General features: G+C 48.1%; 1 protein-coding gene and 3 long non-coding RNA genes across 6 annotated transcripts in view; 2 read left to right on the forward strand and 2 right to left on the reverse strand.

Annotated features, from left to right (window-relative positions):
- The first annotated feature begins 1,373 nt into the window (after positions 1 to 1,373).
- Positions 1,374 to 6,205, forward strand: LOC309891873. Its single transcript, XR_014319563.1, has 4 exons — positions 1,374 to 1,408; positions 2,136 to 2,768; positions 3,217 to 3,371; positions 5,619 to 6,205. It is a non-coding gene; the product is annotated as an uncharacterized lncRNA (long non-coding RNA).
- A 1,258-nt stretch (positions 6,206 to 7,463) lies between these two features.
- Positions 7,464 to 33,969, forward strand: LOC309891874. The gene is made up of 4 exons (XR_014319564.1): positions 7,464 to 7,745; positions 10,015 to 10,081; positions 29,945 to 30,547; positions 33,445 to 33,969. It is a non-coding gene; the product is annotated as an uncharacterized lncRNA (long non-coding RNA).
- Positions 33,970 to 51,653: 17,684 nt separating this feature from the next.
- Positions 51,654 to 58,880, reverse strand: HMGB1 (high mobility group box 1). Of its 2 annotated transcripts, XM_082755670.1 has the most exons (6): positions 58,724 to 58,830; positions 56,372 to 56,464; positions 55,816 to 55,978; positions 55,403 to 55,548; positions 54,268 to 54,442; positions 51,654 to 52,306 (listed from the first exon to the last, which is right to left on the reverse strand). In XM_082755670.1, exons 3-6 carry the CDS (start codon positions 55,963 to 55,965, stop codon positions 52,130 to 52,132), a joined length of 648 nt encoding a protein of 215 aa, XP_082611796.1. In that variant the 5' UTR covers positions 55,966 to 55,978; positions 56,372 to 56,464; positions 58,724 to 58,830; the 3' UTR covers positions 51,654 to 52,129. The 2 variants fall into 2 exon arrangements, with proteins under 2 accessions (XP_082611796.1, XP_082611795.1); XM_082755669.1 differs by lacking the exon at positions 56,372 to 56,464 and having other exon boundaries at positions 58,724 to 58,880.
- A 6,053-nt stretch (positions 58,881 to 64,933) lies between these two features.
- Positions 64,934 to 70,431, reverse strand: part of LOC309874996 — a 20,770-nt gene continuing 15,272 nt past the window's right edge. Inside the window, exons 4-5 of one of the 2 annotated variants that reach the window (XR_014316954.1) lie at positions 66,898 to 66,993; positions 64,934 to 65,448 (exon numbers count right to left, since the gene is read on the reverse strand). This is a non-coding gene — a long non-coding RNA (uncharacterized lncRNA). Of the gene's footprint in view, positions 65,449 to 66,897; positions 66,994 to 69,925 lie in introns of those variants that run through there. The other variant, XR_014316955.1, reaches the window with a different exon arrangement.

A 70,431-nucleotide genomic window follows, 5' to 3' on the forward strand; every position in this document is an offset into this window, starting at 1 on the left:
TATTTTTGGGCAAAAGGGAGCTGTAATGTTTTCCTGTTACAGTAGTTGGCAGCATTTCTCTATAGCCCAAACCCATCTTCCTTAATGGGCTCTCTACTCGTTGCTGTAAGTTTACTAGGGGGAGAGAAGCGTACGAACAGTTTTGGAATTCAACCAAAACATCATGGAAGTAAGGGAGCCTTAAACCCTGCGAGCCCGATAGCGATGGATGAAGGAACGGCCAAATAGGACCCAGAACCAGCAGCCTCAGCTGGGAGGCACTGGTGGCTGAGGGCAGTGACTGAGACAGGCGGTAAGGACGTCGCTCCTCTGGGTCCCTCCAGATGTTTCAGCTTACTACACGTGAGCGATGGCACGGGGAAATGGGAACCAAATGGGTTAGCCGAGACAGCCGCCTTCAGAGGCCGGCTTTGCTGAGCGAGCTGATCAAAGACACCAAGGTGAATTTCACGGAATAATCATAGGGAGAAGTAAGGAAGGTAGGTGGTGCCCTGCCTCTCCTGCAGAACTGATTATAAACCAGCCTGTGACCCCGATTTTCTCTCCCATTATCGTCTTGTCTCTAATCCGCCTTGGCTTCGGGGGAAGGTTACTGGGGAGGCTGCTGTGGGTAAGCCCTGGTAGAACTCGTCCTGCCGCGCAGCTTCATCTCGCAGCGCCTCCACAAACCTGACACAGCAAGGCAGGAATGAGCTCCTGCTCCAGGGAACGCCTGGGGGATCTTGTGCAGCCAGGTGCCAGCCTTTGCCCCAGTTTTCCCTTATCACGGCGGGAGCACTGTGATAAGGGAAAGCGAGCACTGCGTGGCTCCCCGTGCAGCTGCATCACAGGCACGTCACCAGCTGCCCTCCCCGGGCACCCCCCACAACACATCTCCCATCCTAAACCTTAAACAGCACGGGAAACCACTCGATTTTGGCTTGTTTCAGAAACTCAGCAAGTGCTGTTGTGGCTACGAGCCTGGTGTGTCAGGTGTTAAATCCAGCGCTCGCCGTGCTGGAGCTGGAGAGGAAGGTTGGTGCCTGGCTGGATAATAAAATAGCAGGCACCTTCGGCCCAAATACCACAGGAAAACCCCTCGCTTACGTGTGTAGCAGATGCATGGCACCGTTCTTTAGCTGTTAACCCCCTTCTCTCTATGTTCAAAGGCACGGAGGAATGTTTGCATCCCATCCCAAGGCAGCTGCCGGCAAACCCCCCATGGCTTTTGGGGTTTGCGAGGTGCCTCAGGAGCTCGTTTCGGGTTCACAGCCCCAGCGGTGCCGGCCAGCTGAAGTCGATGCTGCTGCCAGAAGGACCAGTCTCGCACCCACCACGTCTCCTTGGGCCTGGCATCTCTCCTGGCATCGATGTGGCCACTCAAACAGCCACGCCAGCGAGCTGAAGGTCCTGCAGATTCACCCTACAGGTTAGAGAACAAGGAGGGAGGATTGCAGCCGGCTGGGGGAGCTGCCTCCTGGCAGCAGCCCAGGGTAGGTCAGCTTAGGCCAGTTGGGAAACTGCAGATTCACCCAGCTTCACTCTCAGGAAGCAGCCCGAGAGCTTCCCAGGGGCCCGTGGCCCAGTGTGGGTGCAGGAACCAGCAGCATCTTCGCTCCGAGAACAAAAGAGGGCAGCCACACCGGGCTTTGCACCATTTTGAGACGGGGAGAACACAAATTAACCTTTATGGCTTGCCTTTAAAATAATGGCACGAGGGTTTGGATAGCGTTTCGGTAGTGCTGCAGCAGTAATGATGTCAGGCTATAAGCAAGGCAGAATTTATAGGAAGAGATAAGGCCTTTTATTAGAGCAGCTGGCCGAGCTGTAGCAAGCAGACACACCAGCCCTCCTTCAGGCGCCTGTTTCAGCTGGGTAGAGCTCGTGTGTGTCTCGGGAAGCATGCTTTCCCTTTGAGACGGGCTGGTTTAATAAACCCCTTTTCTACCAGCCTCACTCCACTCCTGGTTCAAGTGGGCTCTTCAGGCCAAAGCTGAATACAAAGCTCATTGAAGCGGGCGTCCCTGATCCTGAAAATTCAGTTCTCACCCCTGAAACGTTAACTTGTAGGTCCACATTTGTAAATACACAGCAGAGGCAGGACATGCTGAAGCCAGATACACAACGAATTAAGTCTTTTCTCATCTACCCCCAAGCCAGGCATGGCCACACGCCACCTAGTGAGGTGCCACAGAGCGCTGGGTTATGTGTCCTGCACATGGAGCTTGCGTTTATCCTACAAGCCCTGCAAGGACGCCTCCTGGAGAGCAGGCAAGTTATTTCCAAAGTCAAACAAGTTACTTGTTTTAAGGCAGCTCTCTGAAGGACAGGGCCTGTCCAAGCCATTGCTGCTCGGTAAACTGAGGCACTTGCCGACCACCACCACAATGGGATAGACACGTAACCGAAGGGAAATGCAAACTTTGCCACTGAAAGCTGAATTCCTTCCTTTGGCCAGGCTGCAGCCGTCGAGGAGCTGAGGAATCCCCTGGCTTCTTCCTGCTCCGTGCTTCCTCGCCGTAGCTGCAGCCGGTGTTACAGGAAGCAATGCAGAACACACACCCTCCTTTTGTGCTTTATGAACCCTGCACTGGCAGCAAACACTTGTCCTTTGTCAGCGAGGAAAGCAGCTAGCAGGAGACGCAGAAGATTTATAGGTGCAACATCCCAGCGCCGCGCGCTCGCATTTACCCTCCCTCCAATCCCAGCTCTTTTAACAGGAACCTTGCTGCTAAACCCCGATGCCACGCCGAGGATATTTACCCCACAGGGAGCAGATCATCTGGGAGGTAACAAGGTGCCATTTCCTCCTGGATGTGGTGGCTGACGGCAACCACATGCTAGTGCTGCAATTTAGGGCCGCGCTGGATGCGAGGCGTCCATGCAGCGCTCACCGGCGCGGTGAGGCCGTGCTGCCACGTGAGCTGGGGGGGCTCAGTTTGCTGCCAGGCTGATAGTTTTCAAATAAAATAAATTAATTAATTAATTAATTAATTAATTAATGATAAAGGAAAAAAAATAAGATACCAAAAAATTAAAAAATTAAGATGCCAAAAATGGAATGTCAGGCTTCATTGTAAGGCTTTCTTTCCCTTATTTTTATTTCTTACATTATACATTATCAATAAGTTTATTTATATCATAAATTATAAATAACTGTTTATTTATTTCACATATTTTGGAGTCAAACTCCAAAGGTTATTAGATTGCTACTAGATTTCGACCTGCTCCTCACAGGTGACAGGGTGGCTCCAGAGACCGCAGGACAGCGGGTCGCCCCGTGTCAGAACCCTGTCTTCCAAGAACGACAAAACGCTGCCTCGCCCTTCACTTCTCTGGTATTTTGTTTATCCTGCTGTGGACGCTGGCAGATCTTATCCCGCCCTTTGCAGGTGAGCAGCCAGGAGGTGAGCAGTGCCACCGTGTCCCCAGCACCCTGCTCTGAGCCAGCACGACGCTGTGAAACCTCGGGACACGGCAGCACACACAGCAGTTCCCGTGAACTTTTACTCAGGCGGATAATGACAGGACAAGGGGGAATGGTTTAAAATTTAAAAAGGGGAGAGGTAGATGAGATATTAGGAGGAAATTCTTCACCCAGAGGGTGGTGAGGCCCTGGCACAGGCTGCCCAGAGAAGCTGTGGATGCCCCATCCCTGGAGGTGCTCAAGGCCAGGCTGGATGGGGCTTTGGGCAACCTGGTGTGGTGGGAGGTGTCCCTGCCCATGGCAGGGGGTTGGAACTAGATGACCTTTAAGGTCCCTTCCAACCCAAATCATCTTCTAATTCCATGATCCTCTGAAGCCCACGGCGTGGCTGTAGTTCTGCTCTTCCCCACGCTGCGGCCGTTCTTGGCTGACTCCCCTTGTCAGTGGACAAGGAGATGAGTTTGGGGATGTATTAATGAGTGTGTCGGGGGTGATTAACCACAGTCCCTCACCTTGAAATGGCTTCAGCTTGATTTCTCATGGAAATCAGGCTTCTGTGGTCGCATGGCAGCTGTACCCAGGTGTTTCTGTGCACGCTTTCCCCTGCGGCTGCCCTTCCCCTGGTAACTTTTAAATTCACTGCCCAATTCCAGCACTCTCTAACAGAGCAGTAGCACCTTTAAAGATAATTAAGTTGCTAAGCGTTCATTAAAGTCGGCAGTCAGCTGCAGGAGAAAGAGCCTATTGTCATTTAGAGTACCAACCTGGCTCAAGGCTGCTTGCCCCAGAGAATCCCTGCTGGAGAGGATATCATGCAAAGCCCCTTTTCCTCCCCACAGGTGTTGTAGCAGAGCCCTAAAACATGCGGTTCTTTTCCAGATTATCAGGTGGGGGATCACAGATACGTTTTTCAGTGGGTACAAACTGCCAAAGACTAAAGTATTCCTCCAAACTCGTGCAAGACTTAGCAGAGTGTGTCCCAGCACCCTGCCAAGGGAAGCACTTCATTCAGAACTGTAAAAGGATTACCAGCAGCGTGACCCAAACCACTAGAAATGATCTGGTGGGATTAGAGCAGTTAATTTTGATGTGGCAGCACCCAAACCCTTTCCAGCAGGTCTCTACGTCGAGCTGGGCGTTACGCCTTCCCCTCCACCCATTTTGTGCTCGCCCTCATCCATTTTGTGTTTACGCGCCAACGCAGTGGCCCCAACCTCTGCCTCGTGCATCGGAGGAACAGCTGCATCAGCCAGTTGTCGCTTTGCGGGAGAAATTCTCTCCCTTTGCAGCCTTGCTCTGCAAATGCGACAGGAAAAAATACCCAAAGCACAGCTCGAGCGAGCGGGCAGCACGGCGGCGTTGCTCCGTCGGGAGCCCAAAACCCCCTCGTGCCACCGCGCAGTGCAGGGGTGGGGATGACAGGCCTTCCCTGCTCATCCCCGAGCCCAGAGCTCCCACTTAAAACAGCTGTCTGTGTAAAAAAAAGGCCTCGCACCTGCCAAACCACCAGCCTCAAGCTTCCTTCCTTGTTTCTTCAGGCCTCAGAATAACAAGAGCGTTTGTGCAATCTGCAGCGCGCCCTGCGGTTTTCTCCTCTCCCCGAAGACATGCTATCTAATCTCCTCAGCGCAAAAAAATCAGGCAGCGAGAGAAGAGAAAAGAGGTTAACAGAGAAGCAGCATGCTCTGAGCTCGGCTGGCTTCGCTTTTCACCACCCTTGCTCAAAAAGGGTGGTACGGACCCTGCAGGAGGGGCGCGCTTGGGCGGATTGCACCGTGTGTGTGGCACACGAGGCGCTGAACGAGACGAATCCGTTAGCTGAAAACTCATCTCGAATCGGAAACTTTCCGGGGTCCGATTTTAAGCTACGGCAAGAGTTCAGTGTGCTTTTGGTTCCTGTTTTTTTATTTTATTTTATTTATTTTTTTCGCTAGCATTGAGAAACGAGGTGCCGTAGGAAGCGGCGTGGCGCGTAGCACACAGCATCAGCCTGCATACAAAGGAAGGAAGATGATGTGGCAGAACATTGTTGGGGAAAGATCCTGTTTGTACAGGGAGCCGGAGAATAGTAAACCAGAACAGAGCGGGGATGCAGAACTGAAAGGAAATAAGCCCCGAACGACTTGTGAATGCTGTTTGTGTGCAAGAGCCCGCGAGAGGCGCTGAAACAATTTAAACAATGTACAAACCCGGCTTATTTGTCTTTTCTCAGATTTCCTATCGTTTAATGGAGGGGAGGAGAGAGGAGAAGAGAGAGGAGACACACTTGGCTGCGTTCCTCCGCCAGTCTGTTCCTCTGTGTCAGTCCGGCAGCAGCCAGGCATGTGACTCCTGCAGCACTGAGGTTTGCATGAGAACTGCCCGAGCTGACTGAAAGTTTCTGGGCAGTAATTCCTGCTGCTGGGCAGTAATTCCTCGCTCTGCTTTATCCCAGCAGCGCCCGGCAGCAGGAGCGACTTCTGGAAGGGGCCCGCCTGCATCTGTGATTTCGGGAGACACGCAGAAAGCCTTCCCTTCCTTCAGCTCCACGAAATAATTCACTGCTCTGATGAGCTTCAGCTCCCGATAAATGTTTGCCTGTTCCACAGATGCTGTGTGTGTATCGGGGGGAAATTACTTCCCTGCAACGTGTGCCCGTTTGAGCTCCTGTACTCTTTTGTTAGCCTCTTTAAAGCGCAGCCACTTAAGGTCATTACATGCTCTAAATAAGCCTCTAATGCAATTTTAGATAAACCCATCTTCGCAGAGTCGTATCAAACATCTTGATAACGGAGCGGCTTGCCCCTGCGCCAGGAGAATTTGGCTGTGAGTAAGCTGGGTGGTACCACAGGTAGTGTTTTCTTCCGAATCGATTCAGGCAGTTTCTGGGCAAATTTCGAGACCAATACATGCACAGCAGCAAAACCTTGCGTCCAAATACAAGCATCTGTAGTTCCTCTCTGCTTGTGCACAACCTTCCTGTGTTGGTGTGAGCAGCTTTGATCTGTGATACAGTGACCGGCTTCCTGCAGCAGGCGGGAGATAGAGGCTCAGCGGTGCCTGCAAGCCGTGTCGAGGGTTTATCAAAGTTGCTGACTCCTAAAACGCAGGCAGAGCTTGCTGCAGATGACCCTTTTCTCCTGGCCTGCAGGCTGGAAACAAACCTGATGCAAAGGACGGAGCCACAGGCTCCAGTGGCACTCTAACAGATGTGGTTGGGAGCCACATGGGTTGGAGATCTCAAGGCTGAGTCCTGATGAGGTCTCAGAGGGGTCGGGGCTGTGCACACTCAGCTCAGGGAGCCAGCAGCTACCCACACGGTGCAGACATCTCAGGGCTCATGGCCCAGGTGTGCCTGGCTGCTTCCGTGCTGACTGTGTAGGGTCAAAGCCTCGCTGTGGTGAGGGTGTCATTGCTCCTCACCCTTCTGGGGAGTTTGTGCAGCCTCTCTGGGTATTACGCCTGTCTGAAAAGGAAATAAGAAGGAGCTTCAGGTGGAAATTGTGAGCAAGCAGCAATGGAGCAGAACCCAGCTGGCTTCCCACTGCGCAGGTGGAGAATCCAGGCTGTGTGCTTCGGCGTGAAATGCTCAGAGACCCCGAGCTCTACCTGGAGTCTTCCAAAATCAGCAGGTGCCAGAGATGCTTTGTCCTGGCCATGGGTACCATGGGTTCAAGCGGGGCAGCCATGCTGTTTTGCTGCTCACACATCCCCTGGCAAGGCTTGGCCTTTACCTCTGAGCCCTCCCGAGATGCTGTTCCTCTGGGCCTGGATGAAACCAGCTTTTTTTTTTTGTCTGGGGGGTGGCTGTGGGAGGGGAGCTTGCCCTACAGAGGAGCTCCGCTGTGCCACTTGCCAAAGGGCAAGAGAACACACCCTGGTCTGTTCTGTTTACAGCACAAATCACGGTGTCAGATTTGCCTTTAGCTTCACCAGAGATGTACCAGAGAGAGTTTTGGCCCGGAACAGCGTGACGTATGTAGAGCTGCCATGCAAACACGTATGAATAGCGTGGGGAAAAGATCTGGGATCTGAGAGCTTAATATCTGTTGTGTCTAATTTTCCTCTACAGCACCCTGCAGCCAAGAAGTGAAGTTACCATGAACTGATGATGCACGGAGTATTGCTACAGCACCTGCACAGCTGGATAGCTGCATAGATGTTCACCTGAACGTGCCGAAAATAAGAGAGCGAGGGGTGCTGATCATCAGAGTGCTTCACAGTTATAAAAAAAGAGAGTAAGACTTCTCAGCTCATGCATGGAGAGAGGAGGCAAGCCTCGAACACGTGAAGATGGCCGTGCTGCTTCATGTGGCCTTGCTGCTGGGTTTGTTTTCCCTGCCAGCGGCCCGTGGAAATGGTAAAATTAGCCCGGGCTATTAAAGGCTCTAATCCCAATTCACCGCTCAGACCCTGCTTGTATCCAGGCCTCCTCAGCTGCATTTCACAGCCCTGGGAAGGGCTCCCCAGCTGCACCATGCCGGCGTTTTGAAGCGGAGCGTGGTGCGTTGCATTAACTCGGCTCAGACGACCGGCTCGAAACATCTGAATCCCATTTCTTGATGTTAATTCCCCTTGCTCAATCTTTATTTCAGCTGTGTGGAATTCTCAGACCTTTCTGACCCCGCCTTATCGTTTCCTGATGTTTCCCTGCGAGCTCACCGAGGTTTCGGGGAGAGGCCGATGGGTTTGAAAACGTGCACACCTTGGATTGCGTGCGCGGCCGGCTCGTCAGACCCCATCCCTCACGTGCTGCGTATATATCATCGTCTCCAGTGCTGCGTCCTCTGCAGCTCTCCCGTCCTTATCTGCACGCCCCCCTGCTGCAGTCCTCCTTAAAATGTGGTTATTATTCCAGGCTTTTCAAGCTCAGCCCTCTGCGTACGGCGCAAAACTCGATCCGAGCTTACGCCCGCCCTTGTCACTCACATACAGGTTCCATCTGTTCCCCTTTTCCTCTCCCGGCGCTGCTCGCCACATCCAGACCACATGCTGCTTATACATTGTACCAGAGACATTTCTGCACACACACTTCTGGAAATGTGGCTCTTAGTGCTTTATTGTTCGCATGTGTCTTGTTGCTCCGGGCAAGTTTTATCAGTAATGATTTTGTTGTTTACTGACATGTAGAATGAAATAGGGCACTGTTAAAATGTGAACGGGGGGAGAGAGAAAAAGGGGCCTTTGATACACCAATTACGCCGCTTCTGCCAGCTTGCTGATTGAGCCCCCCCTGCCACCACCTCCCCAAATTCCGTAGTTGCCTGAGGATGACACCAGAGCCTACCACCACAGCGATGCACGGACAGCTTTTCCCTGTGGCAAGGGCTCCCAGGCATCCCCTACACCCCTGTGCCTGGTGAGGAGAGGGGACGGGATCTTCTGCCACCAAAGGGCTCCTTCCCAGCCCTCCAGCCCTAGCTTTAGGGTTGCACCCCGGCACCTCTTCACTGCAGCTATGCTCTTCCATTTGAAGCTCCTGGGTGTCTGCAGCGGGGATGGCGCGGAGCCATGAGGCTGGATTATTGCCACCTGGGGATTTCCTGCAGCAGGAAATCCCCAGCTGCCCCAAACCCCTGCTTTCCCACCTGCAGAAGCCCAAGACCTGCCCATGGTGATGATCATTTCCACTGCTGGGGAAAGCGAAGGCTTATAGGAACCCACAGGCGATGGGAACAGACCCAATTTCCAGCGGCGTTGTTGTGATTAGAGCCCAAAAGAGCCAGTGCCTGCTTCTGACGTGGGGACTGTTCTCTTCCCGAGAAGAGGGCAAGCAGCCACACGTGTGTTATGTGCCGCTCTGCACCCAACTCCGAGGCCGTGGATCAGCCAGAGTGGGTGCACAAAGGTTATAGAAAAAAAAAAATGGGATAGGAGCAGAGCTCTTGGCAAGCTGCTGTAGATTAAAAAGGGGGCAGGTAGGAGCAGGGATGAAGCAAGTGCCTAAAAGAGTTGTTGGGGAGAAACAAGGGCTCCGAGTGACATTTGGGTATGGGAAAGAAACTGGCACCCGTGGCTTTCATTGGTGTCCGGAGCGCTAAAAGCAGAAGTGGTTGCTGGAGGCTGAGCAGGAATCCAAGGCTGAGCTCGCAGCTTCCTCCCAAATTGGGGGAGAAACTGCTCGCTTGATTTACAGGCTCAGTGGCAAAACAGGTCTTTAGTTGTAGAGTTTGACTTTTTTTCTGGAAACAAATCGCTTTGTGAGCAGTGGAACTAATGACACCTGGATGCCCGTGGGTCCGTGCCCCTTGCTCCTTGCTCCTTTCACGCAGAGCACCAAGCCCAGCTCCCCCTGCCTCTGTGTGCTCCGATTTTTGGCAGGGCAGCAGGCAGGTACGTGTGTTCAGGCTGACCAGCTAACGCCAGCGTGCAGGCAACCACTAGCCCAGTTGGCTGCTGGCCCATCCTGTGCCCAGCCAAGCGTTTTCACAAAGCTTAGCAAGGAAATCAGTGACCTCTGAGACTTCTGCCTCTCTGTCCCATACAACACCAAGGGAAAAGTTACTGCTGGGGCTGGATGGATTGAACCTGAGCTAAACTGTCCTGGCGCATTGTCTTTGGATGTATATTGAGGATGTCAGTCCAGGTTCTGGAACTCATTTCTCTCCCTCTCTCTCTTTTTTTTTCAGCTATTTTTAACCTGGATGTGTTCTGCGATTCGTTTCATGCGCTGCACAGAAATGGCACGGCCGAGGGGTGAGTGGCAGGGGGAGAGGGGAAGGGGGAACCGGGGGCTGCTGGTGTTGGCAGTGCAACACCGGCACAGTCCTGAGCTGCCCAGGTGTAAGGAGACAGAGAAATCAAGGCTTCCTGTGAAAAAGCACCAGAGAAAATGGCCAGTTTTGAAACGTAATGTTTTCTGTCACAGCTCCACACCTCAATACTGCCCACGTCTCTGTGTGCGCCTCCCTCTGTGCAGGGTCTCTGAAGGGAAATCCTTTTTGTGGGAGCCCCGTCACTGTCACCCTAATGTCCCTTTATCTGTGCTACCCTCAATACGAAGAAGAAGGGAGGTTTTATCTGGAAAATGCATAGGAAAAAGGCTTCTTGAGCGTTAATTTACCAAATGAGCGCTCTAATTGCCAAGCATTTCTTTTCTTCGGTTAAATATAGCTGATTATAATGTGTGAGATCTGTCTTTTCCCCTTGTGCTCTGTTTAGCGCTGTTTGTTCGACATGAAAGGAAAAGAGGATTAAAAGGGAGAGATCGTATCGTAAACAGCCCTTCAGGGTAGGTGGGAAAACAACAGTAACTCTCTGCAACACAACACAGGGATGCCCTCAGGAAAAGGTTTTGAAAGTGTCCTGCATTTGAAAGTTAATGAGTAAATAGATCTCAAACATTACTTTAAAGACCGACAGAGCCAGCTTTAACATCTCAGGCTCGCACCACAACTGAGAGGAGACAAAGGGAATTTTTAATGGGCAATAAATGGACTAATATTTTTGGATGCAAAGCTAAAAGCGGGTTAGTTCTGATGGGATGTGGGTTTCTTCTCTACTTCCTGACACAGCAGCTTCACTGGGTTTGTTTGCCTTACAGTATCTTCGGATGAGACACCACTTCTTCCTTTAAAAAAAAAAAAGAAAAGATTAGTTGGCCTTCATAAATAATCTCCTTTGGGCTACAATAGATCTGTTAAGTACAGAGTTTGCAGGCCTTGGGGGTCCCTTCTTACTGCTCACATGCTGCAGGAGCACGATTTCTCCCCAGGAGTTCCTGTCCCACCCTGTTGCACTTCAGAACAGCCTCCAGTTATCGTGTGCCTGGATGTGAGGGGGTTTGGAGGAGTGATAGTGCTGGGGAACAGGGATGAGGGACATGCAGGTTGGGATGGAAATTCTGTATTAAGGGAATTGCCATCAAGTGAGGGTCAAGGAGAGAAACAGAGACCAAGAATCCCCGTTTCCAGCCCAAAATCAAGGCTGTCAAAGTCCCCGTCCACCTGGGTATGCCTTTACCTGCCCAGAATCATCCAAACCCCCACTGATGTTCTCCAGACCCTTTACCCACTCAGGGTCCCCCAAACCATCTCACCTATTGCCAGCCAACCCCCACTCACCCTGATACCTCAGAAATCCATGGATTGTTTCACAAACCCTCTTCTTAACCCCATTTTCCCCCAAACCCCTCTGCTGTTACCACAATATTGAGACAATCTGCCTACACTGGCTCAAGTCACCGGCCTATAAAAAGAAGAATCAACTCCCTAAGCCTCAGACATCCAAACACGAGGGAGCATGTGCCAGCCCTTGACAGAACACATTAATAGCATCTCCAGTCCCTTATCACAGCTGCTTTCCACCTCACCCTTTTGCCAAGGGCCATCCACAGATACATTCGTACCTACGTACATAGAGACACACATATATGTAAGCTTTACCATGTCCTGTGCAATTTCTGGCATCCTTCTGAGCTCCTGGAGCATGAAAGTCCCAAAGGAAGAGGAGACGGAGCTGCTCTGTTTATGTTTGAGCGAGACTGCTTGCACAAGTGGCCCTGTCCTTCTGTGCAGCCCCAGCACCAGGCACTCAGGACACAGCTGATCGGCGCGAGGCTCCAGCCAAGCCTGCTGTGACCCTCTTTGGAAAAAAAAAAAAAAAAAAAAAAAAAAAAAAAAAAAAACCTCAAGAGTTCAGCTTTCTTCTGGCTGATAAAGCCGGTATTGTGAAGAAACCAGAAATACTAGTCCTGCTCGAGAGCTGTGCTGTGCCCCAGGCAAGAATAGGAAGGCAGGATTCTCCCTTCAAATAAAAGCGAAACAATCAGGTATTCTTAACCCAGTCCCAGGTGGAAGGCCCTGCTGGCTGGGAATATGCACTTGCGTGGCTCCAAGGGTGAAGATGTGAGGCTGGGGACCGGTGGAGCGCGGGAACACAAACCCAGCAGGAAAAAAAAGGGGTTGCTCATGGTGCAGAACCAAGGAGGAATTTCATCACCTGCCTCCGCTAGGTGAAAGGTGGGTGAGCTCCATGCCTCGTTGGATCTGACTGGCTGGGAATAGTGTCACGTTCGGCTAAAGGTGAAACGCAGGGGAGAGGAACCGCATGGGCAAGTGTACGCAGAGGAGCAGATGGAAGAGGTGGGCGCTCTGACACTGTCAGGGCAAGCATTGCAGAAGGAGGGAGAGTTCAAAGAAGGATGGGGGAAAAAAAAATTCTCCTTCCAGTGCGTGAGATCAAATATCATAGAGCAAGGGTAGGTCTGGGACTTTTCAATGGGAGGAGGAAGCCTTGAGCTAAAATCTGTGCTCCCATTTCCTAGTCCACTGCCCAAAGACTCTTGGCAAGAAGCAATACCAAGTGTGAAACACTGGCCTTAGTGGATATCAGTTCAGCAAACCCCAAATTCAAACAAACACCAAGTCACAGCCCCGGGGATGGCCCGTTTCCCTGCTTGTTTCCTACTCCTCCCATGCCTTGCCTCATGCTAAACATGGGTTTAACCTTCAGAAAAAGACACTGACTAAACAACACACTGCTGTTACCTGCTCTGACATCCCTTCCCCTCAGTCCCCTCACTTCAGTGCAGCACGGGGCGTAAGTCATCTCTCCAAATCCAGGTGTGAAGCTCAGATGGATGCTCTCAGGACCCCAGTAACTGCAGTGAGTAGATTTCCACCGCCTGTAATGGGCGAGCTGTGCTCCAGGACTCCCTAATACTTCCCCAAAGCCCCGTGGATGCACAGTCAGAGACCTAAAGACAGACCTATAACGTGCTACAGAAAAATAACAGGCGTTGCAAGCGTCTCATGTCCTGCCATAACAGGACTCTTTGGCAAGTATTTTAGAGTGAATGAGTCTCTCTGTTGCATCTAGACCCCTAACTCTGTTCCTGTCCAAAACTGGTGTGCACTTTTTCCTTGGACAGTGCCCAATCTGAAGAGTTAGTGTTTTCCACACAAAAATGCCTGGTTGGGAACCTTCCAAGAAGTTCTATTTTAGATTCAATGAAGAATGGCAGCTTTCCATGGAATTTACTTTTCTTTCTTCCCCCCACCCCCCCCCCCAGTCTCCCACCCTCCCAACAAGATTGCTCAAAAATCTGTAAATTTTCATTTGGAAATACTACCAGGGGGCCTTAGGGATGTCAGAGTTCAATTGTCTTGGTCTGCAGGAGGCTGGATGGTTTCTGTAGTCATCCTTTCTAACTTGGAAAAATTACAGTTGTGTTTTATTTTTTTTTTCCTTCTTTACCTTTTCATTGCTCTGTTTTTCCCTTCTCCTGAAGACAGTACAGCCGAGGCTCTGCCATAGCTTTCTGAAAACTCTCACATTGTTTTAACATCATGTTCCCGAGGCCATATGGTCACTTGCGACCAGGAAAGATTAGGAGAGGAGTCAGAGCTGTGAGGAAACTGATGGAAGCCACTCCATGTCAGAGGAAAGATCTGCTGATGTGTGGTTGCCCGAGAGCTGGAGACACAGAACTCGCAGGATGCCTTTTATCCTCCTGCATCCGAGGTTCACCTACTTCTGTACACAAGCTGTCCCACAGCCTGCAAACCACGTCCTAAATAGCTGAGATTTGCAAGAGCATGCCGGCTCCTCACTGGCTCCCACGTTCTGATTCATTTCTAGTCCCATTCTCCGTCTCCAGAGTCCTTGGTGAACAAGAACTGAGCTTCTTCCAAGTCGTAATGATCCTCACTTGTTCGCTCTCTCACAAACAGAATCCCTTTGGCCAGCAGCCAGGACTGCAATAAGGGCCAGGCACATACAAGGGCAGCTTAGAAGTACCTCAGCTTTGGGAAATCCTGCTGGGCTGTAAAAGCTGCCCACAAACCCAAATCATATCAAGCAAGGCCTGTCTGATAATTCTTTGGCATAATCCCCGAACTCGCTGAACAGCTTTTCCATACTAAGTATTTCCAGGTGGGTTATTAGGTCCTGTATCCCTTCCATCTTGTATCCTCTTGTGGTTGAGAAAGGCATTCCTTAGAGCAAGCTATTTAAAAAAAAAAAAAAAAAAAAAAGGAAAACAAATATCTTCCTTTACATTTCTGGTTCCTGCAAACCAGAAGAATACTTTGCAAGACACAACCTCCTCCTGCCCTAACAAATAGCATAGAGGTCTCATCTCTCCCCAGTGCCTGTAAAAACCTTCAGTTAGGGTGATAATTGCTATTTGCACAGGGAGGTTGATAGTGGTACAACCACCAGTGCCCACACTGATGTTAGCACAAGGCATGCTCCGTTAAAACTAGCTTTTTTTTTTTTTTTTTTAAAAGCGGTATCACTGTAGCCACATTTAGGGCTGTGCTTCTTTAATCGTGCCAGAGTAGTTAAAAGGAAACAGCTGAGCAGAGCGTGTCCTGCAGTGCCTGCTGGCAGAGCCCTGCGGCTCAGGGCTCCGAGGAGGCAGGATCCTGGACCTGGGCAGCCCATCTACCTCAGGGTGCAAACGCTTCTCTTGTTTTCCTAGTGTTTCCATGTGTGCACACAGGATACATCAGCAAAGCCCGGCTTTGCCAGGAAAAGCTGCATCCCTGTGAGGACCTCTCTGCTGCTGTAATTTTGATCGCTTTCTGCCAGGGAAGGCTGCTGTGCAAGGAGAGAGGCAGGTGGGGGGGGGTGCTGATTATTTTTGTTCATTGTGAAAATCCATGTCTACTGTGGATGGGATTACTGGAAATGGACCTCCAGCGTAAGACTTGCAGATCTGTAGGTACTGTGTGAGAGAACTGGGTAAGGAAATGACAGGGGTTTTTGTTTGGAAATCATCGATGCAACAAACTGGTAGTGATGCTGATCTGAGCCTTTGGGGTCTCTGCCACCACAGAAAACAAAGAGAGGTGGAAACAGCACAGTGCAAAAACCCAAAAGGTTTCTGTGAGTTAAAACACGCTGTTTCACTCTGAGAAACTTTCAGGCAAGATGATTTTGAAAGTAGACGTGTCTCTGGGGAAAAAAAAAAAATACCCAACCATGACTGGTAAGATCTGACCAGGCAGCGCGTGGTTGGGTTGGAAGCAGCCCTGCTGGTGAGGCCTGACTCCCCAGGGAGCCCTGCCTTGCCACGAGGACACGAATGCTGGCTGGGATTTCTTCCATACCACCTCTTGAAAGAGGTGATGGTGATGGGAGCCCGGTCCCACCTCAACCACCCCATGCTGGTGGTTGCAGGGAGGTCAAACAGGCCGCAGCCCTGTGCAGAGTGTTGGTGTGACTCCCCATCCTCCCCACACCCTTCCTGCCAGCATCTCCTCCCCATGCCGGGATCCTGACACCTCCCATTCCTGAGATCTTCTTCTTTATTCCCCCCACAGACATCCCTGGCCTGTTCCTGCTGGTTTCTGGCCAGCTGTGACTAGCTGTGCTGAGCACCGTGGTCTGCCACCATGTCGGGTGCTGGGCCAGTGCTCCTGCTTTTAACCCACTCCATCTCCCCTCAGGTGGTGAGACCTGGTGAGACCATACCAAAGCTGGTCTGGGTGGCAGAAGAACCCAGAGTCTGTGGGGCCAAGCAAAAACTGCAGCCCCAACAGCCCTAATAGGGCCTGGAGAGTCCCCACGCTGCTGCTGGAGAGCAAAAGCAAGGCAGGAGGTGCTGCAAAGACATCTTCCCTCCCAGCGAGCAGCAGAAAGCTCCACCCAAGTTTCACTCCTCACTCCCATTTTAAATCAAAAAAAAAAAAAAAAAAAAAAAAAGCAGCACTTGCTGTTGTGCGTTGCCCGTGCTACCATGTGATCCAGGCATGTGATTAAGTTGTTGATACTTGCTTTTTTTATATATTTTTTTAATAGGATCAAATTCGTAGCCGCTGTAGAAGCCTGTGCAACTTGTCAGAGCAATTCTCTACCCTGGCAAGTTACACAAGCTGTGGAGCTTCTCCCTGCCCCAGGGTATCCTACCCATCTCTGCCTTCTCCCTTCACGGATGACTCCTCCTCGGTGTCCTCTTTGCAAAGGCATCAGCTATGGCTGTTTTTAGGAAAACAGGCAAAATTCCTTTTAAGCTGCACTGTGGAGCATGGTGAGACGCCTCGGTGATGAGGCAGTAGTTTCTTCCAGCCTTTCCTCCCGTTGGAAGTAAATAAAAAGGGAGGATGAGTTTCAGCTGGAGGAAAAAAAAAATAATAATAAAAAAAGGGACTGCTTGCCAGCCTTGTAACATGCTCTGTGTGTTTGATTTCCTCTCGCAGGCTGCACAGATCTGCCTGTGCAGATCTGTTTAGTCATGTTGCAGGGACTGGATGGGGCTGTTTGGCGGTGTTTGTTCCCAGCTCTCCTGAAGGATCAGATGTTACCCATGCTGGGTTGCCATCACCTCCGAGCTGGGCCCCTTCCCTCCCTCCTGGTTTGCTTATTATCAACCCAGTCTGCAGCCAGGGCTCCAGAGGATGAAGAGGGGCATGCAGAGATTTTTTTTTAGCAGGTTTTAGCAAGAGGATGTCCTTTTCCTGCAGGACTAGAAACAGCCGTGGGCCTATGCTGGGAGTCTTTCTGTGACCGGTCTACGTGCAGTGGGCCAAATCCCAGTCTGGTTTTCAGGTCTTAGTGGTTCCAGTGGGTGAGGAAGCACTGGGAGTGTGAAATGCCAGTGCTTACCTTTGTGATGGTCATCACCCACCACCTCTGTGGGTTATTGAGGCAGAAAATGAAAGGTATGGTGTGAACGCCACTGATCTCCCCAGCTTGTACCGCATGCTTCCAAGAGATGCACCACACGCCCTTCCCAGGATTTGATTTTAATTACAGACGAGCTTTTTGTTCATGGGAAGAGGTGCCAATCCTTCTTATGGGGTTTAACTGCTCATACACTTGATCCTAGCAGCCTGGGGAGGCCTCTCTGCTCTTTCTCCAGGGCTCTCTGTTGTTAGCTTGCTGTTGGTGCTTGTACCTGCCGACACCACCTCCCTTCGGAGATGCTGCTGTGTTGTTTTAACTAGAAATCGGGTGTAACAGTTGTACAGCGATTGTGATCTCTATCTCCCCTGTACTGGAAATGTGCATCCAAAGCTGCCCTGCAGGAAGCAAATGCTCACCTGAGCCTCCCACTACTGCGTGGCTTTCACTAGGGTATTAAGGTGTGTGTTTCTCACTAGAAATAAACATACTATTTTCCTGAAGTCTAGAGGCAACAGTGGACAAAGTGCTTGCTTTTCCTCTTCTCCTGTTTCCCATTTTCTTTATTTTGCTACAATATCTTCTCCCTGCTTAGAAAGGTATCTTTTTGATCTCAACCACCCATCATCACCTCTTTTCATACTGCCTGGATTTGAACCAGACAGTCACAGGCTCTCCAACTCATTGCAAACTTCCTGAGTTGCCCTAATCTTTGTTTAAAAAAAAAAAAATAATAATAAAAATAAAAAAATCTGGTGTTAATGCTTTTCTCTTAAAAAAAAAAAAAAAAAAAAAAACTATTTAAAAACAACAACAAAACTAAGCTGATGCTTAGAAAAGCCATGTGGTTTTTATTTCTATGCTTAAGTAGGACTTGAGGTGGATCATGCGAAATATCTCTATTTCTAGGTAGACTAGTTTTGCTGTGTTTTGGCCTATCTTTTCCTCATGGCCTGTGTGAGGACCCAGTTTCTTCTCTGGGCCCTAGAGCTCTTTTCTACGTCAGGTTTGCCTGAAACTCCTTCTCTCCTGAGGATCTCAGGCAGTTCATGCCTGTTTTGCAGCTGAGGCCTTGTGTTTCTGCCCGATAATGGACTCCCTGCCCCGTTGGTTTTGTTCTGCTGAACAGGAGCCTGCTAATTTTTTAAATCTTATCCCCGTGTTTGTAGAAGGCTCTGTTTGGCCAGATCACCAACCCTTCAGCCTGGAAATGCTGATTATCTGTGTGTCACTAAACAATGATCCAGATAGCATTCAGCGTGTCATTCTCAGCAGCAGCCAGCATCATTCCTGGGTTTTCTCGGATCAGTACAGCTTCTTGTTGCGTGCTGAAAATGACTTTCTGCTCTTAACAGCTATCGTTCTTCTCAAAACTCTTCTTTTTCCTTAGTGATACCAGCAGGAAACACGTTTATGATGGCAGATATAAATATGAATAACAGACCACCCGCTTTCTAAATTTCAACTTGTTTTCTGCTTTTCACATAAAAAAAAAAAAATCTAAAATATTTCGAGAAAGTCTGTCATTTTCTGAGAACCTCTATTAAAAAATATTTTAAAGTTCCTTTCTTTTCTCCCTGCCAGTATTCTCCACTCTCAAGAAAATGTATTTCTATGCGAAAAGTTATGGAGACTCCTGAGTTAGGGAAGGGAGAAGAGCTGAAGATGTTGTGGCCATCACAACCGACCCAAAGCTGTTAGCAGAGGTTGCGGTTTCGCTAGCCCAGAGCTTTGCTGTGTGGAGCCTTCAGCTGCACTGAGACAAGCTGCTGCTTTAGAGACAAGCTTCCAGAGGCTAAACAGCAAGTCTGTTGCAATAACTCTGTTGATCAAATAAAATTTCTGTTCGCAGTGCAGAGCCAAAAACAGTTTTTGATTGCAGCCTTGAGGGGTGTTTCTTGGCTCGTGCTCGATGTTTTAAGCAATGCACAGCTCTACAAGTCATTACCAATATTTAAGATCTCTTCCTTCTTACTATTATCCTCAGAGATGTGGAATGAAGACTATTTACCGTTCCCTCATAGTTCATTATGATTATTAAACCATAAGAATGAGGACATGTGCATGAGAGTTGGATATATCAGGCCTGTTCTGGCTCTGTCAACATTATTTTCCCTAAAAAGAGAGTATATTTAGAAATATGGCTAAGCTTTCCTTTTATCATTTTATCCTTGTAACTGTGCTTGTATACAAAGATTTCACAATGCCATGTTATATATGCAGTGTTTGCTGAAGCAGTAATACACGGTCTCTCATTACCACGTTACCAAGGCACTCAAACAAGTCCCTTCATTAATAATCCCTTGCCTTATACCTTCAGAATCCACAGTCTGATCTCACCTCTGCTTGCTATCTCATCTGCCTTCCCCTCTGCGTTAGATATAAAGCTATTTTAATTTTCCCACCTGCCCCCCATGCCCTGACAGCTCCTTTAAGATGGGTCCTCAGAACGCCCCAGTGCACTAAGGACCAGCTGAGACCCCAGAGAGATGGGATGATGTAGGCACTGCAGTGGCATACAGAGGTACTAAAGAGGGTAGGAAGGGGAGTATATTTGCATTAAGATGGATTGCATGGCAGCAAAAAGGTCAAAGCTTGTTGAGCCAGGCCTTGACCAATCTGGCTGCAGTGACCCTGGCTCCAGGCAGCTCGGGCTTTGCAGACCATGTTCACTTGGTGCAGTGTAGGTACGTCTTGAAGTCCTTCATGGCTTTCTAGTTAAATATTAATAAGACATCTACATAGCCTGTGTGCACTGTCATGCTACATGATTTTTCTCCTGAAAAGCAAGATTTTTTTCTGCTCTGAAGAATGTGCTTGCTTGTCAGACACACCAGTTTGTACCTTCTCTCCATTCTACATGTCTTGTATCCTCTGCCAGAGAGCAGCCTTCCAGTACCTAAAAGGGGTACTACAGGAAAGCTGGAGAGGGACTTTCTGCAGGGGCATATAGCAACAGGACAAGGGATAACCGTCCTAAACTAAAAGAGGGTGGATTTAGACTCAGTTTAAGGAAGAAAATCTTGACTATGAGGGTGATGAGGCCCTGGCACAGGCTGCCCAGAGAAGCTGTGGCTGCCCCATCCCTGAAGGTGCTCAAGGCCAGGCTGGATGGGGCTTTGGGCAACCTGGTGTGGTGGGAGGTGTCCCTGTCCATGGCAGGGGGTTGCAATTAGACAATCTTTAAGGTCCCTTCCAACCCAAATTCTTCTGTGATTCCGTGCTTCCATGATTCCCTGCTTCTAGATCATTGTGACACAACACTGGAATCTGCAGGACCAGGGATTATCTCATGACTTGCTCATGCAGCACCTACACAAATGAGGTTTTAATCTAGACACACATCCCTAGTGCATACTATGTAATAAATTGGTGAATGAAAATGGATAAACCGGGAACACAGCTCACTATGGAAATAGTACCTAATATGGGAACAATTCCGAACTCCTCAAGATTTCTGTGCTCCTTTCTGCTTTGCTCCAAGCATTTGAAAACATGCTTCACTGCAAGATGGTTTCTGTTAGAAATGATGACATTTGCTTAATTAAATTTCAGAAATATCAAAGTGGCAGCCCTACTGGGCCGGAGTCAAGAGCGTTTGCTTCCATATTTTATGGTGCTTATACTATGTTGCTAATTGGTGGCTAGTAAGTTTGCAGTTAATATACTTAACATCACATTGCTGATGGCAAATAAAACTTAATTCTTCACTTGAGAACACTTATCGGTACAAATACACTGTTACATCCTAGTTATGCTATGCTAGTGAGAGAGCAGCATTAACTAATAGTTCTGTAGGAATATGGATGGCTTAATAACAACGTATTTTGTCTTAGTGATTCTGCTAACTAGGTTAATGTTGAAATATTATAATTTTCACCATTCCAGGACCCAGCAGTCAATGTTTATAACCAGGATCGTGCTGTATTGGACTCTGAACAAGGAACAAAACATGCATGCTCCAAGGAGTTTTGACTGTAAGAAATAATGGGTGTATATAGGCAGGCAGCGGTACTAGGAGCAGGTAGAGCCAAATGTAATATTTATATGCTCACTCGAGCTTTTCCTAGTAGCATTTGCATTCTGACCTATCCACTGCTTTAAAAAACAATATCCAAGGTCTTCTCTGCAGGTAGGTCATGACTGAGCTGCCTTTTAAGCAGTAGCAGATGTTCAGATACCGTTAAGACCATGTAAAGCTGCATGTACATACAAAACGTTGTCAGTTCCCAGCAGTGGGTCCTAAAAGCCTGCATACAACCCAGTCCATGTAGCAGCTCCCCCCAGCTCTCTCCCCGGTCACCCTGCCAGCTGACAATGCAGTACACGCAGGTATTGTGGCTGCTCTGTGTCATCCTTCTTCTGCTGAGCTCTAGTTTGGGGTGACAAGAGTAGCACAGGCACCCGGACCGCTGGGATGCTCTCGGGAAGCCCTGAGGCACTGCTTTTGTGACAAGTTCTTCCCTTTGAGGTTTGAATCTGGCCTAGAGGGCACCTCGGAGCCCTGGGAAGCATACTGAGGGCAGCACTGGGGCAGCATATACGTGTGCTTTCAATTCAATAAGGAATTCAGAAGGCAAAAGTAAAGCTTTTGGTCAAGGAAACAGCACTTAGTGGGCAAATACTTAAAACCGGAGAGGACAGATAGGCAAGTAACCCAGATGCATAAAACCAGACAAAGCAAGTTGTGCATAAATGGTCTATATAACTGTTTACACAGTCCAAAAGAAAGAGAAAATCCAAAATATTTTTTTTCCTGCTTGAAAACAGAGGACACGGGCACTATTTCTTGTCCTTTTCATCAGTGTTGTGTAGCCTACTGCTGGTGGTGACACGGCCTGTGCCTGTGGTGCTTTGGTGTGTAGGGCTCCCCACATTTTACAAGCACTTGAGCAGCCATCTAACCATTCCTGCAGTCTCTGTCAGGTGCATCAGGAGAAGCATAACAACCACAGGCACCCGCTCATTTGCCTTCCTTCTCTTCTGCCCTTCTCCCCATATCAAAAGTGCCAACTCCTCCACTGCCCTGGAGCAGTCAGTCATTAACAAACTCACTCCTGCCAGGGTGCTTCTCAAGCCAGTGCAGTCAAAGATATTTCTGGGAAAGACAGAAGACAAGTTAGATTTTCAGCTGCTGCAGAAAGGGAAAGAATAACCATTAAAAAAATAATATATATATATATATATATATATTTTTTTTTTTTTTTTCTTTTTACCCACTACCCACAAGGGGTAGTGCTGTAGGGCAGCAGCACTGCAGATGGAAGGCTTGTCAGAAGCTCTGGCCAGTGCTGTCATGATGAGTTTACTCTGCACATAGGTTCTCCTTGGCAGGGGACATCCAGAGGATGCAAGGGGCTAGCAAATATTACAGATTTTGGGGCGTGGAGTTGCTAATCTCTGGCTAAGGATACCCAAGGGCCAGAGAGAGCAATTGTTTCAGACAGCCAGAGGATGCTTCATGGTCCCACTGCTCACAGAAAGGGAGCTCGTTGAAGTGCCTGTGGAGTGGTGTGCATGGGTACGCAGTGGTGGAAGCAGCGATGCAGTCCCTGCGGCCAGGAACCTCGAGTGAAGAGAAGCTGCTCCAAGGAGGCAAGGTGTGGGTTAGCTGACGACAAGCAGAAATCCCTGACACTGCAGCGATTGCCTCCTGCCCTGGGATCTCTCTTCTTCGACCATTTACCTCTGAGTGAGGGAACTGGACTGTCAACACTCATGGCCAGACCGTGTTCACAGGACTGCCAGACACGTTTCCCAGGCAGAGGGGGTGTTGCAGGGGAGCACAACACGCTGCTTCTGGCCATGGAAAGGGGAAGAAACGTGCAGGAGGGGCTCAGATTTCTTAACCTTCACTGTTAGTTCCTTGGCAGCCCTCAGCTTAATAAACCAACAGAGGAAAACTTGCTTGCTTTTTTTCCTCCTCTATGCATGGATAATGATACCCATTTTAAATTGCCCTCCTTAGAAAGGTAGAGGAGTATGCCAAGAAAGATAAAATTAAAAAACAAAAAAACACAAACCAAGTCTTCATCTTACTTCTCACTTATGTCCTGATGTCCTCCTCAGCGTGGAGCTCAGACCTGCTATTCTGGGGATCCCATGATGTACCTTGCAGGTAGTCCACGGTTAGGATGGGATGTGTGGTCATCACCACCTCTGATAGCACAGTCCTAGAGAAGGAACAGAAGAAGTTGGAGAATATTTGTGCTACTGGACAGCATAGTTATACAACAGCCAGAGGTCCACTGCTTTGACTTGGTGCTGCTTTCCACCCAGCTGGTACCCCTGAGCTTTTGTTACAGTCTGGTTATCACAGAGCTCTGCACACAGTCATTTATCCTCTTGAGGTTAAGAGATCCTCTTGTTCTAGATGAAAGCATGGGATTTCAGATTGTGCATGTGTATATCTCCTGTGTATCTACATTTGTCCTCCTGGAGCCCAAACTAACCTGGTGGAGTCCAAAATTGTGGCCATCATGGCACCATGCAAAATGTGGGATCTCCCTCAGAACTGGTACTTCCATTTCTCCGAAATGTTTTCTGAATAGTGTTATGGGATTTTCAGATCCTTAGCTAACATAAAAGGATATGGATCCATGTAGCCGAACAGCACTCAGCTTCTTCAAACTAGGAAAACCACAAAATCACAGAAATTTTGGTTGGAAGGGACCTCTGAAGGTCTCAGGATTGTTCAGGCTCAGCACAGGACCGTTGCACTAGGTCAGGTCAGCCTTGGCCTTGTCTAACCAGGTCTTGAGAGCTACCAAGGATGGAGAGCCCCTATCCATTCTGACCCTCCAAGCTCCATCCTGGTTTTGTTGCCCCTCACATCAGGTGTCAGTGTGTGTCACTCCTGTGGCTCCATGAGGCGGGTGTGATTTACAGGAGGCTATCAACCATTCATCTCCCCCATCTTTGGATTACACCCAGCCCTCAGCCTCTGCTCCTGGCCTGTGAGGCCTACGCTTCAACCACCTTGCTACCCCTCTTCTTCCTCGATCTGAGGGGCCCAGAGGAGCCCAGCGTGTCACCCGTGGCCTCCCTGGCATGGAGCTGAGGGGAATTAATAGCTCCCCTTGGCCTGCCAGCTACGTGCCTCCTGGTGCGGCCCACCAGGCTCTTTGGCCTCGTTGCGATCCAGCACACCCTGGGCTCCGGCAAGGTGTGACCCGCAGTCTGTAGCAACATGAACGGGAGCAGAGGTTTTGCTGGCTGCACTTGAGATAGTACAGTGAGCAAGCAGTTTCAAAATCCAATTTCATAGGCAGAGAGATTACATTAATCTCCCTTAATAGCTAAACAATTCAGTTTTCAAGATAGGACAAAGCATGGGATATTCTTGACAAAACTGGCGCTTCAAAGCTGCCTACATCAGATTTAAACTCCTAACTCCTAAGCTCCCAACGATAGAACCGATTGTATCTTTTCAGAGAGTAGCACCGAAAACTTGTGTTTAATCTCCCCTTTTTGAAACACGCCGTAGCTGCCTGGGCTTGCCTGTTGGGAAGCAAATGTAGATTGACTTTGCCTTCAAATACCATATGAGGAAACTCATTCAGCCCTCACCAAGTGATCTCTGGGGCCTGTGGAATGATAAAAGCTTAAGTTATCAAAGTATCTGTAAACTGCCTTCTGATTTCTAGCTCGAGCACCTCCCTGAATCTGGACCCTTTGATTTAAGGTGGCTGCTTTCCTTCACCGTGTCTCAACAGGCAGAAAAGGGCATAGCATTAATTCCTGTTGGCTCAGTTGCATTAGCTCAACGCGGTGGAAAAGCCCTCCTCAGCTCCACAAATGTAGGACTGGATCTGGATCTGCATTACAAACTTCTGTCCGTGTAGAAACTACCTTACAATCCCCAGGGACGTTCCCGTACCACCAGAAATCTCGGTGTCAAAGTGCTTTTGTTGCTGGCCCTATTCGGATCGGAGAACAAACATTAGCTGTCCTGGAGAAAACGTCGATTTTTGGGATGGACTGCACGTTTGCAGAAAATCTGCAGGTTTTTGTGGTCTAGGCAGATCCATTTCAGGCTGTTTTCCAGTGTTTGTGCTGTGATTTAGGGCTCTGACAAATGAGCTCCAGCAAATCATAGCGAGGTGACTGAAGAGGCAACCAGCCCAGCTGTTTATGACTGTTCCGCTGGCAAGGATTTCTGTCCCTGCAGCAGACTTGGCAGAAGGCGACATATGTCCAGGGCAGAGCTGCTCCAAATTGTGTTTTAGCTGAAATCTCCAAGGAGGTGAGATCAGACCATCCAGAAGTCTGTGAACTGGAGATACGGAGATGTTCTCCCTAATGCTCTGCGCCCATCAAGGCCAGCACCACTGCCACGCCGTCTGTCCTCACAGCTTCTGTCCCGTGTTCCTGTCCCCTCCGTGCACCAGAACTGGCAGCCGGCTGACCCTTTCGGCAGGTGATTCGGGGATTTCAGCCAGCCAAATGAACTCCTCACTCATCTAGCAGGAGAGTGTGGGGCTAAAACACCAGCAGCTCCTAGCAGCTGAGACAAGCACGATGCCTCTCTCCCAGGCAATGCTACAAGTGTCCTGGTGGAGTGGCATCGAGCAACAGCAGGTGATAACGTGTTCATCTGCAATCAGATGCTAATCGGAGGCCAGAGGCTTCTTCTCGTGCTCCTGTACAGCCAACTAGCAGGACCTCTGATGTCAGGGAAATTGCCCCTTCCCCTTCAGCTGTAATTCCTGCAGGTGGCCTGGCCATCATAAAATGATTAAGGTTGGACAAGCCCTCCAAGATCACCTGGTCCAACCATCCCCTACCACCAATGTCACCCACCAAACCATGTCCCCAAGCACCACGTCCAACCTCTCCTTGAACACCCCCAGGGATGGTGACTCCACCACCTCCCTGGGCAACCCGTCCCAGTGCCTGACTGCTCTTTCTGAGCAGAAATGTCTCCTCATTTCCAACCTGAGCCTCCCCTGGCACAACTTGAGGCCATTCCCTCTGGTCCTGTCACTGGTCACCTGTGAGAAGAGGCTGATCCCCAGCACCCCACACCTTCTTTTCAGGTGTTTATTGCAGAGAGCAATGAAGTCTCCCCTGAGCCTCCTCTTCTCCAGACTAAACACCCCCAGCTCTCTCAGCCGCTTCTCATAGCACTCGTGCTCCAGGCCCTTCACCAGCTCCGTAGCCCTTCTCTGGACATCAGCAACCATTAGAGGTCTTCTCCACCCTCGGGTGACCCAGAGGGCAGCTGGCCAGAGCCTGCCCTTGCAGCCCGGGGCAGCAGCAGACAGGAGCCGCTGCAGCAGTGAGTCGGGACCGGCTGTGATCTGAGCGTCATTCCCAGGCTGAAACACAGGAGAGTTTTTCTCTCCAGGTCCCATGACTAACATGGAAATAAACCGGGAAAAGGACTGAGCCTTAAATACACAACGAGCTCTTCCCCACCCATTACCACCTAACCGATAAGCTGTTCCAGGCTATCTTGTTTATGTTTAAGAGCGTTTAATACCTCTTAGCATTCGTGTTTGCCTTGAAGCTACAGGCAGCTATGTGCTCTAGTGTGCTAAATATTTGTGCAGTAAGTACAAACAGATGTTTGAAGATCTGCTTTGAAGCAAATCTTTGCCCTCTAGATTCTCTCCCAAGACTCTTCAGGAACAGTACACATCGATATATTCAGAGCAAAGCCTTGAAGGGCAGGGAGAGAGGAAACGCACAGGAATAGCCAGTAGTGGAGGAGGAACACATCCTCACATCTCTACACATAAATCCTCCTCAGCAACAGTTTGGACATCAGAGATTTCATAAACAATTCATTTGCAGGGCCTCATTCCTACAAAGCAATCTCTGCTGTGTGCAAGGCTTCCAGGCTTGTTTGGGCTCACTAGCCAGATCCTTGTCACCCTCAAGAGCTATTGCCTGCAACCTAAATAATCTCACTAAAGTCAAAAATCCTGGAGCGAACAGAGAAAGCAAAACCTGGCCTCTTCGCCCCGATTTTCAGCCCCTCTGTAGGATACCCCAGGTGAAGTAGCTGAACAGCCTCTGCCCCAGGCAGCTCCCAGCTCGTGTCGGGATGGAGCAGGGGAGCCGAGAGGGGAAAGGTAACGCAGAACCAGCCAGGACTGCGCAGTGGTTGCTGCGTGGGAGGTTGTGCTGAGGGCTCCTAAATGACTCTAACCGCTGCTTTATGGCTTTGCTTTTGTTTCTCCTTTTCTCACGTTTTCGGGGAGAAGAGGGCGTGTCTGCAGGCTCAGGTGTTAGCCTGCGATGTCGATGAGCTACGGCCAGGTTTCTGCTCTGCCAGCGACTCCCTTGGGCAAGCTGCTCAAATTGCCTCAGCCTTTTGCCCCTTGTTCTTGAAGTAAGAATAACACTTCCATACCCCCAGGGCACACAAGATGAATACTTCAAAGACGGGGAGGCCTTCAGATACGGCACTGGAGAGAGCCCTACAAGGCCCCGAGTAGGTTCACTCTGCACTACCTTTCGGCTGTATGCTTTGGACAGCAGAAGGGATGCTTCAGGGCACTTAGAGCAGCTGGCTTTAAGATGCAAAGAAATGTTTGGCTGGAGCTGTACAGAGCCAATGATTTGCTGTAAGGCTCGCTAATTCGCTTTGTAGGATTCTTTGGTCTTCATTTCACCTATTCTTTTATTTCTTGGTTAAAGCGTGAAAATGACTTGTGACTATACCATCCATTTTCTGCGAGGAGCTGGCCTGGCTCATCCACAGGCAGGCTTGCTGGAGTGATAACTGGGGAGGAAAAAGGGGGAAAAAAGGAGTGTGGCATTACAGGGATGCGAACCTATAAAGGTGCTGTCTCTCCCCTCTTCTTACCTTTGCTCTGTTCATTTTTCTAGTTGCCTACTTGCAAAAAAAACGAGGTCTAGTGGCTAAGCTATTTCTCAGGATGCTGCCTTGGTTTGCAGAGAGAGTCTTCTTTGGTGTAGGTCCCTGAAACAGAGTCCTCGGGGTAGGAGGCAGCAAAGTGCAAAGGCAGGAAGAGGAGCAGAGCACCGGAGCTGGCGAGGAGCCCATCCTCGTCTGCAGCACGACGCTGTCAGACTGACTCAGCTGTAACGTGAAGCTGCATCTTCCTGCTGCCTGGGCCGGTCATTTTGTCATCTTGTGCCCTTATACAAGAGAGCAGCGTTTTCTTCCTTCGTGGTAGAAAGATGCCCTTTTGGGGGACAGCTCTGTGACTTCGTTCTCAGCTGACTTCCTTGAGGTGGCAATGAAATCCGTGGTGCTGTGTTTTCCCTTGTCTTCTGGCATCTGCAGCCCCAGTGGTCTTGGGATCGAGATTTTTCCTTTTAAAAAGGGATGGGTGTGCTCACCTCTTTATTTGTGGGTTGGGGGAAGGGTCCGTGGTGGTGATCTGGTTCTGTGAATCTGCTTCAGCCGAGTAAAAGGTAAGGGAAAAGAGCAACAGCCCCAAAACCTTAAACAAAGGAAGAGAAGGAAGGAACTAAGCAAAATGAATCCTCACATCCAATCTCCTGTTTCACCAGGAGAATGGAAACCTTGCTGAGGGAGCTGGTACCTGCTGCCAGCCTTAGCCATTCTGTGCTTTGTTTTGGAAAGAGAGGCCAAGCTGTACGAGGAATTACCACCTGCTCAATTTTAAGTTGAAACAAATAAACAGAGCTGTTTTTTACCCTTAATTTCCTGCTCGGTGCCAGTTTTTCCGGGCCAAGAAAAATCTTTTCTTTCGTGAGAAGCTCTGCGAGTGGCTGTGCCTGGGGAGGCAGCTTCGCCCCCTGCCCACCTCCACAGCGACCAGCAAAGCGAAGCAAAGCTCCCGCAGCCAGCGAGCCCAAATCCCCACAGGTTTGTCCCTCCGGCTCTGCCATCAGAAGGCCAAACACTCTCTGGCATGTGCTGTGCTGATGTGACAAGGCTTGGCCACAAGGTCAGCAAGTTTGGCTCATTTCTGTGCCACCACTGCTAGCCCGGTACACACGGTATTTTTTTGTGATGCTCCAGCTTCCTCCCAGGCCGGTGCCAGCAATTCGGTCCTGTTTGATAAACCACCATTCAGCCGTGGCGTGGAGCTGTGGTCCTAATGGCCTGTGTTAATTAAAAATCTAATGGCCCTTTCTCGGGAGAAAGTTCGTTAGTTCCAGTGTTTTCCTAAGGTAATTATATCGAGCCAGCCTGTCGCCCTCCCCCGCGGTTTCGCTTACTGCTCACTTTCTCTAAGCTCCTGCCCCCTGCAAACTGCCTTGGTGTGCCGTGTTCCACCCCAACACCTCAAACCGGGTTGCACATTTGGTTCAGATCATGGCAAAGGGCTGTAGGAGAGAGATGCCCTGCCTTTACTGGGATGGTGTGGACCGTTTGCAGCTCCAGTTGTGCTGCCCTGAGCGCTGAATTGCGATTGAGAAACTCCTCCTTGATGCTTCATCTCCCCTGCGTTCCGAAATAGCAAGAGATAAACAGGAAAACGGGGAGACACCTTCTGCTTTATATTGTTCGGCTCTCCAGTCAGCTCTGTCTCTGATATTAAGAACTTCCTGTTTTGTTTTAAGTCTTCTGACAGGCGAGGAGCCTCCGTTTCAGCCTGAGCTCAGAATGACTAGCGTGTTTCCAGGCTCTGGGGTACAAATTCCAGTATCCTCCTCACCTCTAGGCCAACATTTTAGAGCTGGAAGTCAAACCGATGAAAATCAGGTGCTTGAATCAGCAGTTGGTTGCCAAAGCACTAATGACCCGACTTTCACAATGGGTGAACACCTGCAGACCCTGTAGCACTCGTGGGACTCGGGAGGGCAGGACCTGCAGAAATGAGATCAATTTTGTGCAGGAGCTCAAACAAGGACCCAAATTTAAGCTTGTATCGAAGGATGTGCTCAGAAACAAGAAACAGAAAAGAGGATCTGGAAAAAAAAATGTGGAGAAAGGTGCATTTGTGTAATTTCACTTTTGTAAGATGCTTGTGAAATGTTCTGCACGGTGCATTGCGTCATTTTTCACATGCACTTAAATCAGTAAGACTCTTTCTTTTCCAGGTCTCCGATAACTTTCCCTGTGAACTGAACCATCTCCTTCGGATGGTATGCTGGAGAAGTAGAGTCCCTCTGCGTGCTTACCTCATGCCTACTGCCCCTGGCTGCTGCTCTGCCTGCCTGGGAACCATCTCCCGATCGTGGTGTGCGACAGTTCAGCTTGGACTTACCAATTCTGTGAGAGTTAAAAATTAAACCAGCTGATCAAGATCTGAAGCAGCACTGGATTTAAGAGAGTAGCAAGTGGTCCAGCCTGGAGTTAATTCATTATAAATTTCTCTAGAAGAGCTTGTCAAAAGGAAACGTGAAGCAGCTGGAAAGAAACATCCTTACAGTGAATGCCGAAGTCATTTGCATCCAGCGGACTGGGAGACTCAGGGCTTTGGACAGATGATGTGGGTGAAAGAAATAAAAATCTGAATACAGAGGAGAAAGCACCAGTTCCCACTGAGTGATTACAGAGGAAACGATCTTACCGCTATAGGGACCTAATTAGAGACTCAGTCTCACAATAGTCTAATAACTCCTCCAGGACGGTGAGAAACCCAAACGAGCTACAGCGGTCTGGTCAGGCCTGCAGAGTTTGGAAGCTCTGCCACATCAGAGGTAAGCTGAAATGCCAGGTTTATGTAGCAGAGGTAATGTCCAGTGTTTCTGAATCCCATAGTGTGTTCAGTGCCCACGTAGGACAAGGGCAGCAATCTCGTTGTCTGTATATTTGTTCTGACCTACAGAGTGCAGCCCTGGGCTCCCACTGCCTTGGACTGCAGCCTCCTGAAGGAATTGCTTCAAGCACCTTTTCCCAGGCAAATACATGTATAATAGTTAATTATCAACATTAACAGGTGAGATCTTCACATTTCCGTGCCTGATGTGCAGATATCTCAGGTGGTCCCTGAAGCGTCTTCTGCAGATGGGGTGTGGATCCTCAACCCTCACTCAAGACATCAGGTTTTTCTAAGCAGCAGTGAGGGTTTTCTGGATTTTAATTTAATTAATTACTTTAGCTGGTGTCACCACTGAAGGCCCTTTTCATGCGACCCTGATCCCTGCAGAGTGGTTCTGTACAGGTGCTGCTTCAGGGGAGCTCAGGGATCTCTCCATGCTGCTGCTATCGGCCCTGTCTGATCTCTGTGCAGAGATGTCCAGGGACATCGCATACAGGACACTGGTTTCGGGTCTCCTCCAGAGCCAGAAGATGGTGCAACCTGCCCACAGAGCTCTCAGCACTGCTGACATTGGGCAAGGACATTTCCATAACCAGGATAAATAAACAGATGCCTTTTCTTGCTCTAGGGAGATTATTTCTTCTGTGCCACTAGCCCGAGACTGTTTGCTTGGCTTAGCCCGTATTTTTACCATATGCAACAAGCCTTAACCACTTCATTTGAGGCTGTTATTCATTTGCAGCCAATATGAAACATTTCTGGAGTTTCTTTTTCATTTTTCTGGCTCTTGCACGTTGCTAATCTCTCCCCTTCTCTACATAGGCTCTCTTCTCTAGCATTTCAGGTCTCCTCTCCTGTAATATTTTAAATCCTTTATTGCCCGATGCTGCAGATGGAGTATTGGTTACCTTCCATCACCAGTCTGGCCGTGAGGACTTCCTTTGCTTGACAGGTTGATTACTTTGTCAAGGTGAATGTTAAGTCGAGCCTGTCTGGAGCACCTCCGTGTGTTTGCTGCCAGGCTCCAGCTGCGAGCTGGTCTCTTACCAGACATGCTGTTCCACCAGACACAGAATAAAATTAGGAGTAAAACTGAGATTTTGAGGGGCTTTTTTCCCCACTTCCCTTCCAAGGTGGACGTTGCTCCAGTTTATACCAATGGGGTTTAGATGGCCAACTCTCTAAATGCAATAAGCTAATATATGGAAAGCAAACCCAACTGATGAAATCCCATTGATAAAGAAGACTCCCAGTCCCAGCAACAGCTCAGCAAAACCCACAAATAGAAATTAGGAGTTAATAAAAATTGTACCAATTAAAACTAGGAAAGCTAATCAAGATGGGAAAGAAACTTTCTCCCCATCATATAGATCTTGGTGTCCCGGATAGCTCCCCTTACCAGATGCGGTGCACAGGGCTGGACCCAGTTATCTCCCTGCTCACCTGTAGGGCTACACGCCACACCAAACCTTGCCTCCTTGTGCCAGGCACATGCTGCCCGGTTCTCCACCCCCTCAGCTTGTTCTCAGGTTCTGCTTGACCCCTACACACCACAAATTAATGGGAGTTTGTCCTTCATAGGTGGTTTTCCCTCATCTTTAGTAACCCCAAAAAAAGGGTAGCTGTAGTATTACCAGTGCCCAGTGGATGTCATCAGGGAAAAATAGCAAAAAAACAAATAAATTAAATGCATTTCATTGCGGTTCCTGAGGGAGAGCAGGTTACACTGTTTATGAGCTGCAAGCCAGGTCAAGAGGGTTGGATCTTCCACAGAGAAATTGCTGACATTGGCCCAAAAATGTCATTGGTAAGGTAAGGAACAGCATCCAAATCCCTCTTATTTGTTCTTAGTTGATACTTTATAGGAAGTGGCATCCAGACCACTTAAGAAATTGGGAACTAAGGGTAAATAGCACAAGGGAAACGGGGGGTGAAGGTAAGGAAACCGAGTCACGGTGCTGAGTGCTCCTGGGAAGTAAGTCCCAATAAGTGCCAGAGCCACACATCACCTGGGACCAGAGTGCAAACAACTCCCTTCTGCTGCTGCTGAGAGGGTGTCGCAACTTCTTGGGCAAGACACAGAAATAAAAAAGAAGGTTGGCCGGCGTTACTATCTGGTGGTAGGGGAGCGTTTATTTCCCTAACCACAAGCGGCTGTGCCTAACCATTTTGGACATCTGAGCAGGCAGTTCCGAGGAAAGCTGCATGGGCTTGGTTTTCCAAGGGGCCTGTTTCCAGTATGTGCAAACTTCATTTTTCCTCGATAGGAGAAATCCTTGTTTATACTTTTAGGAATTCATTCCTGGCATATCGTAGCAGAAATTGTAAACAAAGGCACAGTGGACTGGTAAGACCGTGGGGACCAACTTTTACTGGGCGATGCAAGGTAACCTCGCCACTGAGAACAGCTGGGATGGCGGCCAACCAAGATTAATGGCATCATTAACGTCCCTGGTTTATTTATAGGTTCAAAAACATCTCAGATCTGGAAACTGAGCAGCATCACGCCTTGCAACGCAGCGACTCGCAGGTCTCCTGCTTCTGTCCTGTTCCTGTGCTTTCACCCTGATAGCTGAGACTGTAAAACCTCAGGGCAGGGACTGGCTCTCATTGCACACCTACGCTATAAACCTTCTCCATTCTCTTTTTGAAGAATTCCTGAGGCCCAGGCCAGGCAGTCATCACCAGAATTACAGATTTTCTGCTTCCATTTTCAAGCTGCAAGCACTGTGGGAGGAGGATTGAAAGTCTTGTAGCTGTGGAGAGCACCTAGGTTGTGTGGGGCCCCAGTGAAGCACGCAGATATAATTAATGACCGTGGAGGTCTTCCCACAGGTGCCAAGAGCCAGAAGAGCCAGCTCAGCTCCCAGGTCCTCGAGGAAACACGTAGGACTGTCAAGAAAAGAAAGAGCACCCCGAGCGTGTTGGCCCTGGAGTGGGAGTTTTCAGTTTGTGGCCTGCCTCCAGGAGCTCAGGAGAAGGTGGGTTAGAGAGGGGGCTTCTTGTCAGCAGGCAGCCACCCAAGGGATCTGCAGAGCCACAGGGGCTTGAGGGGTAAGAGGAGAACATACAAATGTCAGGAGGGACCCCTGACCTCCAGAAACACCATAAACCAGTGTGTCTCCTCGTGAAGACATGGTTTTGGAAGGCAGCCACCTTTCACTTTCCTGTTTGTGATGTATTCATCTGAGTTACACGCCTGTGTCAGTCTCTCCTTGGCCCTCTGTCTTCTGTGGGGTAAAATAAAGAGCTGGCAGAGAACTGCTCAAGCCACTGTTGTCTTCATTTCTTTGGGAAATGAGGCCACGTCAGGGCAGAGTAAAGGAGTCCAAGATACAAGAAGGGGCTGAAGGAGGACTTCTCTGCCATGGGCACTGCAGATAAAACCACAACCCTGGGATCCTCTCACTGCCAGTGTCTGGTGGGCTCAAAGCATCTCAGCCTCTTACTTTCCCCTTCTCCTCTTTCCCTCTTGGGTTCTGGGCTCCAGGTCCTCTCCATCCCTCCTGGACAGGACCCAACTCCCTGCTGTGAGAGGGAAGTTAGTGCTGGCTCTGTGCCTCAGTTTCCCTGTCTGACCATGACACTCAACAAGTTTTGCACAGCCCTTTGAAGGACAAAAGCAGAATTATTTCAGTCATCAAAAGGCCATGACTGGGCAAGTATTTATTTCCTTGTCTGATACATGTGAGATCCCATACAATATAAAAGGCTTCAAGGAAATGCAGGTCATATGCACCATCTGAGATAAAAGGGGAAAAAAGGTAATGTTTTAACTGTGCTCCACTTATCCCAGGAAAGAGACACCTCTCACGTAGTTGTTTCCCATCTAAATTCCTGAACATCTAACTCATGCTAGCTTAGAGGAGTGAGTCTCATGGTGTGAGAGGCCATCTACATCTCTCTCAGACTGATTATATGCTTTGAAAGGTGAATATAAAAGGTGCAAGATGGTTTTTTTTTTTCAACATCTAAGCCACAGAGGGACAGCTGTCTCCCAGACTTCAGTGCTGAATGGCTTCTGTGCAATTGCTCACCTCTGATACAGAAAGCAAGGGCTGGGACTTTTTTTTTTTTTTTTTTTTTTTCCTGTTTCACTAGGCTACACCCTGTTGTAACCGTATTTAACCTTTCTTTTTCTAGCTGCCAACACTGGGTGGCACTAGGTAACTCCTGACATTACACAAAATTGACTCTTGAACTTGAATCATGCTAACTTGGCTCCACACTGTCCTGACAGCAAGTGGTTTTGTTTGAGAAACTTAGGATCATATGGTTGATGCAGTAGACACATCTGACTCACATGGCACATTTTGTACTTCCTTGGTTTGTTAGGCTGCTAAAGCACTCCTGAAACTCTGGCACCACAGGTTTGGTAAAGACTCAATGTGCTCTTGGGCTTTGAAGCCAAGTTTCTTACTTACTGAGGTACAAATGGCTGGAATACTTTAAAATAACTGTGCTGGAGATTAAAACAAATTTCACAGAATCACAGAATGGTTGAGGCTGGAAGGTACCAAGGCTGAAAAGCATCTAATCCAAGACCCCTGTCCAAGCAGGGTCAGCCAGAGCAGGTTGTGTAGAACCGTGTCCTGTCAGGTTTTGAGTACCTCCACGCATGGAGACTCCACAACCTCTCTGGGGAGCATCCTGAGTGTTCAACCACCTTCAGTGTAAAAGAGTATTTCAGCTGGCCCATTGCCTCTTTTCCTGGACTGGCAGACTTAGAAGAGTCTCCCTGTTTTCTTTACTCTACCCCAACATCAGGTACTCAGGTACTGAGGGCGCACTCTGTCCCACCATCCAGGTCATTAAAATGAAATTAAACAATATTGGACCCAAATTTCATCCCATGGTACTCCACTAGTGCCTGGCCTCCAGCTGGACTTCATGTACCTGGTCACAATCCTTCCAGCCTGGCAGTTCAGCCAATTTTCTATCCACTTCACTATACATCTACCTGGTACTTCACCAGCTTGTCTATGAGGGTGTCATGGGAGGCAATGTTGAAAACCGTGCTAAAGTTGCGGCATACAACATCCACTGCTCTGCCTTCATCCACCAAGACATTCATCCCATCACAGATGTCTATCTGGGTGGCTGAGTATACATCCCCCTTCACAAAACCATGTTGACTTCTCCTCACCATCTGGGTCCTCTCTCCCCCAGTCAGCAGCAAGCCCATATTTTCCCTAGTTTCCCTTTTCCTGCTCATACATCTGTAGAAGCTCTTCTTGTTGTTTACATCCCTCGCTAGATTCAGCTCCAGCTGGGCTTTGCCTTTCCTAACCCCATAGTTTCTACACTATTTCCAGGGTGACCTGCCCCTGCTTCCACCTCTTGTGCATTTCTTTTTTGTGTGTTTGACCTTTTTCAGGAGCTCTTTTCTTGTCCATGCAGGCCTCCTGCTGCCTTTGCTTGACATCCTGCACATGGGGATGGACTATTCTTGAGCAGGAGGTAAAACTCGAAAATCAAGCAGCCCTCTTCTTTTCAGGGCTGTATCCTAAGGGATTCTTCCAAGCAGCAATGCAAACGGGTTGGAGCCTGCTCTCCTGAACTCCAGGGCTGTGGTCCTGCTTTTTTTTGGACTGTTCCTCAGTCACCTGTGTCCAGGGATTATCGGTGTACTCCTGAAGCCTCCTGCACTGCTGGAGCCCTGCTGTGCTGCCCATCCAGCAGACATCAGGGTGGGTGAAGCCCCCAGTGAGGACCACGGCCTGCAAACATGAGGCTTCTCTGCATTACATGAAGAGGGCCTCAGCTCCTTCCTCTTCCTCACCAGGTGGTCTGTAGCAGCCATCCACAACCCGTGTTGGTCTGCCCACTGACCCCAACCCATAACCTCTCTGGTGGCTCCAAGGCAGAGCCCCCTGCAGCCCCTCAAACCAAGGGAATCGCCCCCTGTCCTTCCCCAGCCTGTCACTCCTGCAGGGCCTGCATCCACCCACAGCAGTGAGCTATCCCACCACGACTCGTGTAATGGTGGGTCACCATCTCCACAGTCACCAAACCAAATCCTTGTTGTCACCAGCAGCTACCCCAACAGTAGTTCAACTGCAGGACCCATCTGCTCCTCCTAAAGCCCTTCAACAGCAACACTGAGGAGAAAATCATCTGGGAGCTCATGCCTTGGCCCTTCCAGCCATGAGGCCATGCTGGATGTGCTCCAGGTTCCCCCTGGCTTCATCGCTGGTGACCTCGTGGAAGAGTTGGACCAGAGCCCCTGGCAAGCAGCACACCTCCCCAAATGTTGGGTCAGCACGTGGGGGCCTCCAAACCAGCAGCAGGCTGCTGCCACTCGCTGCCTCCTCCTGTGCCCTGCCCTGTATCTGCTGGGAGCCCCTTTAGGGTTCTCCTTTCCTCAGGGGTCCCCTTTCCTCAGGACCACGCTGGACCCCATTTGAGGCTGCAGCATCCCCCCCTGCAGCATCCCCCCGTTGCTCTGGCAGCCCCCACCAGCCCCAAGGCTTCGTGAAGATCTCGGAGCAGAGCCTGGAAGCCGCCGTGTCTGCCGCTGCCAGCTGCGCGCTGTGAACGTCCCGTTAAAATAAATCAGCTTTTATAAGAACACAACCACAAATGCGTGCCTCCACCCCCTGCCGTCAGTGCTTACTCTGCAAACGCTGAGGTTGCTGTTTTAAGGACCTGGAATGGCTCCACTGGGCTTTGTGTGACCCCAGGGCTGGGTGCTGGTGCGCACGGTGATGGAGGCAGCAAAAAATCGGGGCTGAGAAATGTGTCCTGGGAGGACATGTGGCTACGCCACCCATGGAGACCCATCACCGTGCCCTGGAAATAAAAGTGAGCATCATAACGTTGGTACCTGTCCCTAGGAAGGTGTTTAAAGTCTAACAGTGGATGGAATAAGCTAACAGGGTCATAAAAAGTTTTGTTCTGAGAGCAAGGACATAGAAACATCGATGATAAATCCGTAACATGGAAATAAAGGTCGGTACCAAACCTCTACATGGACGTCCTCAAGGTGGCTGGGGGGAAAGAAGTAGAAGAAACCTTCTCATTAAATCTTCTACAGGACAAATAGAAAGGTTTTGAGCTTTAAGGGTTTTTTTTTCGTTGACTGAAATGTCGACTACTGGCAGCTCTGCTTTGTCAAACACACAAGGACACTGAAGAGGCAGAAGCCTTTCGGAGAGAGGCCCTGGCTTTGCAGGGATCATTGGGCTTCTGGCCACATTCAGGCTGAGGATAAACCCCGCTGTCCACAGGGATAACCTGGGGAAAGGCAGTCGCACGGGGTTTTTCCATTGCTGCAGAAACCTTTGCTGCAATTCAGCTCATGTTGATTAACCCTGAATGCTGGATTCTTCAAAAGTGATTAGTGAGCTCATACTGGAAACAGAAACAGATGCACCATCTGTTATGCAGTACATGGCTTTTAGAGGGAGGTTTTCCTGAAACACAGTTGTTGCAGAGACTGACATGAGTCTTCACTGCTGCCACCTTCCCGTTACCTCCCTAGAAGCTGAAAACCCCTCTGGACATGCACATTGAACTGGTGGGCTTTGCTTTTAGGGCATGGTGGTGCAGCTCTGGCCAGCGACTGGGCCGAGAGCTCAGCCACGCTGGGCTCGCAGCCTTTGGGGTAGGGCTTTGGGGCAGAGATGCTTTCCAAGTGGCTGAAATCCCAGAGCGGAGAAGTCTGGGCTTCGGTCTGGACTTGTGCCCGTGCCTCGGAGCATCTCCTCCTTGAGTGAAATGGAAACACCGAGAGGTCAGAGGTGGGTTTTCTCACTCCTCCTGCAGAGCTGTTCCGTGCAGCGCATCCCTGCCCCCGAATGCTCCCAGTCTGCACCGTAGTCGCTCGCTGCAGGTCTGGGGGATTAGCAGAAGCCCTAAGCAGCTCTCAGACAGCAATTGCAATTACGATCCTGCCACAGTGATCGTCCACAGCCCTGCTCCGGGTCCCCGTCCGGAGCAGCAGGGGATTCGAAGGAGCGCTGCGAGGCCAAAGAAAGCCACACACGCCAATGTGCCTCCCTCGATCGAATCTGGCATCCTTCTGGCTTTCATATCTCCCGAAGGGCAAAGGGCACGCTTGTGCTTTTCACAGCGCTGCTGCCTGATAACTAATATCTGCTCTAATATCTGCTCTGGGCGAGGTGTCGGAGGGCAGCAGCGGCTTCCCTTTGATCCCGAGCTCACCTGTGTCAGCGCAGCTGCACAACCAGCCCAAAAGCTCCCAGGACTCATGCTTTCTTCTACCATTTCCACAGCACAAACCTCGTGCCTCCTATCCAAAGAGCCTGGCAGGCCTCCGTTTGCACACATAACTCCGATTTATTATTTACACAGAACCAGAGAGGGACCGCTGCTTTTTGAGCCCGTGGCAAAATGGCTCGCTGCTTCCAGCGCGCTTCGAAGCCGGGGACAGGATCCAGTGGAGATGGAAAGCACGGGAAGGGGACTGCTGTTGTTGAAAGGACCAGATTTCGATACACACCATGCCTACAAAGCCCAGGTGTGGCTTTGCAGGGGGAAGGCCCAAACCCCAGCACATCCTTTGAGCAGCAGTGGGTCAGGGGAAGCTGAGCACCGTGCTCCAGCATCACCCGTGGGCATCTTCTGAGCACGGGGCCTGCTGCATGGCAGTGTTTTTTCCCAGCTTAGGCCAGATGCAATCCCTTAAATGCAATCCCTCTCTGCCCCCAGGCTCATACGGTGGGCGAGGAGGGCTCCGTTTCGCTGCCCCCATGAGCTCAGCTCCCCTGCACGGACAACACGGCTCGCCCGGCCTCTCGCTCGTTCCCCCAGGGCTGATTCAAAAAAGATGTTGGCAGAAGATGTTAGGGAGCTCTCCGACAAAACCTCTTCTCGTGCTCCGGCACTTCCTTCTCTCCTTCCCCAGGCAGGTCTGGTCTGCACGCACCCGTCCCCGCTGCTGCCTTGCCGCAGGTCCTCCTGGTTAATTCAAGCAGGGACACCCAGAGCAGGCTGCCCAGGCCCACATCCAGGTGTTTTTTTAACAGAAAAAAATGGAAAGCATGGAAAAAATGAGGGATTTGGGGGTCTTCCTGCATTTCCTTGATATCCCAGAGCATCCCTGCCTTGTTCCCATGGGATTTGGGTCCCTGGGGCTCAGCGATGCTTGGGGTCCCTGCACAGAAACCCCGGTGACACCGAGAGCTGAGCCCTGTGCTCTAGGACCACGGTTTGATGGGACCTTAGATCCTCCTCGGGGACAGAAACCCCTCTGATGGCCAGACCTGCACCAGCCCACCGCCCTAATAATTCGGTAATAATTTGCCCCCGCACCCAAAAACAGTCCCATATTATTTTTTTTTTCCCCAAGTGTTTAGCAAATGTAACCTCTGTGTTTTATAACTTTTGTTCATTGATCAAACTGATGTGTTTCTCCTTTGGACAAATAGTCATTACATCTGAAAGTTTACAGCCCGGCTTTGAAGTTAATGTTCGCCGAGATGAAGGAGAAAGTTCACACTTCTTCTATTGTTTCCATGCCTTTTGGCTCCCCACCAGATAGGACAGCAATGCCTTAAATTTACAAGTGATGACTATTTTTGCAGCCAGAAAAAAAGCCAAAAAAACCTTGCTAAAATAATAATGGCTCGAATCCCGTCATGCTCAGCAAAATGCTGGGAGAGGAGGGAAGTGGATCCAGGAAATCTCTGAGCGTTTCAGAACTGCTAATTTCTGTGTTTGCTATTTCCCCTTCGTCTGTCTCCCACGCCGGCTGCATCTCCCTTCCTCGCTTTTTTGCTCTTCCCTTCGAGTAGGTAAAGGAAATGCTGAATTCACAGCATACACTATCAGCAGCTCAGCCCAAAGTTTTAAGCTGTGATGACTGGAGGGAATTTTTTTGGGAAAAACTCCAATTTAGCATCCCTTTATATAGGAAAATGCCCCCTGTTTGCTTAGGAAGAGCCTGTGGATGCTCAGCAGCACTGTGATGCCGCGCTGGAGCCAACGCCGCATCCCACCGCGGATGCAGTGAGCAGCACACCTCATCCAGCCCCTCCAGAAGGAGATTTGTGCTCCATTGGTTTTCGTGTTACCTCTTTTCCATCAGACAGCAAGGCTGGAAGCTCTTTCGAGCTGTGGCACGGTGGGTTTATTTCACCACCACATTCCCTCTGTGCCCAGCGCCGAGCAGGTTGGGAGCAGCCCCGAGAGGTGCGGGGCTCTGCATCCCATTAGATCTCCCCGGAGGAAGCCGGGCGGATTTTTTATTTATTATTTTATTAAACCAAGCTCACAGTCGATTCCTGAAGAAGGGCTTTTTGAACTAGGAGCCGAACCTTATGTTTGGTTCCCTGCCAAGCGCGGGATAGCGCGAGGAGGCGAGGAGATGTATTTTGGGGCTGCGTGTCTGCGCGCGGGCTGCTCACTCGCACTGAAGGAGCTGTTTGTAAAGGATCCTCTGGTGGCGAAACAGATGTGGGGGCCCGGCCCTGGGACAAGATATATTCCCAGGGCTTCACGTCAATAATCATTCTCACCCAGGACTCTTTTCGCACTGCAATAACTTCTTGCGGGGGGCTCTTCTTCTTCTCATGCTGCTGGCTCCCCGGCAGAGTGCTCAGGGTGGTTTGGGATGTGGGTACCCAGGCGCTAACAGCATTATTTCCCGTTCTCCTCTTCTGCTTTGCGAGCTGAATTTTGCTCCGGACAGCTCTTAACAGGGCTGTGTTCGGTGCCCAAGAAAACGCTTTGGGTTGTGCTTCTAAAATATAAACTAAGGAAGGAGGAAACTCCGGGGCGCAAGCGAGCGTTCATTCTGCATGCTCCAAGGTTTTGCTGACTCGTCCTTCAGCGAGTCCTGGCTCTCTTACGGCACCGACAATAATTTTTAAAAGAAACGAGGCCGGCACATCTCCCGTGGCGAGCCTGTGTCTGCAGCAGGGCACGGCATATGGAAGGCATAACAGGAGATGGTAAATGTTTGCTCTGACATTACCGTGGAAGTTAGGCGAAAAGGTGTCAGCCTTGGCTTGGGCTTTCATGAGTGCCACGGGCTGGCTGCGGCTATTTGGGGCTCCTTCAAACAACCCCATCGTCTTCCAAAAGGAGAAACTCACAATCTGGACTCAATTGAACCTGAAAGCCATAAAGTCCCAGGTTCCAATAAATCGTTGTTTTAGAAAAACACATCCAGCGCAGAGTAAAACAGGGGCCATAAAAGAAATTAAAACACGTGTGGGTCGCATGCGCCACTGGGTGCCCCTCCACCCTGCCCCTTTGTGCTCTTGCCTGGCTCCGGGGAGCATCCTGATGGTCCCAGTACGAGGCTGAGGCCAAGGCCAAAGAGAAGGGCAGCGCCAAGAGCCAAGGGTGAAAGCAACGGGGTATTCTGGGGGGAGGCTTTGCTTGCCTGCTCCGCTAAAGTCGAAGCTCAAAGCAAAAATGAAAGCAGCTGGGATCACGCCGCTTAGAAACGGGCCTTAACAAGCTCCTTTTTGGGGCTTTAAAGAATTCCTGCCTGTGATGTCATCTTGACATTTCCTGGCTCACTGGCGATTGCCTCGCATCAGGAGCCCAGGATCCAGGGGAATCATAACCGACTGCTCAGCACGGCCCTGGCGATGCGCTAAGAACCCCACACAGGTACCAGGAGCAGCAGAAATTGCCCCCTCGTTAACCTTCCTCCTTCCCAGCCCCACCACGAGAGGCATCCCCACCTCTCCCCACCAGCAAAAAAAATCTGGGTATTTTCCAGTGGGAGCTGCACTATTTGGAAGCTCAGACTTTATATCAAGGTATAATCTATTTTTTTTTTTTTTGTATCCTATTGTATTACAGCAATTGCATTAACCTCCAGGTGACTTTCTGGAGCCAAAAACCAAGCAAAACCCTACAGATCCTGGGAGTGCTCCTGAAGGTTCATTGAATTTGTGCTGAAGATATTCTGAACTGGAAAATTAGGGAAGAAAAAAAAAAAAAAAGGCAAGAAAAAAATCCACCACACCTTCTTTTTCAGCATTTCGGAAGGAGCCCTGCCAGGAGCCCCCATCCCTGCCTGCCACGTGCAGGGACAAGGGGGCGATGGGGTCAATGAGGATGAATCAATGGGGAAAATGTGGACAATGGGGATGATAGGGATGATGGGGACGATGGGGATGATGGGGACAATGGGGATGATGGGAATGATGGGGACAGCAGGGATGCAGGGTCCAAGGCCCAGGGGACGAGGACAGCTCACATTAATCTCATGGCACAGTCTCCTCTTTGCAGCTTGGCACACACGAACCCTGCTGCTGTTTACATCAACCCTTGGAGAAGCAACTCATTAAAGCTGGAGGCTCAATTAAAAAATAAAAGCAGCATTTTCATCACGCTTTCCATCACACAGATCCCCACGCAGCTGTCCGTGTGCTGTCCCTGCCCACGTCGCTCTCTGGTCTCGTGGCACATGGGGCAGCTCCTCTTACCTGAGCCCCCATCTGCTGCAGGGAGTGGGATGATTGAAACCAAACTCTGCCCAAATTTTGTTACCTGCACCCCTGAGGATGGTTGGCTCGAGAGCTCCCCGGTACTAATCACCCCAGAAAAATCACCCCCTAGAAAAGGGGTCAGTGGAGAGGGGCCTAGAGAAAAGCGCAGGGGAAAAGGCTCCAGGAGCCTGGCACGCCTTCGTGGTTGGGTGTTTATAAATTAAAAAGTAATTACATTAAAAATTAAAAATCTTAACGAGGTGACGTCCTGTGCCAGACAGACCGGGCAGAGTGGATCCCTGGCCCTGAGGGTGGATTTTGCCAGCTAAGCCAACAGAGTTCAGAATGAGCCCAGTCCAAGGCAGGCAACCAAGGACATTTTGAGGAGGAGTCGTACCGCAGCCAGGGGGTCTGGGCAGCACTCCTCCACCTCTTCTTCCTCACTGCGGGAGGAAGGAGCTCCTGTGTTTATGGATGTGAGCTGAGTTTAATGCGTGCTCTTACAAACAAAACACCTGGAAAGTGCATTTAGAATAAATCACCAGCCAACAATGCGGCGCGAGCCTGGCTTGAGAAGTGTTATTGAAAACTTTTCATTATTCAAAACCTTCTTTTATTTTTACGATTTCCGTGCAAACTGTAAATAATCCACCAAGGCGATCTCGGCCCCATCCAGCACCGCCCTGAGCGAGCAGAGCAGAAAGAGAAAGCGAAACGAAGCTGCCTGGGCGAGCCGGCCACAGTCCCCGGCTCCTGGTGTCCCTGTGGTCCCCGGGGGCTGCCACCAGCACGGCCGGGCCGGCTCCTTGCCCTGATGGTATTTCTTTACGTCCACTTACAGGCCTATCACGGGATTTTCCAACTCGGGTCATTTCGGTTTTATTGTTGCAGGTGGCCCAAATAAACTTTTCATTCGCTTTTTTTCAGGTTTCTTTTATATATATATATATATATTGTTCGTGTTTCTTTTATATATATAGGCTGTTAAGTCAATATTTTAGAGTTTTGAGCTTTTTGCATAAATATCATCATTGACTTTGCTATCAGCTTTATAATTATGCTTCTCATTTTGTACCAGCCACTCACCAAGTGCAAGGTAAGCCGCCCAGAAAGCAGGACGGACATGGCAGGCCCAGCTAGTCAAGCCCACAGAACTTTTCCTTATAAAAAACACATTTTAGAACAACATTATGTATCCCTGCTTTCACACTTTCTACATTTTGCTTCACCAAAGTCCTTCAAAAATAATAATAATTAAAAAAAAAACTGTATAAAAAACTCTGCCTCACATGAACAGGCTGACTGGATCCTGGCTTTTCTACAGCCTTCGCCAGAGTTAACTCATCACCGATTAACTCGAGGCACTCAACACCTCTGCACAAACTGGTGTGAATATGCCAGATCTACAGCCACAGAGCAAACACGGGTGTGCAATTATATATAAATATATTATTTTTTAAATAAAAGACACAAATGGTCACCGCTTGGTTTCCAAAACCAAAAATAAAAGAGGGGGTTAAATGCAGGCAGCCTGCTTTAGGAGCAAAGCTGCCTGCGCTTTGGGAACACTGTGGCACGGTGATTTCTTTCTAAAATAATTCTAAAGTAGCCTTCCAGGGAATGGCTGAGTTGTCCCAAACTTTTATAGCTTTAAAGTTAACACAGAAAAAGGAAAATGGGGGGTTTCCTCTGCAAAAGTCGCAGGGTGATGATTGAGCACTGGGGATATCAACTCGGACTCAAGTTGTACAGAAAGAGAAAAACCCATGTAAAATTCACATTTTGCACATTTTCCTTTGAAAAACCTCTGTCCTGCTTCCTCTGCCCTTTGCGTGTGCTCACCACAGCCAGGACGTCTGGGTGCCGGGAGGTTTTTATGAGCAGCGGGTGAGAGCCACCGACGTGAGCGGTGCCCTGGGACCTGCAGCCTTTATGTGTTTATATTTCGGAGCTACGCGTGGTTAATTCTCCGTTTCATTCACTGCAGCCTGAACTTCTCTGCTGCTGGGAACAGTAAATAAGAGGGAAGTTGTAACCAGAGCCTCCCTTTTATTCAGAGACCTTCTGTTTCCTGCAGGCTGGCGGCTCCGAAGCAAATCACAGCTCTATTGTGCTCCCAGAGCCGTGTTAAATGATTCAGATGGAAAAAAGAAAAAAAAGAAAAAAAAGTAGCACGTGAGGAGAAGCAAGGGACTTGGGGACAGAGGTGAGAGCGGCTGAGCAGGGACCTCCAGGCCATCAGCCTCGCCACACGGTGCTGTGGGATGCTGTACTCCAGCTCGGTGTGAAGGAGCACAAAAATGAGGGGTTTCGACCCATTTCATGGGTTCCGTGAAGCAGGACACAAGCAATTCAGGAGGTTCCTGGAGCACGGTGGTGACAGTTTCCTTCTCCAAGTAATACAAGAGTCAATGAAGAGAGGGGATCTGCCCAACCCTATGCTCACCAGCAGTGAGGGCCTGGTGGGGATGTGGAGGTTGAAGGTGGCCCTGGCTGCTGTCACCACAAAATGGGGGAGTTTGGGGTCCTGAGGGCAGGGAGCAGCGCTAAAACTCACAGCCCTGACCGCTGGGAGAGCAGAACTGGGCCTCTTCAGGGATCTGCCTCATAGGGTCCTGTGTGAAAAGGCCCTATGGGGAGGAGAGGCCCAAGAAAGCTGGTTAATATTCAAGGGTCACCTCTTCCAAGCCCAGGAGCCATCTGTCCCAACAGAGAGGAGGTCAGGCAACAACACCACGAGGCCTGCATGGTGGAGCACATGGAGGAGCACGGAGCTCCTGGCCAAACTCAGACACAAAAAGGACTACAGAGACTACAGATACTGTCAGAGCATCTAGGGGTAGAGTTAGGAAAGCCCAGATGGAACTGAATCTAGCCAAGGACATCCAGGACAACAAGAAAGGCTTCTACAAGTACATCAGTGACACCAGGAAGGCCAGGGACATTGTCAGCCCTTTGCTGAAGTAAAAAGGAGACCTGGCTACCCAGGACAAGGTGCTGAATGCCTTCTTTGCCTTCGTTTTTGCCAGCAAGACTGGCCTTCAGGAATCCCTGGGCCCAGAGGCCAGGCTGAATGGCTGGAGCAAGGAAGATGCACTTGGAAGAAGATCAGGTCAGGGAATGGGACATTCGCAAGTCCACGGGTCCTGGTGGGATGGATGCACCCATGAGCACTCAGGGAGCTGGCAGATGTGATTGTGAGGCCACTCTACAACCTGTGGTCAATCACAGCAGCAGGGAGAAGTGCCTGAAGACTGGAGGAAATATCACTCCTATCTTCAGGAAGAGCAAGAAGGAGGACCCTCAGCACTGGTGAGGCCACGTCTGGAGTTCTGGGCTCAGTTCTGGGCCTCCCCAGTACAAGAGAGACTTGGGCATACTGGAGGGAGCCCAGTGCAAGGCCATGAAGTTGATGAAGGCACTGAAGCATCTCCTGTGTAGAGAGGCTGAGAGCTGGGGCTGCTCAGCCTGGAGAAGAGGAGGCTCAGGGGGATCTCTTCCATGTCCCTAAATCCCTGAAAGGAGGGTGCAGAGAGGCCGGAGCCAGGCTCTGCTCAGTGGTGCCCAGCCTGAGCAGGAGTTGGACCCCGTGACCTTCAGAGGTCCCTTCCAAACTCTATCATTTTGAGATTCTGTGACTTAAACCTGTTCTGTCCAGCGGCAAGAGCAACTGGACTTGCTCCTGCCCACCTGGAGCCAGGGGACTGCACAACCACATGCACACCCTGAGGGGCAGGCAGCCACCGGCCGTCAGCATCCTACAGAGCTGAACCCAACCCTTCTGTCCCCCAGATCCTCACCTCCATTTTCCAGTACCAGCTTTACAAACACAACGCCTGTACATGGCATCATCCTTAAGTGAAGGTACCGCTAGAAACACGCGTCAACAAAGCTGAAACGGGTGCAAACACTGCTAGTCAGTTCTGATAATAAAACGTGAGTCACCGTTCTTCAATCATTTGCTAACCCACATTTTACAAGTTATCTCTTCTGGGAATCATCACCATGTAAATTTTATATATATATATATATATATATATATATATATATTTTTTTAGAGGACCGTGATTTAGCTTTTTACTCATTCTTTGCAGCGTTGGTGCCAGCGATCCTTATCTCCAGCCTGCCACCTGGCTCCCTCTGCGTGTCTGGTTCAAGCCCACGTAGGAGCCTCTCTCCAGCCTGAGCCCTCACCCTCAGTTCCACGCTGCGGAAAACGTGGCTGGCTCCTGTGGGGAAAAGGTGGAAAAAAATCAAGGTTTTGCTGCCCTTTCACCCAGAGTGAGCAGTGTGATGCTCTCACTTCTCATCCTCCAGGAGTGCAGGTGGGCATCGGTCCCATTTCCTTCGTGGACTTCAGTTTCAAGAGCAACGCAGGGGGGTTGTGTGTGTGCAATGTGCTCCTGCATGTTTCTTAGTTGTTATTTTTACTCCCCCTAGCAAACTCGCTCCCCAGCCATCGCAGTGCGAGCCCTCAGTGTCTCCTCGGTAAGCGTGACTTTCTGGAAGGCGGCTTCGAGGAGCAGTTGAAGCGTGACCTCTCGCTGCTTGAAGGCGTGCAGGCAGCTGGGTCTTTTCCAGACATTCAAGCCGTCGAGTTTGGTCTTTCCTGTTTTTCTTGAAGAACTTTTGGGAGGTCAGAAACGTGTTATTTGAGCTTCTGCCACTTTAATAGATGAAGGGCTGCTGGAATCATTAGGATGAGCTTCCTTTGTGCCAAGCGTTTGCCTTTTAAGTTAGACGCGTTTTAACGATATAAGTGAAATTTTAAAAGGTGCAACTAAAAATCCACACTTCCCTTTCTGGGTCTCATCGTGCAGCTTGATCCAGAGCACTTCTCCTGAAGGGCTGGAGCTTCTGGTGCAGAAAACAGGTAAACGAAGCTCATTTATAGCCGAAGTCTTTCATTCCGCTGTGAAGTAGCAAAAGGGAAGTCTCGTCTCTCTTGCAGGTCACCTCTAGCAGCAATCACTCCAGCAAGATGGATTTCAAAATTAGGCACTCTCGGAACAGAACCCACGCTGTAGTTTTCAATAGCACAAAGCAGCCCTAAGAGCAATCTGACCTTCATTCTTAATAGCAAATCCAGTGGGAGAAAAAAAAAAATCCATTTTTGTTTTTCTGCTTGAGGTACTGTCAAAGGAAAGTCGGGGAGCACGATGTATACAAAATAGAAGACAATTTCTACAGAAGCATACAAAACTCTTGGAGATTTACTTCTTGTGTTTTTTTACTCAGTGAAAGTGTGAAAGCTTGTCTACAAATCCGTGATTTTGGAATAAGAGATGGCGTTAATTTTAAATAAAGTTTATTTATGAATAAAACTCACCAAGTGTTTTTTTTCAGATGTAGGGTGCAATCCAGTACCAAAATCCAGGAAAAAAACCTTTATTAATTAACACCAGTTTGCAGCATTGCGTTGGACTAACTCACTTGTCCAACACCCCTTAACGTATTTCGGGGGCTAGAATGATGCCTGTCGCAGCCTGCCCGAGCAAAATGCCACACGTGGCCATTTTCTCTTGAAACAGCCCCAAAAAGATGTGGTCTGTAGTCCTTTAAGTACGGTGTGAGGGTAAGCTAGAGAGCATGAGGAAGGAGCGTTGTTTGAACACACTTGGAACCTCACCGCTATCAATAACCCATGGGCACGGCTGTGTCCTAGGAGCCTCAAGGTGGTCAGCTACTACAGGCAGACCCTGGAAATGGTGCTAATTAATTACCCCTGTCTGTTAATTACCCTGTGTCTGTTATGGATTCAGTATTGAATAACGTATTGTGACCCAACACAGCTCGTCAGCTTCGTTCCTTTCATCCTCTGCTAGGCATAGCCGGGAAGCCAAAACAGGCACGTTTATTCTAACGAGCTCTTTTAACCCTTAGGCTAGTGAAAATTAATTTTTTCGAGCTCTGCTCATCACCCACATAAACAACCGGACGCTGCTGCTGCAGTCTGACCAGCTCCTCTGCTGGGGGAGTTACTCAACCCCTTCTTCTCGCTTTCCAGCAACCCTACAGCAGCTCTTACTCGGCCTTTCCTCCACCACGACAGCCTTGTTATGCTCCTGAAAGCAGCTTTACAGGGGCCCAGTGTCAGCAGCGCCAGCATTATCCCAACCAAGCTGCAGAAAGCTTTTCAGCCACTCGGTTCCTGTTGCTTCAGACTTCTGCTGGCCTGTCTACCTGGAAGCATTTTGTTAAATAAGATTTTGCTAGACAGCAAAAGCCGCGATTGCTGAGAGGCCTGCAGGAGCGATGAACACTTTCTCTACCTCTAGTTAAACCAGTTTAACATTATAATACCCACAGAGCCCGTGGCAGCAACTGCTTCTCCTCCAGGACGCTAGGCTAACTGAGATGAACAGCTGTGAAATCAGTATGAATTTAAATGACATTCAAGTTATAATTACTTCTTATTACTATTCACATTCTCACCAAACCAATCCCGTTTTTTGGGGTTAGAATGGGAGCTCTTTTTCCTCTACAAGCATTTCTGTGAGGGTTAAAGCTCTTCAAAAATGCTTTTTATTTTGACATTTGTCAGCATTAACCCACCTCAGCTCAGGTAACCTCGTGGCAGTCACGTTTGTCCTGCTCCTGCTGAGAACCAGGCTGCGCCTCCTGTCAGGATGACCTAGCTCCTGGGGGACCAGAGGCAGCAAGCAGGGGGGTCCTCTCCAGCAGCAGCTCTCAGAAACTTGTATTTTCAGAGAACCCATCTACCTAGGTATGTATTTTTCCCCCAAAAGCAGGGGTTTCATCACTTCAGGTGTTCCAGGAGAACAACCACTAACTCGTCTGATAAACAAGTGCAAGCTCAACTTATCCACCTGCTAACCCCTGAGCTGAAGGCAAGCACAGCGCCTGGCTGCTGGGTAAGCACAAGGTCAGCTGAATCCTCTACCTGACTTTTGCCAACACCGAGCGCTGCGAACAAAAGGCACAAAATCACAGGGATCTCATCAAGCAGGCTTGCTCCAAGAACCGGAATCCCATCTGCTTTTCTCTGATGACCCGAAGAAACAACAAAAAAGCTCATCACCAAAAATTTCTGTCATCAGTTAGGACCGCTTGAACGGGTAACACCCGGTTTAAAACTCATCTGTCCTAGGTTGCCTGTGTCACCAGCTTCTGAAGGGTCATCTTCCTTCTGTTTGAAACAGAAAGCAGGGACGTAAACATATCTGAAAGCGCCAACACAAAAAAAAAAAAAAAAAAAAAAAAAAAAAAAAGGAAAGAAAACCCTTTAGGATATTAAGTGAGCCATTTAACTAAGTATTTAAAACCTCTGCAATTATTAGTTTATTAGTATCATCCAGGATTCAGATGTTCAATATTTCTCCTGAAGTTATACATAAATGCAAATTGAAATAAGAATCTGAAAGTCAAAATTGTATAACAAAACAATACTCCATCACAAAAGCGTGTAAAATTACAAGAATGCTTTTTTTTTTTTTTTTTTTTTTCTCCTTTTAAACACTGGCACTTAAGAGAACCATAATTTTGTAACCACAAAATTGCCAAATTGTCCCCCAAACTGGTAAGCAGGTATATGTGAAAATAGTTACAGTTGCCAGCACTTGAAGTTTTACTAAATATGCAAAAAAACCCTTAGCTTTGGTTTTGGAAGAGAACTGTATTTGACCAAATTAGACATTGTTGGTATACCATAAACATTTCACTTTTTAATGCAAAATTTAATAAAATGTACTTTTCCATACAGCTATATTTAACTTAAAAATGGGCAAACATCAAGAGTGCGGTATAAAACCTAACAGGAAAAATACATCTTATCTCATTTTCAATTTGAGACAATATACAACTTTGTTTAAAGGGCTAAAACTAGAATTTCAAGAATACAAATATGAATTTACATAGATTTAACAAATAATAATGGTACCATTTATAGAAATCTTAGAAAGAAAAAATCATTTCTCGTGGGCCATTTGCTACCAGGAGAGTTTCATGGTATAAAGCCCGTGGCCATCGCCAGACCTGTCACCAAAAAATATGGTAATTTCATGCTTTTAACTTTACACTTTTTAGGTATGTTCATCTCTCGCTAGTGTTCAGAGATTTACAAACACAACCTCCATTACATGGTAACGGAGTCACGCCTGTAAATTTCTCCCCACCGGATGGACATACACTCTTCCTATGGGTCCTTCTAGGACAGAATTTAACACCCCCTCCCTCCCTCCCCCCTCCCCCCCACCCCAAAGTATTTAATTTCTGTAAAATTGAACTCTATACTTCTCAACTCTCCAAGACTGGTAAACTCATGCAACTCAATAGAATATTACATTTCACAAAATTCTGAACAAGTATCAGGTTTGATGAGATTGAAATTTTTTTGTTTGTTTGTTTTGTTTCCAGTTACGGAAGAATATCCTTTCCTCATATGCCTATATATTTCTTTTCTTACCCTATCATGATTATGCAGGGTATGTAGATCAAAGCTTTGTTTATCAGCTGGTTATATGAAAGATGAAAACTGTAATATTCACGTGATCCCAAACGGGCATTCAATAAAGCAAAAGATGAGTTCCCCTCAAAAAAAAAAAAAAAAAAAAAAAAAAAGAAAAGAAAAAGTATGATTTTCAAGGGCACCTATTAAAAGGACAACAATACTAATAAAAAAAATTGTATTTACTTAGAAGCATTCAGAATGTCAACAAAACAGCTGCAACTTTTTTTTTTTTCCTTTTTGCAATTACAGAGTGGTATTCAGTTAACAGAACAACAATTATTTTTTTTTTTTTATGATGCATCAGAGACAACTGAAGATGAGAAATGAACTACATCCCCATGTATAACTAATTTGTGCTGTGCACCAACAAGAACCTGCTTTAAAACTCCCATGCCAATTTACAACCCCCACACTGTACCAGGCAAGGTTAGTGGCCATTGAAATACCACTAAGGACAGGGCTATCTAAAGACACATTCGGTAGTGTGTTAACTATACAAAAAAAGAGACACTGTACAGTTTAAAAACAAATCTTACACAGCCTTACATTTCAATTTTTTTTTTCTTTAAAAGGAGTGAGTTGTGTACAGGGGGGTTAAATGCTTTATAGACAAGAAAGAAATTGCTCTAAAAGAGACTTATTCATCATCATCATCATCTTCGTCCTCCTCTTCTTCCTCTTCTTCGTCATCTTCATCCTCCTCATCTTCATCCTCGTCTTCCTCCTCCTCCTTCTTCTTCTTGCTCTTCTCGGCCTTGGCAACTACTTTTTTGCCTGCATCAACCTTCCCTTTGGCCCGGTATGCAGCGATATCCTTGGAGGAGAAAAGCAGGAAGAATCTCTCTTAAAGTTTAACCAGTCAAGAGCTCCGAGCAACTTCCGAACGACACTTGGGTCGTAGCTCCAGTTCCAACAACGTGAACTGAGGCCCAGCACCAGGAGAACAAGGGATCGGGATCCCTCTAACCCAGAAGGACACTCAGGTGCTGGAACACGCTGCTTAAGGCTGCTGAGGGATCTCCACTGGCTGGCTTTTAGGAAGGGGTTGAAAGAGAGGCACAGCTGAACCCGCTTCCCCATAAGGAAACAAAGCGAAGGGAGACCTCTTAAGGTCCCTTCCCAGCCCTACCTTGTAGGATGGCTGAAGAAGCGCACACAAAAATACTTTTCTGTGACACAAAATCATAATTAGCCATCCGCAACACATCAGGATGACACTTCCCAGGATTTGTGATGTTATGCCTCAGCAAAGAGCAGTTATACCGAATTCTGCCCAGCTGAAGTTTCCAAAATAAAAGGTATAAGAACTTTGATTAAAGGGTAGACAGTGCCACCTTCTGCATGCAATAAATTTATTCTAGTGCTTTATAACGCACAAAATTCAGTTCCTGTTAGAGGAAGTCAAAGCTGCACTTGGGAGACCAAGCCAGAAAAACGGTGAGACTTCCCAGCTTTATGCCAAAACCATAAAAACAATACTAGCAGAATCGATCTCCAGGACTCTCCAACTTATCAGCTAGAGAGAAACGTGAACACCTTTACGCGGATGGTCCAGATCTTCAAATATCCCCCACCCTGTAAACATTACGCCCCTCTCACCCCACAGTTTCCTCATGCTCCCTTAAAGCTTAGCACTAGATCTTCAGAAGACACAATATCCACTACGTCAAAGGCCAAGCAGTGAAACACACAAATTACTGCACCTAAAAACCCCCATCTTGAAGCATAAGGAATGAAGATGAAGGTACCTAGGACTAAAAATTAGTGATTTAACCACGTACAAAGTTTCTGGTGTGTTGTCGCAGCTTTTTGGATCAACAGTCACCGTACTGGAGAGCTTTTAGCTGCATCAGTAGGACGATACAGGAAACCTAGACCTCCAATTCCTCTCCAGCACGTAATTAGGTCCAAAAGGGGCCACCTTGCTCACTGTAATGCTACAATTTTGAGGTGGTTTTGTTTGCCAGCGGGAGAAATGGCCAGGGAAAGGTCACGGCACGTAAACAGCTTGATATCCGTGGCATACATTAGCTATAGGTGGATGCTGACCACTCTGAAGCAGAATCAGAGTACAAGCTGACACCCATCCCCTCCCGCTGTGGTTTCCTCATCCTGGGATGGGAATCTGCCTCTGGAAATAAAAACACACCTCACACTGCTCTGTGCACAACGCGCGACTACAGCTGCCGTTATGATGGCGGGGCTGAGCTTTAATAATTCAAGGAACTCTATGATATATTGCTTCGTATCTATTATTAACCATGTTAATTACTAGAAAGGAGCTAGACACAAAGTAGGTACAGGAAAAAATGCGTCCTGAAACTCGCTTCTTGGAAGTGTCCTGGGATTAACCCAAGAATAAACTGAAACCAGCTTCTACGTTATTTTACTTCTTCTAATATTTGGGGATATTTACCAATGCCTAACACCTCCAAAACAAGAGAACCATCTTTACTGATGTTACTTAATTCCACCAAATGAAGGCAGACACTGCTGTGACCTATTGTTTTAGTAACAATACGGACATGACGGCACCACCGATGGGCCTGAATTGCAGATGAATGGAGGACACGCAACACAGAGGGCTGCAATTCAGCGCTACGAGAATGAACCAGATGCCCCTGTGAGTGACATCGCCCTGCAAAGATGACATTTGTCATCTGTGTATGAAAATTTGCAGCACAATCTGCAATATTAAGAGCACGTGAGAATGGGAAAGTATCTAAAAATTGAGGCTTGCTCTCCCCACACCACCTCCATAAATGCCAGCGTTACCTTCTCATACTTCTCCTTCAGTTTGGCAGCCTTTTTTTCGTAAGGCTGTTTATCATCTGCAGCGGTGTTGTTCCACATCTCTCCCAGTTTCTTCGCGACGTCCCCAATGGACAGACCAGGATGTTCTCCTTTGATTTTTGGACGAAACTCAGAGCAAAACAAGAAAAAAGCCGAACTACAGACAAAAGAAAAAAAGAAAAAAGGAAGAAAAAAAGAGTATTTTAATTTTAGACTTTAACCTATTGTAACAGAAAGTTTTGTGACCTTTGTTACTGTTTCTTAAGAGCGCTTTGGAACATCACCTAAAAGTGAAGCAAAGATGAATTACAATGGAAGATAATAGAATAAAACAACTACCACGAAAACTGAACACATCCTCATCTCCGAGTAATGCCGCACATCTGGTCCCATTTTTGGCAGGACCCCCAGAGGGGCTAATTTTATACACCATATGCAGAGAAAACTCTTAAAGAGAATGACTGAACGGCAACAGGAGAGCAAGTATTACGTCAGAAGTGTTGAAGGCAGGGAAACAGCGATAATTTCTGGTGAAAATGAGGATTTCCAAATGACAGCATCAGCCCAAATACAAAGTCTTTTGTACAGGAACTTCCCTGTTTCCTTCAGCATTAGCTTCATTTAAGCCACACACACAGAATGTATGTTGTGTGAATCCAAGTCAGTAGTCAATGGCTGAAATCTTCCAAGCTGTTTTTGTGCAAGACCATCCCTCTAGCCTGTTTTGGGCATAAGCCTCTAACTTCAAAAGGGCTGCCAACTAAAATTCCTGCTCAAGCCAACAGGTGGTAAGAGGGCCTGCAACATTTTATCACCATTCTGTTGAGAACAGCCCTCTTCACAAAATTTGGAAACGTCAGTCACCAACTGTGGGTTGTAGATCTTTGCACCTGCTTTTAAAAGCTGACATTATTCCGACTTTCCTAAAGCGCGCCAACCTGAAGACAAAACTCTAGTAGTCCCAATTAAAATCCCAACCTATCTTTACTTGAATTTCCTGACCAGCGGTATAACCTTGTATTTCTAGAGGTCCCAAACATGGATAAAATGATGCCTTTATAGGTAAAGTTTAGTGTGACGGTCCTGAGTGATACAACCTAACTAGAAATCTACTTACGGAGGCCTCTTCGGTGCATTTGGATCCTTGAACTTCTTTTTTGTTTCCCCCTTAGGTGGTACATAGTTTTTCATTTCTTTTTCATAACGAAGCTTGTCAGCCTTTGCCATATCTTCAAACTTCCCTTTCTCCTTAGAAGACATAGTCTGCAAGGCAATTAAAATCACATTCTAAGATTGAAAAGCACATCCGGGTCCATTCTAAAATCAGTTGAGGGAGCTAAAGGTAAGGCGAGAATGATGGGCAGTTATCATTCACCTTACAACTGTACTTCCTACGCATCAAAACCTGAACTTTTAAAGAAATAACTGACAATCTCGAACATTTCACAGAAGGCAGTTAAGGTTTTGTGTGTTTTTTTTTTTTGTTGTTGTTTTTGTTTGTTTGCTTGGTTTTTAAGCAGTTATTCTTACCTTCCATCGTTCTGAGCATTTTTTTGAGAACTCTGAAAAGTTCACTGAAGCATCTGGATGTTTCTTCTTGTGCTCCTCCCGGCAGGTTTGCACAAAGAAGGCGTATGAAGACATTTTACCTCTCGGCTTCTTAGGATCGCCTTTGCCCATTTTTGATGATTTTCTGTAGCAAAGCAAGAAAAGACACTTTTACAACTTTTACTTTCCACAAGCCAAGGCAGGAAGGAAGTAAGCCACGAAGAACAACTATGCTGAATGCGACCTGTCAGAGCAGTATCCCAGAATCACACTCTGAAGAAAGTTTCTCTTCTGGAGTATTTACTGGAGATCCCTACCATGACTGTCTGAGGTAACCTGGCGCATATAACTAACCTGAAATCTCAAAGGGCCTTGGAAACTTGTACTTCTGGTCTCCTACAAACAAAAATGTTGCTTCCGAGCAATCTGTAGGCAAGCACTGTCATCAACACAAGGGAGGCGACACTCTTATTCCTAGTGTATCAATCATAGGCTTGAAAGAAATACCTTGTATTGAAAGAAATGGGGGGAAAAGTACCTGAATATCCTGTCTCAGCTGGCCTTCTCGGTTACTAAATTCTTTCTTCAAATAGCCCGTCTTTCTACCACCGTGCCCTGTAGACCTTTGGGGCTTATTTGCAAAAAAATATGCATTATTTTTATATGCCATATATTATCGTTCTCCTTTAAGTACGCTACAAAAAAAAAAAAAAAAAAAAAAAAAAAAAAACCCTACTCTTTATACCTAGAAATACAGGAATGGGCCACTGCACTCAGTCAAACATGTTATAACCAAGCCGGGGACGTGAGAAGTATGACATTTACATATGCCTAGTAAGGCTGTGCTCCGCCAGAGAACTAGCTGCTTCTCTCGGGGCCGGAGCAGGAATTAAAAAACACCCTCCTGGAGCTTTCACACCCCGGCCAGACACGCGGAGCATTTTCTTCACAGCTCCCTGGAAAAAGCCGCTCGCGCCCTGCCGAACTCTGCCCTTCAGCAGGGATTGGAAAAGAAAAAAAAAAAAAAAAAGAGAGAGAGAAAAAAACAGCCTGCCGCCTGCCCGTATTGCCACAGCGGCAGCGTTTCCTATCGGTTTGGCGGATAGACAGAAACAGATTTCTGCTCCGTGACTAAACACGTCCGGTTTGAAGTTTCTGTCAAGTAAACAAGAAGGGGGCTGAAGCGCCGCCGGGAGCTGCTCCTGCCCTGCCACGGGGATGGCTCCCAGAGCTGGGGGGGGAAGAGAAGTGTGTGTGTGGGGGCAGAAATGTTGCCGAAAACCCCCCAGGGAGGAGTTTGGGGTGGCCGGGGGCGCCCCGTGAGGAGCTGAGGCCCTGTGAGGCGGTTTAAAAGCCGCCTTCCCGCCATTTTGGGTGGTGGTGAGGGAGGGGGGGGGGGGGCGTCGCGGGTCCCCCCTCAGGGCTCTGCTTGGGGGGGGGGGGGGGAGCGGCAAAAAATAAAAATAAAAATAAAAATGCCCAGCAAGGATAAAAACGCCGCTATTCGTGACGGGAGCGCCCTCAAAGTTTATTCGCGGAATTTCTTCGGGGCTGCTGCCCCCTCCACGCTCCCACCCCCCCAAAAAAATAAAAACCCTGTGAGGAGACAAAGCGCCCCCCCCCTCCCCCGCCATGAGGCCGGGCGGCCCGGGCATGGCGCAGGCTGCTGGAGGAGGAGGAGGAGGATGAAGAGGAGGAAGGAGGAGGAGGTGACCCGGGCTGCTTCCATTTTGTGCGCCCAGCAGCAGCCGGGCACCCCCAGCGCCCCCTCGGCTCCGGCGCAGCCGGCGGGGAGGCCGCGGGACCCCCCCCCGTGGAGAAAAAGGAGGAGGAGGAGGAGGAGGAGGAGGAAGAGGAGGCGGGCGAGGCGCGGAATGGCCGCTGCGCTGGCGGCTACAGAACATGGCTCCTTCCTCCCTTCCCTTCCCTTTGTGTGTGTGTGTGTGTGTGAGGGCGCCCGCTACCCTGGCGCACGGGCTCAGCCATTGCAGCCGGGGGAGGGAGAGAGAGGAGGGAGAGGAGGGAGGGAAGAGAGCAGGAGGGAGGGCGGCTGAGGGGGGAGGTGGGGAGCGGGTGGGCGCCGAGGGGGGAGCAGGGGCCGGGGGAGCAGGGGCCGGCGCGCTCCCAGCGCCGTGCCCGAGCCCCGGCGGAGCGGGCAGAGCCCCCCCAAGCTCCCGGCTCCGCAGACTTTTAAACCTTCCCCCCCGCCCCCCCCAACCCCATTTTTATTTTTTTATTTTTTATTTTTTTCTCCCCTCACGACCTCCTCTCCTCCTAGAAGGGAAGGAAGGGAAGAAGAGGAGAAGAGAGAGAGAGAGAGAGAGGAGAAGAAGAGGGAAGAAAAAAAAAAAAAAAAAAAAAAAAGTTCCCCCGAACTGCGCCCCCGCCCGCCCGAGCTCCTCTCTGCTCAGCCGCCGCCGCTCGCCTTGTTTTCTCGCTGGCGGCTGCCGTCAGCCATGTTACAGCCAGGCGGCTGCGGGGCCAGCGGCTCCACGGCCCCGGCCGCCGGCTCGGCTCCGCCGCCGCCTCCCTCCCGGCCCCTTCCTCGCCCTCCCGCCCGCCCCACCGCAGCGCCGGCCCCGCCGCGGCCGGGGGAGCCTCTCCCGAGCAGGGCACGGCGCCTCGCCGCCCCGCCTCGCCCCCACCGCCGCGGCGGCGGCCGGGCACTGCCAGCCCCTCGCCCGCCGCCGGCCTCTCCCCGCCGGGAGCCGGGCTGCGAGGCAGCGAGCCGGAGGCTGGAGGCACGGAGGGGAGGCGGGGGGGGGGGGGGGGCGCAGCCTTTGTGCCCGGGCAGCGCTGTCGGTGTGCCGGTGGCGGCGGCAGGCAGAGCCCGGCCCGCTGCGAGCGCGCCCGGCCGGCCCCGCCGCCCCCCGCCCGGGCTCGTACTCACCCGTGTGGGTGCCCGCACGCAGCCCTCGCTCGGCCCCCGGCCCCAGAGACGCCCGCCCGGCCGCTCGCCCCGGCCCCAGCCCCAGCGCTGCCTGGGTCGCTGCGAAGCCCAATGCACCGCAATGGCTGTGGGAGCGGGATCGATACGCAGCCTCCTCACACTCTCGGCGCTGGTAACATTACTCTCAACACAGCCCCGCGCCCATTGGCTGCCGCCAAGCCAGCCGCCTCGCCCATTGGCCGCGGCCCTTCCATTGTCCTGACCAGAGGGCCGAGCCGATTGGGCGCGGCGCGGGACACGTCACCCGGGAGCGAAAGGGCGCGCAAATATAAAAGTCAGCGGAGGGAGCCGGCCGCCGGCGGGGCGCGGGAGCCTGGCGGGCGCTGAGGCGCTGCCGGCCCGCGGCGGGACCCCGCGGCTGCGCCCGCCCGCAGCGCCCTGCGCGGGGGGCTCCGGGGGGCTCGGCCGGGCCCCGCACCGCCGCGGGGTGCCGACAGGCAGCGTTTGTCCCGCTCGGGGGTTGGAGTCACAAGGGAGCGAGCCCGGCTGATGTTTCCTTCGCGGCCGCAGCTCGCCCTGCTGTTTCCGTGTCACGGTGATTCCTGAAGCGCTAACCCTGCTCATAGCCAGCACGTTTATTAAGTGACAGAATAAAACACACGCTATGAACTCTCCTTACCTCGCGCCTCGCGCTACAAGCAGCAGGCAGCATCAAGACATGGTCCACACCATCCTCAGCGCTTTGCAGGCCACCTAAATGTGGAAATATCCCAAACCCTAGTGTTTCAGGCTGCAACCCCTTCCAAAACGTGATCAAAGGCTTCAAGAGAACACAGTAGCAAAGCACGCTATCAAAATGAACTAGCTTTAAGAGAACACAATAATGCAGCACGCTGTCAAAATTAACTATTTACATGTTTGTGACCAACATCAAAATTTAGCCATTAACCTACATCATCACCGAACAAAATAAACTAATATAATCATCTAACAAAAAAAATATAATCATCTAACAAAATAAACTAATATCATCATCTAACAAAACAAACTAATTGATAAAGTCACTACTTTAACCCCCGTAGGACCATGGCTAATGGCATTCAATACAATGAGCCACGGTGAAAGGGGAATCCTAGCACAAGACCTATTTCAGATCCCAAACAAAGCCAACCCCTCACATCCAAGAAGGATAATGTGTAAGACAACCTCCCCTTTTTCATCTAGCCCCGCACTGCTCGCTTAATTCTTAGCAAGAGAGAAACTTAAGAGAAGGGTAGTCTGTTAATGTTAGGCCCACACAAATGGAAAGCTGTACAAATACTGAGAGTTTCTAAAAATAAACCAAAAAAAGCCACAAACCCACATCTTAAAGTCATAATTGTACCAGTTACCAGGGCAGCCAGGTCTAAGGTCAATAACTTAGCATCCTCTGCTTCCTCTTTCTTTAGACACTAATGTGATTTAAAAGATGCTAATTATGCTGGTCCTAGCTCACTGCAGCCACGTTTTTGGGGTGGGAGGATGGCTCAGTTCTCTACTCTTTTGCATCTGTGTCAGGTGGATTGAACCATTTTAGTTGTATCAGTAGATGAATCACTGTGAAACCCTGTGACAATTCAGCCAAGCAGTCACCTGGCACAGCTCTTCTCAAGGAATTAAGCTACAGAGGAGACCGCAAGAGATGGATTTTCACACAGCCTTACAGCTCGATGACCCTTGGACAAACCTTGGTGCTCGCTCTTCCTTCTTTAAATGGGGCAGCATTTCTAAAATGTTTGTGGGATGCTGTTACAATCAGCGGGTGTCTAAAACGAGCAAATCCCTTAGCTGAGGCCTCAGGTGCTGCTCTATGAGGAGTTACCACGTAGGACGGAGCGTGGTGACAGTCTTAACTCCACACAAAGTCAGGCCCCAGCGTGCTACCTGTCAATATTAGGTGATGTGAAACAAACTGTAGTTGTTTTGTTCACTGCCTTCTTTAAATATACTTATACACAGAAGGAATATACAGGTTCAATACAGGCCACAATAGCTTCTTGTTTAGAAGGCCGGCAATAAAAATTAAAATACAGCAAGCTGAGCTGTTCAGCCTCACAAGATGCAAACCACCTCCCAGCAGGCACTTGGCACTTTCTGTCTCAAGGAAGGTCCTTTTCTTTTTTCTCTGAGCCGATAACTTTACAAATACTGAACTTCTTTAAAGTTTCTTCTGTGAAAACCTGGAAGGAATGAGAAGCATTTATTTCCAGCTGTTGTCTAGAGCCAAGGATTTAGAAGAAGGTGAGCAATGAGGAGATTTTAATGGCACGACATTCTGGTACAGGCTTTCCCTCATCTCCACTCTTTTTATCCCGAGGCCTCTACAGGTTTCCATAGCCTGGTGGCTTCCTTCTGCTGCCCCTGACTACAGAAATAAAAAAGAATTTACTCATCAGCTGCAGACTCCAGCGTTTTTTTTACGGAAGCACTACATGTTTCTTCTCTTGTTCATGCTGTGCCACATCCCTTCCAATCCCTTACAAACATGCCTTCTTCTGCAAGCTATTGAAGTCAAAATCTGCTTCAAATTACCACCCATATGACAGGTGCAGTCATCGCGATCGCTTGGATAACACGAGCCACCTCAGACCTCACGCAAAGAGGCTTTGTCCCCAGCGCACTCGTGTCATAACATCACAACACGATTGCTCTGGAAAGAAAGTAAGTAGCTGCACAGGAAGTTTCAAAATCCCGATGTAGTAATTTTGATGTTTTGCAAACTACAGCATACTTTGGGAAAAGTCACATGGATTGGATGCTGCACTGCACAGAAAGCAGTGCATAAGATCATGTTTTCTATTATATGTATGTTTTCACATACTTCCATTTTTACAACGTCCCTTGTAGCTAGTTATTGAAAACCAGTAGAAATGTTTGTAAGGAGTTTATTGGCTCAAATATTGTTCCATGCAAGGCAAGCTGAACTTGGAAATACATACCATATATTCATAACTGGTTGGGAAAACAACCTTTCATTTTCCATTTTCTTTAGAGATAAGGCAGAGAATCGAGAGAAAGGCTCCTCCAACGAGAGAACTGTTCTTCTAAACAGTGTATTTCAAGCAATAACAGAGGAGTTCCCATCAAATTAAGATGAAAATAGATTTTAATTTTATTTACTTGAAATTACGCTCCCACTTTAGAACATCCTCTGTGTAGTTCATAACTTAAGACTTCCAGCAAAGCCAAGCATCGATGGAGCAGACTACAGCAGCCATCTGACTGACACTAATCCAGAGGGAGACACAGAGTGGGCATCAACCTCCCAGCTCCCAAAAGGACTTTGTGAAACACCCCGGTGAGATCCCTCTTTGCCCAACAGCATTTTCAAGGAAGCCGAACTATGACAAGCGAGGCCTCCGAAAGTCTTGCTTGAAGCTCTGTGGTTGCTGACAGAGGTGAGAGAAGGAACTTGCATCAACTCCATATAAGACACAGGAACACCACAGGATGGGGCAGCACACTTCCCCCTGGGCTAAGAAGCTTACTGGGCCATGCCACCACTCTCTTATGCAGCTTTTGCTTTCTGTCAGGAACTCTGCCTGCTCCCCAGCATTTTTGGCTGGCAGGCAGATGATTTCCTAGCTTGCTCTGACAATAAAGAGATTCAGTGTCGTCACTGGAACTCCGGATTTTGTCACTCGGTCCTCCCTACTGAGCAAAAAGAGCCTTGTTTCTTCAGATCAAAATTAAGAGTGTATTATATCTAATTTGGCACAACAACTAGCTTGTCAGTCAAATCCAAAGCCACTACTAGGCTATTTTTAATGAGATCTGAAAGCCTGTCTCCACAAAAAAAAATGTTAAGTTTTCAGCCCAAAATGAGAGCAAAACATCTGCAGAGACAGGGCACCTGGCCACATGTACTTAGGATGGAGCTGCTGGGGATTTAGGCTGTCATTCTTTGAGAGCACTTCCAGTTATACCATGGGACAGGCTGTTTGCAGTGTACTCTGAAAAAGCACAGCCCATATTTTCCCTTTTTCTGAGGCTGCAGTGCCAGCCTCTACACAGCCCATATGAACACAATTCCCAGCTGCTTATCAGATGCAGACTTATAACCAATTTTCCCCCTTCCGATGTCTTATTTGAAATCCACTAGAGATACTTTAAATACTTCCTTATTTCTGAAGGAGCTTTCCATTCAAAGCAAGGAGATGGAGCACGCCTGCAAACAGTCACAATGCACAGAACGTGCTCTGCTTTGCCTTTCCAGCAGGATTTGTGCAGAGTGCATAAAGTAACCTGCATATATTGCTGGCTCCCTTTTATTAGCCAGCATTATCGAAGAGAACGGGGTTTCAGAAGGCCACGTGTCCTTTCAATGCCAACGGGCGGCCGGCTGTCCTGGATGTGTGAATAAGTGGTAACTGAGGAGCAGGAGCAGACCAACACGGTAACCTCAGATAACTACATGAAGTCTCCTCTCTGGGAGAGGCAGCTGGGAGCAGCGATGGGACCGGTGCCGCCGCAGTGATTTCCTTACCGTGCTTCATTTGCGAACCAGCTGATTGTTGTTGACACGCGAGCCCTGCAGACAATTCCATCATTCCTAGAGCTGATCTCAAATCACGGCCAGTACTCACACAGTGTTCTCATCCGTACAATGAACAACATTTATATCTAAGTTTTTTGAGGAATTAACACGTACATAAAGTATCCAAGAAAACGTATTTCATAGGCCTGGCCTATGCCCACTGTTGAGCTCACAAAGTGGGCGAAACTGCTGAAAACACATTAATTATGGACTTTTCTTCTGATGATCATTACACCACGCACATTTTTTCACAGTGAAAATGTGTACAGATAGTTAACAACTTCATCATAACAGTAATGGAAATGATTTACCATTATGATGTGATTCCTTTAGCATCTTATTACTTTTGTATAAGCATGTAACTTCTTTAAGTGCTTCTCTGAAGCTCACAGTGCAGTTTCATACAGACGTGACCTGTGTTCAGCTCCAACAGCAAAAAGGAGCTCAAGAAATGTTCTTCCAGGACTGCACTGTCTCTGAAATTGCTGACCCGCTAGGATATTTGCTTTGCTGAGAGCAAAACTTGCACTGCAACATCCACTCATCTCTTTGACTTTCTGCAACCACTGCATCAAATATACAATTCCTCTCCAAAATCTCCTGGCCATTTATGTGATTGTACACTCAAGTGTGCCACCAAGGTAAAAATTATTAGCTGCAGTGTTTCCTTGTAAGGAGCCCAAGATGCTGCTGCCCACATTCACGGACCATCTCCTCTAAAGGTAGTAGTACTCAGTCCAGTGTAGAGGCAGGTAAGCCCCTGATGCTGACACTGGCATCAGACTTCTACACCCGAACAGGCAGAATTCAAGCAGGCCTCAGGTGAAAAATATCAGAGATTCTTTTCCTTCCTGTTTTATCCAGTCCAGAACCTCCACAAAGATGCGTTCCAGTCCAGAACATTCAAAAGGACCTGCTCCTTCCCATCTGGGATGTTACCTTGTTAAGATTCCTGGAGCCAGGTACAGTACTGGGACAGAGCTACTATTTATTCCATGTGTACGCTTTCTGAAAACACAAAATATGCAAACATCACTCTGACCTTTAGTCTGGTCCTTCATACAGGACTGTGTCTGCATCTGCAGTGCAGGATGAGCCATCTACTTCTGAACATGCAGCAAATACCTAGGACAGCAAACATCAGCTCCATTCCTGATATTAGAAATCCTAGCACAGCATCAGCTCTGCAAGGCAGAAAAATAATGGGAATTTATGGGATGCTGATATCCAAAGAAATAGGGGATGCATCACACATCACTCTTCCTGGTAACTATACAGGATCCACGGTGATGTCTACACTGCATGCAAGCAGTTCCAGGAACTGCTAAGGGAAACAACCCTCACCTTACAGCTTCAAAAAGGAACCTGCGTAGTTTGGCAGCAGGACAGTCCTGCCCTTTGGCTGAATACAGCCAAGTGTATCTGATTGTCACCAAGCAGCATCCATCTCTCCCCTGACAGCACAATGACAGAAAACGCGGTGTTCCTCGTTCTTTCAGAGAATTTTCTGCATCTTCTGCAACATTAACTTGCTAACTTCCCAACAAGATATTGTGCTTAAGAGAGATTGCAAGTACTACAAAATATCAAAAGCCACCCTTATAGACAGAAAAAATAAATAAATAAAAGAAAAATCCCACAACGGTGTTTGGTTACTGTTTTACTGGCACTCTAGGACTCACAGTGATCAAACACCTACAGCATGCTCTACTACATGCCATACTACAGTTCTGCAACACTACTATACAGTTACTATGACTGTTAGGACTACTGTAAAAGTCACCTGTGGGCTCTACTTAGAGAATAACATTTCCTACCCCCTCCCTACAACTTTTCTCAAGCTGCAGCTGTCCTGACAGAGAAAAGGATCTTGAAAGGGTCTTCGAACATGACAAAACCATAAACGAGGAAAACAAATACCACACACGTTCTCCTACACAGATGATAGGCTTTTCGGAATGAAGTCTTTAAGGAGGTGTTTCCATCCACCAACCTGGGCTGCGATATGCACTGTAGAGAGCGTGTGGCTTGCAGCCTAAAGACGTCTCCAAGCTCCACAGGGCATCAGGGCTCACGGCAGCAGGACAGTCCTCGCAGTTAGCAGTTTTCAAACCAGAGTGAATTGTTTAAGGAGAGCAAAGAACATATCCTGAAAGAGCAAAAGAAGCCTCAAAAAACGGTTATCCCCTCTCCATGTCTCCTTTCTGTTCCACTTTCTCTCCTTTCCCCCACACTCCTGTGCAGAGATAAGCTGGAATATGAACTGTAGCAGCTGTACCTGCTCAACAAACCCTCACCATCAGCATTTATTTACAGAGAAAATAACTTTCTTGACACTATCCCTCTCCTCCCAACTTCCAGAATAGTTATCCAGTATGTATTATGCTCCAGTGGGTGCTGCGTTTTTCCAACATCTACCACAATATGCAGCTGTCCCAGTATTATTAGTTCAGGAAGGAGGATCAACTCTTACACGGTTGTTTCAAGAAATGAAGTCATGTTAGCATGCTTATGGAGACCCTCTCCACTTCCTATCGCAATAATTCTGGTTCTTCTATTTTTTATTATTTTTTTTTTTCCCCCAGATCCATCATCTCCCTTTATTTAAGGGTTCTATTCCAGGATGTGGGAGAAGACACCGAGGCAATCTAGGATGTAAGAAATGACATCCTTTATACTGACTTATCCTGGGATACCCAAAAGCATTCAAGGGAATGCCCGCTTCTCATCTCTGTCCAGCCACAGAAAATGGCTCTAGAGGCTCCTCATTGCAGGGGGACAACTTCTACCCTGAATCATCCTGCACTACCAAAACCTTAGCATTAACTTTTTGGTTAACACAAAATTGTAGTACCTGTTTATTTTCTAAGTATTTTCTAAGTATAATTTTCTAAGACCACTTGGCTTTCTTTTCTGTCCTTAGTCACCTTTACTCTCTTTTTAGGAGCTTTAGAGGATTCTAAGTCTTTTACGTTAACTTAATTTTCCTTTTTCCTTATTTACCATGGTTCCATGAACTAATTTGTTTCAGTAAAACTAAAGATCTTTTATTGACCATGCCTCACTTTCACTGCCACAAAGGAAAGGCACTCTCTTAGAAGTCAGAAAGCAATTCAGTTCAGACAGAAGGCCAATGTGGTGACCGCAGATTTGGGTAAGACACAACACAGAGAAACTTGCATTAAACTGATCTGCATCAACTTAAATTGTCCCTGGCTCAATTTCATGAAAATCTGATGGTTTCCATGATGGATAAGCATGGATCTGGGAGTGTGGATTCAGGTTCAGATGCCGACAGCATGATAGGCATGAAAGCCACTGGGTAGGTCAAGATGCTTTGACCACACAGGCATCTGACGAATCTCTGTAAGGTAAATTTAATTCAGCCTTTTCCTAAAATATGAGTAAAAATGAAAAAGAATAGCAGTAGGAAAACTTTCAAGAATTTCTTTGAAGCTGTGGATTTTAATTGTTTGAAATCTTACAGGGCATAACGGTGATTACTTTTATAACAGAAGAAATTATCGATACTACCTTACTTCTTCTACTGCAGCATATCATTTCTAGGATTTCCAAAGATAAGCAACTGACTACTCACAGAATCAACTGGCTGTAAAGGAGGCATATATTCACATCCACTCATTTACTTCCCGTGGCCCAGGCACTGTCACTCACAAAGGGCTTGCATTCAATCCTACAAAATTTTGGCAAGAAAAATATGTATTATCATGTAATCTACAGTACCTACAGTTTTGATATATTGCCCTTTCTTTTTTTTTTTTTTTAAAAGAGATTTTATTTCACTATTATCTCCTTAAAAACTGCAGCAGAAACACAAATACTTTCGCAGCCCCTTCTGCACATCCACTCCTTGTGAATCAGCAGCCTTTCTGAAGTTTATGAAGCATTTCCATGTTTTTAGAATAATCTATCCTTTTTTTGTCCTCTGATAATTACACATCCAGATGTACTGAAGTCACACTAAATGCATGTTTATTTTACTCAACCTTCAACATCATCAATTTCTGTCCATACAAACACAGGAGTAATTAGTGAAGTAATTTTACTTCTGTGTATGTGACTAGTAAAATACAGTCTTATATCTCTGCTTTTTAATAGGAAAATTAGAGAAAGAATAGAAGAGAGACAGAAAAATCATCCAAGAACGTGAAAAAAAAAATACAATGAAATCCATAAAAAGCTCAATCTGCTTAAGAAAAAAAAAAAAAAAAAGGAAAAAAAGATTGAGAAGTAACTTGATTACAGGGTAAAAGCACCTTCCCGGGGAGAAAATAGTGAGTACTAAAGAGCTCTTTAATCTATCAGAGAAAGGAATAACAAGAATCAATGACTGGAAGCTGAAGGCAAACAAATGCAAATGGAAATAAGGTAGAAAATTTTTAGCAGCAGGCATAATTACTACTTGTATTATCCTAGTACCTGGAAGCCAAGTCATGGATTAGGGCTCCCTCGTAGTAGGCGCTGTTAAAAAAAAAAAAAAAAAAAAAAAAAAAAAAGGAAAAAAAGGAAAAAAAGAAAAAGAAATAAAAGAAACACCAGAAAAGGAAAACAATCCCTGCCAAAAGGTTGCCATCAACACATCAGATGAAATAACGTGATAAATCAATGACACAACATTGTCTGATAGGACATGCAGCATTTTCAGGCTTTGGTTTCCAGATGCAAAATGCTGCCTTGAGATCCTGGCTTAAGGTGTTCTGCCCTGCCGAGACCGATTCTTCCTGCTCCTAACTTCTCCACAGCTGTGAAACTTTGCAAACTGATCCATTAAAAAGGGGTGTTAAGAGCAGGGTTTTCATTTTTTTCTTTGCAAGAAAATGCCAGCGGAACTGATCTAATTTTGCAAGTGTTTTGATTTTAATGAATTTCAATGAATGGCTTGACCAAAAAATTTCTCACCTCCCAGTGTATCTCAGGATTAGCTACAGTGCTGTTTACAGGACATTCAAATCTGCTCCATGGCTTGTGGGTAAAGACTGCATAACCCAGAGAAAAATATGTAAAAGCCAAGCACGAGGTTTTCATTTTCCTCATAGAAAATCACTAGCTCAGTCACTAGACCTCAGGCATCGTCCACGGGTAAGGCAGAACATCAACAAAAACTAAAACCTAGCCCATGGCTCAGCAAGACTTCTGTGGGGAAAAATAAAAAATCGTATCATCCTAATCAATTCTAGCATAAAAGATAAAGATTAGTTTGTGATTCCTGGTACCCCTGCTCTGTCACCAGAGCCTGCACCCCACCTTTGGTAGTTTACAAACACTGTTTGACTGGGAAGATTAAAGAGGGAAGCTGAGACCAGTTTTATAATTTTCTATTATAAAAGGTTTTGCTTTGTATTTTTAAGAACAACTGTGACTTATTTTATTTTATTTGTTTTTTAAGAAAACTGGGAGTTGAGGAGTGCCTTCTGTTGTTTTCCAGCAAAAAAAAAAAAAAAAAAAAATGGATAGAAAAAACACCTTTTATTTATTTATGCTACTAGCAGATAGATTATAGCAACACACTAAACACCCCCAACATATATTGCACCAAGAAACCCCAAAAGAGATCATTTCTTGGGCTGAAAACGCTGAAGAGAAAAATAAAAGTTTGGGTAAACTCTCCACGGACTGGCCCTGAGACTCCAGGGCAAAATAGAGTTACTGCCCAGGTGTTTGCTACCCAGAACTCTTTCTCCCCTTTCTCCCTAAGGAGACCAGCCTCCTCCTCCTGGTCGATGCTCTGTATTTCACCGAGCTGAATATCCACATTCAAACGTTAGACAGGAAAACAGTCACGACTATAAATACAAGCATTCTTTTTTTTTTTTTTTTCCCTCATCCCTTGTTAAAAATACGCCAAGCTACAGCTATAATAAGCCGCATTAGAATAATATTTTAAATGCTTAATAGTATGAACTCGGCCTCATCCATTCTGCTCAAGTTTTCCACAGGAGCGCGGCCGCCCTGCGTGTGCGGGACACACGCTGCTCAGGAAATGAATCAGGGTTGTGCATCGAATTAGATTATTTATAGGTTCCTATATGTGTTTGCTCTCGAAGTTGTGCGGAGAAGCAGACAGACAACTGCAGGAAGAGAGCAATGGGCATGTGGTTAAGGCAGTTGAACGCCACACAGGAACATTCAGTTCTGCCTCTGCCTTTGCCATCGGCTTTCTGCGGAGAAGGAGCGAGGCAGACCAAACACCTTGGCAGATGGCCACCGACGCTGTGTTCCTCATTTGGGAGCCCAAACTGAAACACCTTAGGCCTTGTGCGCAGAAAAACGAAGCGTCTGACTACAATGGAGGCTTTGGGTTTTTGCGGGAGAAAGGGAGCTGGAGGCAGGAGGTTAAAATGCAGCAGGACCCAAGGAACAACCTCGGATTTACTTCGGACCGAGTGGCTGCTTTCTCGGTTGTACAGCAGGACAACGATGCTTTCCTGTCATTCTGGGAATATGCAACAAGCCATTAAACACTGCAAAGCTTTTAGATATCATTTTAATAAGCCTAGAAAAAAAAAAAAAAAATGAAGCTATTCCAGACTTGCTAAATACACAGAAAGTTTTGGATCTTTTCATCCATTCATTTTCCTATATTGATACGTGCTTGCTTTAAAAAGTCTATGCAATATAAATACTAACACAGGTAGAGATGGAGCATATCCATTTTTCCCCTCTAACTCTATTTTTAATGTGATTTGCAAAGTCCTTTACAGTTTGTATCGTGGCTATTTAATTTTAGCACTCAATGAACGTGTAACACAGTCATATGGAATAGGACAGGGAACAGCATTCTGTGTAAACAGAAGACATTACCCAATTCACAAAAATAAAAGTATCTTCCCTTCCAGCTGTATAGTATGTCATGTAACTGCATCCACAGAAATAGAGAAACAACAGGAGAGCTAGTAAAAGTTATTGCCTTTTCCTGCTTATTTTATTGGGCTGCAACACAGTGTATCATCATATTGAAAGCTTTTAGTAATAATAGGCTACTAAGAAAATAGCACCGTGCAAAATAAAATAAATGTACTTTGTGCCCAAAGACTAAAAATCAAATCTACCAACACCTTTAAAAATTACCTGAATACAATTCAAGTAGCTACTCTGGCTTCAGAATCTGTAC

The sequence above is a fragment of the Aythya marila genome, assembly GCF_965140915.1.
Source record: "Aythya marila genome assembly, chromosome: 1".
NCBI lineage: Eukaryota > Metazoa > Chordata > Aves > Anseriformes > Anatidae > Aythya > Aythya marila.

Excerpts from the sequence above, each read along its gene's own strand:
- HMGB1 (XM_082755669.1), bottom strand. The coding sequence starts at position 55,965 with ATGGGCAAAGGCGATCCTAAGAAGCCGAGAGGTAAAATGTCTTCATAC. Across the intron at positions 54,443-55,402 it reads AATGCACCGAAGAGGCCTCC|TTCGGCTTTTTTCTTGTTTT; the intron begins GTAAGTAGATTT and ends TTTTGTCTGTAG. Across the intron at positions 52,307-54,267 it reads TGAAGGAGAAGTATGAGAAG|GATATCGCTGCATACCGGGC; the intron begins GTAACGCTGGCA and ends TTCTCCTCCAAG.